This window comes from Trifolium pratense, linkage group LG1 (genome assembly GCF_020283565.1).
Source record: "Trifolium pratense cultivar HEN17-A07 linkage group LG1, ARS_RC_1.1, whole genome shotgun sequence".
In the NCBI taxonomy this organism is placed as follows: domain Eukaryota; kingdom Viridiplantae; phylum Streptophyta; class Magnoliopsida; order Fabales; family Fabaceae; genus Trifolium; species Trifolium pratense.
This window is the reverse complement of record NC_060059.1, coordinates 40,552,897-40,624,238: the sequence shown is the minus strand read 5'-3', so window position 1 is coordinate 40,624,238 and position 71,342 is coordinate 40,552,897. Positions and strand designations below refer to the sequence as shown.

The 71,342-nt window shown below is 32.1% G+C and overlaps 9 protein-coding genes across 9 annotated transcripts; 4 read left to right on the top strand and 5 right to left on the bottom strand.

The window, feature by feature from the left end:
- Window positions 1-20,397: 20,397 nt before the first annotated feature.
- On the bottom strand, window positions 20,398-23,576 carry LOC123897497 (putative cyclin-A3-1). Its single transcript, XM_045948169.1, has 8 exons — window positions 22,979-23,576; window positions 22,630-22,862; window positions 22,456-22,531; window positions 22,264-22,340; window positions 22,139-22,175; window positions 21,230-21,379; window positions 21,012-21,146; window positions 20,398-20,848 (listed from the first exon to the last, which is right to left on the bottom strand). The coding sequence occupies exons 1-8, from the start codon at window positions 23,303-23,305 to the stop codon at window positions 20,771-20,773; spliced, it is 1,113 nt and encodes a 370-aa protein (XP_045804125.1). The 5' UTR covers window positions 23,306-23,576; the 3' UTR covers window positions 20,398-20,770.
- Window positions 23,577-27,545: 3,969 nt separating this feature from the next.
- Window positions 27,546-30,588, top strand: LOC123897484 (E3 ubiquitin-protein ligase APD1-like). Its single transcript, XM_045948147.1, has 8 exons — window positions 27,546-27,932; window positions 28,026-28,261; window positions 28,344-28,440; window positions 28,531-28,614; window positions 29,150-29,370; window positions 29,463-29,535; window positions 29,643-29,934; window positions 30,154-30,588. Exons 1-8 carry the CDS (start codon window positions 27,803-27,805, stop codon window positions 30,230-30,232), a joined length of 1,212 nt encoding a protein of 403 aa, XP_045804103.1. The 5' UTR covers window positions 27,546-27,802; the 3' UTR covers window positions 30,233-30,588.
- A 525-nt stretch (window positions 30,589-31,113) lies between these two features.
- Window positions 31,114-32,698, bottom strand: LOC123897491 (peamaclein-like). Its single transcript, XM_045948158.1, has 2 exons — window positions 32,472-32,698; window positions 31,114-31,559 (listed from the first exon to the last, which is right to left on the bottom strand). Exons 1-2 carry the CDS (start codon window positions 32,554-32,556, stop codon window positions 31,366-31,368), a joined length of 279 nt encoding a protein of 92 aa, XP_045804114.1. The 5' UTR covers window positions 32,557-32,698; the 3' UTR covers window positions 31,114-31,365.
- Window positions 32,699-43,188: 10,490 nt separating this feature from the next.
- LOC123897475 lies at window positions 43,189-46,655 on the top strand. Its single transcript, XM_045948135.1, has 3 exons — window positions 43,189-43,935; window positions 45,081-45,428; window positions 45,517-46,655. Exons 1-3 carry the CDS (start codon window positions 43,489-43,491, stop codon window positions 46,144-46,146), a joined length of 1,425 nt encoding a protein of 474 aa, XP_045804091.1. The 5' UTR covers window positions 43,189-43,488; the 3' UTR covers window positions 46,147-46,655.
- A 2,119-nt stretch (window positions 46,656-48,774) lies between these two features.
- Window positions 48,775-51,682, top strand: LOC123897456 ((S)-8-oxocitronellyl enol synthase ISY1-like). Its single transcript, XM_045948111.1, has 3 exons — window positions 48,775-48,988; window positions 49,376-49,900; window positions 50,043-51,682. The coding sequence occupies exons 1-3, from the start codon at window positions 48,947-48,949 to the stop codon at window positions 50,643-50,645; spliced, it is 1,170 nt and encodes a 389-aa protein (XP_045804067.1). The 5' UTR covers window positions 48,775-48,946; the 3' UTR covers window positions 50,646-51,682.
- LOC123897466 lies at window positions 50,983-51,540 on the bottom strand. Its single transcript, XM_045948122.1, has one exon. It carries the CDS (start codon window positions 51,492-51,494, stop codon window positions 51,186-51,188), a length of 309 nt encoding a protein of 102 aa, XP_045804078.1. The 5' UTR covers window positions 51,495-51,540; the 3' UTR covers window positions 50,983-51,185.
- Window positions 51,683-59,916: 8,234 nt separating the features above from the next.
- Window positions 59,917-62,272, top strand: LOC123897438 (3-oxo-Delta(4,5)-steroid 5-beta-reductase-like). The gene is made up of 3 exons (XM_045948087.1): window positions 59,917-60,101; window positions 60,383-60,904; window positions 61,374-62,272. Exons 1-3 carry the CDS (start codon window positions 60,063-60,065, stop codon window positions 61,977-61,979), a joined length of 1,167 nt encoding a protein of 388 aa, XP_045804043.1. The 5' UTR covers window positions 59,917-60,062; the 3' UTR covers window positions 61,980-62,272.
- A 1,342-nt stretch (window positions 62,273-63,614) lies between these two features.
- LOC123897449 lies at window positions 63,615-67,334 on the bottom strand. The gene is made up of 5 exons (XM_045948098.1): window positions 66,707-67,334; window positions 66,294-66,408; window positions 65,619-66,194; window positions 65,324-65,507; window positions 63,615-63,901 (listed from the first exon to the last, which is right to left on the bottom strand). Exons 1-5 carry the CDS (start codon window positions 66,781-66,783, stop codon window positions 63,876-63,878), a joined length of 978 nt encoding a protein of 325 aa, XP_045804054.1. The 5' UTR covers window positions 66,784-67,334; the 3' UTR covers window positions 63,615-63,875.
- A 340-nt stretch (window positions 67,335-67,674) lies between these two features.
- LOC123897431 (subtilisin-like protease SBT1.7) lies at window positions 67,675-70,834 on the bottom strand. The gene has a single exon (XM_045948074.1). It carries the CDS (start codon window positions 70,406-70,408, stop codon window positions 68,105-68,107), a length of 2,304 nt encoding a protein of 767 aa, XP_045804030.1. The 5' UTR covers window positions 70,409-70,834; the 3' UTR covers window positions 67,675-68,104.
- Between the last annotated feature and the right edge of the window lie 508 nt (window positions 70,835-71,342).

Here is a 71,342-nt window from a genome sequence, read left to right as displayed (position 1 = left end):
TGTGGATTTAACTGTTTTTTCATCCCTAATAGAAGATTAGAAGTCGTTGGATTTTAGTTTAGATTAGAAACATTAATGTAAGAAAAATGAAAGTCAATACTCAATGTGCCGATTGTTATTTTATTGCTGTCAGTTTTTTTTTTTAAAAAAAAAAAACATAAAACTGATTTTGTTTATCAATTTTTTTTTAGTTCTTAATTTTCTTTTTGTATTATATATATATATATATATATTTTCAAAATAATTACACAATAAACAAGCAACAAGCTGTGTTGCTAGTTCTTTCTGAATGACAAAGTCAATCCTTTTGAAAACTACATCCTTAGACCTAGGAGACAATATTGTTATGCATGATCCTTTGAACTCTTTTCAAAAGATCAACAACATCCGGTACTAAGAAGTTAAAAATGTCAAACGCGAAAGATATAAAAGCATAACAATAAGGGGAAGTTTTCTCAATTCATATGAATATGAAATTAGACAAACTAGTGCAATAACAGTATTTTTATTTTGTTGACAAGTAGTTTAGTTGTTAAATTTTCACCCTTAAGATGAATAAGTTGAGTGTTTGAAATTCGAACTCCGACCTTTATATATAAATATAACAATGTTCCTACCAACTAAACTATGTACAATAACAATGTCATTATGAAGGTAGAAATTAAATTATAACACTCTAAAATGATGGTTTCCAAGTAATTATGTTACAAATTGTTGTTATTGATGAAAGCTGCAACCATATTAGGATAGTTTAAACTAATCTCCACATTCCTAAATAAGATATCTTTAATGAATTCTATTCCTAACAGAAGTGTCATGCCGTTAGCCACTTCTGCCTCCGGAACAATTGCCTATTCACGCTAGCTGCTGCACTGCTACAATGTGTACATATAAATATATTTTGGATTTTTTTATTATAAACAAATATATTTTGGGTTGTTTAATGGCTTTGTCAGGTAAAAATGAACATATATAACTAATCACCTTTAAAATTTGTAGTGAATAATATGAAAACTTATCAGATTTATGAAAGAATCATGTGATATAGATGTACTTGTACGTTGTTTTCCGATTGGAAAATTTATTTCTTTGCCTAATCAACACCTAAGAATTTCAATTTAATCTGCGTGAAACCAGAGAACTATGTAAAAGAAATTACCACTTGATTCCATTGATTGATTTTACCCATCACACTATAAACAACTTCGGTGTCCATAATTTCAACACAGTGTAATAAAACCACATTCAGCTACACAACAATTTCATTTTTAAAACATTTTAAAGTTTTCTTAATTTCAAATATAAAGAAATTATCCTCTTCCCTTCAAATCCTCTCCATTTATAAATAAGAAAGTTGGCCCATGGTAAAGTTCCTAAGGTCAATGTTTTGGGCCTCAATGAGAGAAGTACATTATTTATTCTTTTCTTTTGATGATAGAGAGGTGCATTTATGATTGAAAGAGACTGTGATTAACAAGATATTCACACTTACTTACCACTATCTTAGTAAACTTTATTGAACTAGCTAGCATGCCTCATGCAAGTATGACTCTATAGTTAAATTGATTTTTGACCTGTTTCGGTTGGAAAATGGATTTTATGATATGGAAAAGGAAAATGCCTCACGTCGATGTAATAGATAAGGATCATTTAATTTTAAACTGGCGATCGAGATCATTTTTATTTAATTTTTTATGATATGTAATCTTAACCGTTCGATTTGATATCTCAATAATTGTGATATTTTACTATGGCATCAAGCAATCAACATTCTTTGATCTGCTCATATATAGAGTAACTATATTTTTTTTAGACTTAATATTGAATATTAGACTTTTATTTTATTTTATGATAGACTATAATAATACTCTTTCAAGATGTATATACTCATTCATATAAGTTGCTTCCCAAACATTTTCCAAAAGCAAATATTTGCAAGGAAATTTGGATATAAACAAAAAATATATTATCCAATGACATTGATTGAAGAGAGGAAACTACTTGGGTCCTTCCATTAGGAACCTTGAACTACAAGGCTTGTGTGCAAGCATTGCTGTGTTTGGCTTTATGATTCTATCCGCGTGCGTTTTGATGGGATGATAAACTTTTCTACAATTCCTACAGCCACCGTCTTGATCTTGAACTCAAAAGAGGTGATATATAGTTCAACCAAACGTGTATCCTTTTCCCAAGTGTCACAACACAAGCAACATACACACTTCAAAATCCATCCACTTTTATCACTAGTTTTCAAATACACTATTATTATGACATAGAAAAACAAAGATTGAGCATGTCCCGCGTAACAGATTGTATTGTCATACTAATATACTATCATAGAATCAAAATACCATGTGAAAACAAATAGCGGATTCAGCAGCGTCAACATGCAAAAGCATATACACAAGTTAGATATACTAAAACTTAATGTAGTTCAACAACTTCTTTTATCATCTTAATTCTTAACTCTCTTATTATTTTAAAAATTATTTCAATAATTTAGAATTCGGCTGATTGATTAATAAGTTTTCTCGAAAATTTGTTTTAGATTATGATTACAACTCAAATTAAATTCTCTAAAACAATTTATTAGTAACCACTATATTGATGATAGTAAAATATTACGTACATATGAAAATAGTGATAAATATAGTACTAAAAAAAAAAATACAGTTAATTATCAACTAATTATATCTTCCATACACTAATTCATCACTTGGTTTAGTCAAGTTAACTAATATCAATATAAACATTCTTTTGGGTAGATATAAGAGTCAAACTCTACCATTAGAATTTAGAAGAAGTGAAAGCACGGAATTTCTCCTCAGCACGTGGAAGCCACCATTAGAAATAAGAAGTCAAAAAAATGCATCTTTTATTCTATGTTCATTCTTTTGCTATTAATTATTCCATCAACTTTTCAAATAATATAATTCTTATATATTCAAATAGTAGGAAAATGTTTGATATACACCTCAAGTGTTTACACTTTGAGAGTAAGATAAAAAAAAGTGTTGTGATAAATGTGATTGGTTGGTTGGTTATGAAATATGAAGAGAGAAAAGGATGAAATGATGTGTTGGATGAATATTGAAGATTATTATGGGATATACAAATATTATTGTTGATTCAAATCTTTCATTTATGTGTAATTATTTTGAATGTATATATTAACACATCTCGACAATTGTTTTGATGTTGAACGGCCGAGATTTGTCAAACAAAAAATCCGAATCTAGGACCCGACATATTCCAAACAATGGTAGAATTAATTTTCAGTTTTTTTCTCTAATTTCGGTAGTAAGATTTCAACATTTTTAGTCATAACATTGCAAATTAAAGTCAAATAGCTTGCAGCTTTTAAGGAACCAGTTGGGAAAAAAGCGTTCACCGCCACACCTACGACATTGTTGGTGTCTTTATTTATATATAAAACCTAGTTAGTAGCACCTCATAGTTTGTACCAACACAAGTTCAACAGCTAGACACTTATTGGATAAGTTACTCAAAGGAACAAGCAAGTTATGAAGATGAATAGTTTCTGGTTGATAGTGTTGGTTATGACAATGGTTTTAGTATCTTGCGAGTTCTGTTTTGTACAAAGCAGAGTTCTTCGAACAGAGGTGCAAAATGCAGAAACAACTGAAGGGTCTGTTGGAATGACAACATTTTATGTTTCTTCTGATGACTCAAACATGCATGATTCAGCACGAAGTTTGGCATTTAGATTAACTTCAGGACCTAGCAAACGAGGCAGAGGACATTAATTAGCTTAGTTAATCTCTTCTACTATTTTTAATTGGTTTCTAATTATTCTTTCCACTTCTTGATTACAAACTATAGATACTTAGCCTCTCTTTGTTTTAGTATTTGGTCTCTCTTTTGTTTCCACTTCCTCAACACATTATCACATTAATCTGATGTATGTAATTCTAGCTAGAAAGTGCTAATTCAAATTTATAATAGCAGTTATAATAGCAAGGAAGATGTTTAACGATTTGCAGACAAGGTGTTTAACTTGATTGATTCTCGCTTTGATTTAACCATCCGATTGGTTGATTTTCCGCTTTCAGTGGACTATATCCCTCGTATATCACTCAGGTGTCCATTGTGGCAAACACGCTCTTAATGAGCCGTATTTTTTATGTGCTAAAATCCCCACAGGTCTAATGGGCTACAGTAGGTTATGTAAAGGCAACACAAACATTGATACATTCAAAGGGAGCAATCTTGTTCCAAACAATCTTATTTATTAGTAATCACATCTCTACTTAATTCTTGATTGTTTTCATACAATCCCTTAGAATTTTTTTCCATATTTTTTATAAATGCAGAGCTCCTATAAGCTAGAAAGTAATTCAAATTTAGTGACAAAATAGAAGACAAACCAATTGGCACAAAAAAGAATAGCCAATGCAGGTTGGTAACGAGTTGGCTCATATATTGTGCATGGGCCTAGGTTCAACTCTTGTTGCCAGCGTAAATATCTCGTCTATAAGTATTTCTTTCTGCCCTAGCTCTCGCGAGCCTCCAGGACCCAACTCATCTAAATTTGTTCATTCTAGCCAAAAAAAGAATGAGAAATCAACATATTGGCCACCATAATATTTGATAAAAAAAAGAATTAGACTCGAGTTTGAATTCATTGTTGTGTTTGATATTTGGTTCCTATAAAGTAAAATATTGACCACTATAATTATCTACTTAATCATTTTAAGGGTGAAATATTGACCACTAGAATATTTGATAAAAAAAATAATTAGACTCGAGTTCGAATTCATTGTTGTGTTAGATATTTGGTTCCTATAAAGTAAAATTTGGTTTGAACAAACAGTTGTTTGCAGCTTATAACATAAGTGCTTATCTATAAGATATTTTTATAACAAAAGATAAAATAAAGTTAAATTATTTTGTATAATTTATAAGCCATTTTTGGAAAATTTGTGATGACAATAAGTTGAAACAATTTATTAATATCAGAATATGGCACAAGTTATTTTTAAGATCATATTATTTAAATCATAAACTTATATTTTTTTTGGTACAAAATCATAAAATTATATTAACTTAGCACATAGCTACACGTGTAGTAATAAATCTCAATCACTAATTTGAAATAGTGAAATAGGATGACTCAAATTATACATTCACTTAATCAATTTTTTTTCGAACTCACCCATAAATTTAAATCGAATAATCAATGTCAGTAATTGTAGTTTGAACCATTAACCGTGTAGTAACCGCGTGATGCAATTACTACACAAAATTTTGTTTCCTTGGTTATATAAATATGTTCCTCAATTTTCATCAATCAATCAAGTGGAAAGTTTTTCTTTGAGCATATTGAGAGAGTTTTCTGAACTGGCTTCCAATATATGGTAAGGATAGTACTAGTTGTAGAAACTCTGCATAAGTTTTTGAGTGTTAGCAACACTAACTAGCTATTTCAAGAGTTCAGTAAAGTGAAATACTCTTTAGTACTTAAATTACTTTCACTTTCCTTCTCTTTTTGTCATTCAATCTTTTCTTTCATATCATCTGCTATTATATTCGGGCATGCAACTACAGTTGGATACCTCACTGCAACTCGTAAGGAATGAATGTATTGAGGAAATCAACACATACATAATCTCAATAATTAGTAGCAAAGAAGTTAAAGAAAATTAATTAAGTCAAAATAAAATGCATTATTGTGGTGTCCTATAATGTTTGAAAAGCCGGCCATCTCATATCCTATATCCTCCAACATGGCAACAAATGTGACCCCAAAATAATGGGCGGATGCAGACATTAAATATTGGTGTTATTGAAAAAAAAAACATTCATAAATTTTATAGTTGAAAAAACATGTTTCACGCTTGCTGTTGTTACCACAAGATCAAAGCTAACTTAATAAGCTTATAAATCATATCAAATGTTTTGCACTTATTTGTTTTCACAAGTTTTGCACAAAGATCTGAATGTCCTTTTAACTTTGCAAATTTTGGGTCGCATCGAAGCTTGTGTCAAGATAATAGCTTGATATTGGAGGCCTAATTCTTGAATCCACTTCCAATCTCATTGGTCGAGTTGGATAGAATATCAGGTTGTGGCTCACTTGGATGTTGAGTTTCTGATGCTTCTAGATTAGCGGAAGAAGTAGCTTTGTCTCTAGAAAACATAGAAAAAATGAGACTCGAAGAGAGGCAGGAGGTGGGTGAACGGATGCATCCGCCATGCCCAAAAACTATTTTTTTTAAGGAAAGTGCTAAAACAGTATCTTTGGAGCATTTCCGTAATTCATCAATGTAACGTGTATGGTGTATCCAAACACATACTTTATCGCATTCAAATCCGCTTAAATGTCAAATATTAGACAATATACTAGTTCACTTATCAACAATTTGAATTTGAATGATATATTCGGTTCGATTTTCAAAACACTGATTCCATTGCAAGCATATTTTTACTAGTTAAATTAAAAAAAAAATAGAACGGACAAAGAAAAAAAAAAACACTAGGACATTGTAAACATTACTCATTTACTTCACCACTATATGTTCAACATTTACACATCCTCTATAGATTGCATATATAGCATAAATTAAAGTACTAAGTTCTAAATGATAAACTTGCTATGGCTAAGTAGCCACTCACCGTATTGCTTAACTTTCAAGAAAGAAAACATCATCCCCTCAAAACAACTTCCAATCATCCTTGACAAAACTCTTCAAACAATTTTAAAATACCTTTCTACTCATTCAAATTTCCACATTTACAAACTTTGTCGCACTTAATAAGTACATGTTTGAATTGACGGTAAGATTGACAAAATCAGAATGAGCCACGTGTTTTAACAAAAGCTACACCTTGAAGTTTCACAAAATCATAGTGTCATCCTGATTTTGTCAAACTTACCGTCAAACCAAATATACACTAAATAAGCAAACAAAAATCAAACCATGAATAGTAAGTCAACGATTGTGTAGAGGGTCTGATGCATTAGGAACTCTCCTCATCTGTGAGAAGTAAACACCAAAAGGTTGAGTTCTAAGCTGCTTTTGATTCTGTTTCTTCTCTGCCTTAGTAGTACTCTCTTGTGTCTCAACAATTGAAGATTCTTCATTTTCTCCACATACTAAGAAAGTTATAAGCAAAACAAAAACAACTACCTTGTGAAAGTGCATGTTTTTTGTTGGTTTCAAAGAAGAAGATCGATGATTATGATAATGAAGGTGGTAACACAAATGCATATAGATATAAAAAGTTGGAGGAATTAAAGACAAAAGAAGCACTTGATGATATGAGAGAAGTGGAAAAAGCTAATAGGCTTTGTTTTGTTTGGGCAGTGTAGAAGTAAAAAGGTGATGCAGTGTTTTTCATCACTGCAAACAAGGGACACATCTCACGAGAGGGCTTTTTTCTTACTTTTACTTTAATTTATTCTCTGTGTTCACGAGAAACTTTTGTTTTTATGGGAACCAAAAATTGTAGTAGGAAGCTCTGAAACTATACACATTTTTAAATTATTCATAAATTTCAAGGAAGAAAAAAAACTTACTATTTTAAGTTTGGTAGAAAGAATCAAAGTTCATGTCACCATAATTTTGATGAAAGCTACATTTTGCATATTATATACAAAAAAAATTATATGTCCTTGTGTCAAATAAAAGCATAGTATAAGTTTGTTTCCACTATGAAAAGGATATAATTTAATATTATAGGTGTAAAATTAATTTTGACATATTCGAATGATTTTAAGTTGAATTGATTTTGCGTGTATTCTGAAAGTTGGGTTTCCACAAGGAGGATGCGCGTTAACAAATTTCACAATTCCTAGCTTTTTAATGTTATGGTGGAAGTGTTTGAGGATGCGAGAAAGGAAAATTGAACGTGCATCCAAACTTGAAATCTTTAATATTTAAATGTTGTTTTGAAATTATTATTTAACTCACTTTTATCTATCTAAATATATCAATATTCAATTTATTTTTAGTAAAAATTGGTTTAAAAATTCAATTATTCATAATCAATCCTTGTTACCGTAGAACTAAACACCAACTTCGTTATATTAATTCGAGCATAAACAATTTGACTAATTCAAACAAACTAATTACATAAATGAAATATTTTAATTATACAAATCATTTTGATATATTGCTAATTTAATTCACTTTTTTTTTCTTTCACTACTGTTGCTGATGAATCTAAACTTTATTCTATAGCTTTTTTAGTCTCCCCAAAATAAGGGTCGTTCCAAGATCAATTTATGGCCAATGTGTATTCATATTTTGGCTCATGTGCTTTTCTTTATTTCTTTGTCTTTACATTACTTGTCTGATTTGTAAAGGTAACAATTTTGCTTACTATAGCTATTCCTATTGGATGCATGACCCAGTCATCAACAGATTGCTACCTAAAAATGAGTAAGTTCTAGTCTTCAACTTCCAAGTATCTTTTTCTTCAGCTTTTTTATTTTTTGGGTTTTGGTTTTGCTATGGGTAACACCCTAACATGTCGTTGTCTCACCTCACCCATCATCCATAATTGCTCTCTCATTCTTCCAAGGACTTTTTATTTTACACATTTTTATTTTTCTCATTGCATGGTTCATTAGCATGCAATTGCCACTACACACTCATATTAATCTTTATTAAATAAAGTTTCTTTAGTGTCGCTACCATTGTGCATAAAATAAGTAATAAATGAAAGAAAAATGATAGCAAGTGTTATAAGAACATATGTTAAAGAGTAAAATATAGTAATTGTTTTAGAACTTTTAGATAATTTTTCAAAAGTTTTAAAATTTGACTTTTTCATACCTTTAATTTCTTAATTTGTGCTTTTTTAACAAGACTGCAAAATCAATAATTTGATTATTTATCTTATTTCAGTTATTAAGTGAAGAAGTCATAGGTATTCTTAGAAGCAAATAAAGTCTTATGAAGTTCTCTGTCATTAGGATATGAACTTAGTTTTTATGAACAACTCAATATTGATTGGTTGAAGTTTATTAACTACTTAAATTCAACAAATAATACTAATATTAACTCTTAAGTGTATTTTGCTGTTGTGCAAAAGTATGTATTTAAATTAATGGCTTAGACGTCAATCACCAAAACATTAAATTGTTGATCAAAGTTTTGAGGGTTAGCATCCGACAAGAATGCATGCATTTTTTACGGATTTTAACTCTTCTTGAAGGCTTTTAACCCTCAATAATGTCATGTTTTCTTGTAGTGAATGACTAATGAATTTCTTTTAAGATGAATCGATTTATAGTATCTAAATTTGAATTTTTTGAAAATAGTTTTTAGTCAAACTTACATTTCCATCGAACTTTGAAAGAGTTAAGAAAAAGACAATCCACCATTTTGGTTTTTGGAAATGTATTTCTCTGTCACATTCGTCCTTGAAGGTATCAAAATTACAATCAGTTTCACAAGTATCTATTCATTAGTCATTTTAGTCATCAAATTTGTTTTTAGGTAATCAAGTCCTCAAACGTATTTTTCGCTAGTCAACTTGGTCCATAAAATTAGTAACAAAAAATATACTAGAAATATATTTACACTTTTACACTTCCAGGGTTAAAATTATAATTTGTCCATTTAAAAATAAGGGTTTGCTTAAAGTAGACGTTTTGAGTGGGTGGTGTCATGCGTGAGACTAAAAATAAGGGCTGTACCAATTGCCTGAATAAATGGCTTGATTGTGGTATGGAGTATTTAACATTAAAAACCCGCAGGGTATTCGACACTCTCATTTTCTCGTGTGCTTCCGTGACAAATGCTGTTTTTTATTTCTCTCCAAAATCAACGTGCTCGTGTTTGTTATATAGTATTCAAATGGCATAAGTAACCAATTTAGTGTGCCTTTAATTATTTAGTCATAGGTTCATTTTATGGCCGGTGTAGTGCACATGGAAAAATATTTGTTGAAAAAAGTTAAATCCTTAAATGGATCTCATTATTTTTTAGGGGATTAATCTTTGTAGTTGTTCGTGAATGATATTTTAATTTATAAAAAATGGCATAAATATTTTTGTAATACTAATGTATATGTCTTTAAAGAATCAAATGTAGAAATATTTTATTAGAATTCGTACACTTAACTTTTAAAAAACTAAGTTTATGATATTATTAATTAATACAAATTTTTTATATTTAGATATCTTAAAATGTGCTCTTAAAACACATGTTAGCATGAAAAAAAAATGCTAACATGCATGCGTCTTAACTCTTAAGAACACATAAAGAACTATATATATAAGTCTCGGTGGCGGATATGTCTAGATTGGATTGGGAAATAGAGGATCTTCGTTGGAGATGGCGTAGACGTTTGTTTGCGTGGGAGGAGGAAATGTTGGTAGAGTGTAGGAATGTTTTGATATGGTTTCTTGTGTTTTTGTTATTGCGAAATTTGGTGGGATATAATTTTAGGGAGAAAACTCTTCTCAAATATAGGGTTATATGAAGAATACTAAAATTCTTATTTTATTCATCATGACTTATGGCTCTATATATAGAGCTACAAATAAAACAAACATAAAAAATAAATATTAAATTCTAAGCATATCTTGAAAATTCTAAACAGAAATATAAATATTAAATTTTAATATTGTCTTATTTTAAATATAAATCTAAACTATATTTAAATCTAAAATGTTCAAAAGATATTTAGGCATATTATTCTCAACATGTTTTAGCTAATATTGTTTTGCACGAAAATAAAGTCGGGTGCTTGAGAGTGGATGCCCGAAGTAGGTACCAGATACTCTATAAGTGGAGCGTACCACTTACTGACTCATATGAAGCCGATGGATTTGTCTACTCATTGTGATTTTATTTGGAACAAGCTCGTCCCGTTAAAAGTTTATCTTTTTGCGTGGGAAATGTTGGGAGATAGATTACCTATGAAGACTAATATTTCTCTACGTTGATGCTTACATATTGAATCGCTTCTTTGCTCGGTGGGTTGTGGAGACAATGAGGATTTGAATCACTTATTTTTGAAGTGTGACTTGTCTATTTTGATTTGGAGAGGTATCATCAACCGGTTATGTGTGCGGTGCATTCTTCCCAATAATGTAATCTCTTTTGCAACTCGGTTTGTTTGGAGCTCATACTTTTTGTAAGGATACACGAGTGTGCTTTAAAGCAATTTGGCTAGTCACTGTTTGGTTTATCTCGAAAGAAAGAAATAATAGAGTGTTTAGACAAGAGGGATTTTCTATTGACAAGTTGATTAATACCATCAAAACTCATGTTTAGTGGTGACTTACTTGAATCTTCGGTTGAAAAATCCGTCTATTTTTTTTTTAAGATATGCATCTTTGTGATGACTTGTTATTTCTATAGTCTCTTCGTATTGTAACAATTTTGTTTTCTTTTTAGGCATGTTTTGTGTTTAGAAAGATTTTAATACTCCCTCCGGTCCTTTTTATAAGGAACACTTAGGGCAAAAAATTTGGTCTTTTTTATAAGAAACTTTGACCAATTTTCAAATGTTTTAAATGTTCAATTTCACTTATGCCCTTATTTATTATGAGAGAGAATTTAAAAATAAGTAAGTTAGTTGAATAAAGAGTAATTAAATAAGGGTATACATGGAATAAATTTAAATTTATAAGAGTATTAAATAAAAATAACTATGTTAAATGTGCTTCATTGGTCTGTGTGATTTTTTCAAAGTGTTCCTTATAAAAATGACCGGAGGGAGTATATTATTTGGCTTCTGTGTAAAAATATTCATTTAATCCTTAAAATTGCAAAAGTGTTCTTGAATTGGTCATATTAATATGAGAGAAAGTTGAGTTAAGAAAAATTAATACTTAGATTTAATTTTTCTTATATTTAGAACGGAATGGAGTATAAATTAAATGTGTAAACTTAATTTTCAATGTATGTATAAATGTTCCATAAGGCTTGTATCAAATAGGTACCTTTATTGGAAAGAAAATGTTGTGTTCGGATTTAAAAAACAGTTAAAAAATAATTTTTACAGTCATCAAAAAGATTACTGGGTTGAGTCGCGGACTAGGTCGCTCTCTTTAAGACGTTTCGTGGCACTGCCCAAAATTGTGCAAGCAGACTATCAACCACGCCGTCCCCAGGATAAAACAGCCCAGTTACAACTGTATACCGATATGCTACTGCACGGTAGAAATCGGTCAAAGAATACACCTTCTTGAATGGTACTACAATACCACTCGAATTGATGCTACAACATCAATCTATGATTCATCGGTGATTCAGTGGTACTACAATACCACTCAAATTGATGCTACGACATCAATCTATGAATCAACGGTACTACGATACCACATGTGGTACTACAATACCACATGTATTGATGATACTACAATATCAATCAATATAATGACACTAAGGTCATTCCAATATGGTACTAAGACCAATCTCAAATCAAAGGGACAATAGTACTAAGACCATTCTTTATTTGAAGGAACTAGCGATACTTTGATCACTCATAAATAGTAGATACTAATACCAGTATCACATGACAAACTGAAAGTAATCTTCCAAAGATAATAATTATTTTCATAAAATCAAATTTATCAATTTCTCGGAATGATCCTCAATTAGGCAACATGTTCACAAAATTTCTTTTATATGATACAGTCGTAAATACATATCATATGCATACATAACCATATAAGCAATTCAATAAACATATGATTTCTTTATAGTTCTAGTTGTGAAGCAATATTTTAAGGATATACTTGTGATGCCAAAGTACTTGTACCACAAGAATTATGTAAACAAAAAGGAAAAAAGAGATAACATTTCAACTAGAACCAGGGAAAGAAAATTGGATCGAATACCCAACAAAAAGGGGCTGAAATTTGCAAATTGAAAGGCACATATGTATGTATGTATGTATCACTTTTCACCGACAAGAAAAAGATTTCAAGTAACACTAACCAGGAAAACAATTTTACTCTTTCATCTTCTACATTTGTGATGGAAGAATTGAGTTGATAAACTCTAGTAGACTTTTGATGTAGATATTGTCATATTTGAATGAATTAGGAACATGTTGCATTGATATTCCTTTGCCACTTAACAAGTGATTATCAAAGCCATGAAAATTATTCACACACCTCTATCTCATTTTTTTTTCCACTTGAGATACGGGTGATAGATGATGAGAAAATAAAAAAATCGGTTTTCTTAGCCTAGCCATCAATTAGAGTTATACTCCCATAAACTTGACAGTTACAAATTGATGAAAAATAAAATCACCATAAATTAAATAAATAAATAAATATGAGACTTAATTTATTTATTTCCTCAAAATTACACACTAGTATGCTACAACATACTAATATGCTCTAGTACCCGATAAGGGACAAAATTTTATTTTCAATTCACACACCAATGTGAACTTTGTTCCAACAATCCCCCACTTGAATTTAAAAGAAAATTCCAAAATATCGTAGGACGCTTCTAAAAGATTGTGCATAAGCAAAGGTGTCTATGACTTGAACCTTTACATAGCAAGTAAGAGCCCGATTCAGTAAGAGTGACACTTGTCTTGAACTCTATCTCGGATTTTTCTCAAACCCGCACACAACCTTTTCTTAAGGTGTATCTTTATAGCCCGTGCTTTAATGGCCCTGCACGTGTATCCCAGTTTCATGAACGCTCTAGGAATTCGCCTCTAAATTCCATAGGAACCGGCCTCAGTTCCACATTCATATAGGTGAGTCTATCAAGAGTACTCCTGAAGCTTGGTACTCCACTCATACAGAGTATAGATCTCATTAAGAGTTTTGTTATCTCATCCTTTCGCTTTCAGGAATCACGCTTTTCTTATTTTTATTTGCATGATCATCTTTAACTCCTCACAACTTGTTATTACCCATTGAACCTATTTCTTGGGATCTCCAGTCATTTAGGTTGGGTTTCCATCATGAGAAATTCATTTAGGCATTTGTCCCATCTTTCCAGATGTATTATGGACTTCCTCTTTAGCTATTCCTTTCGTCAAAGGATCTGCTAAATTTTTCATCAGTGTGATCATGACCCATTCTTACAACACCTTTAGAGACTAACTATCTTACTGTGTTGTGCTTTCTTTTTATTCGACATCTTTTACCATTATAATAACGGTTCTCAATTTATGCAATAGCCGCGGTACTATCGCAATGGATCAACACATCTGGCATAGATTATTCCATAAAGGAATCTCAAATTGCAAGCAACCAACTTGCTTCTTCACTAGCTGTGGCTAATGGTATCATTTCAGACTTCATATTGGATTAAGCCAATATAGTATATTTCTCTGATTTCCAAGATACAGTTTCTCTACTATATATTTCAAATATATAGTCACTAATTGTTTTGGAATCATATAATAATGTATTCCAATCTACATCACTGAATCCTTCAAGAACATCAGAAAATCTATAATAATGTAATATGAGATTCATGGTTATTTTTATCTCATGAATATCTCAATAGCATACCAATGCTAGTTCTTCGGTTTACTAACAAACCGGCACAACAGTACCACAACATATGCAATGCTACGACATATGCAACGTCGGGTCAAGTACAATCAGTGACATATCAAATGCGGCAACATATATATGCTTTCATATTCTGATTGTCTTACACTTTCAACAGTGCTCCTCCATAGTTTTTAAACTAGGATCATATAGTATGTAAACAAGTTTGCTTCCGTAAATATATTTCTTTAAAACTTTCTCATCATAGTGAGATTGATTTAAGGAAATTTGCATTCATGGATCAATAATCTCAATATCCAAGATTACATTTACTTCGAAATTCATTTGACAATCATCAAATTGTCAAACTTTTCATGTCATTTCATATGGCTTGTTTAAGACTCTACAAAGTCTTATCCAACTTATCGACTTTAGTTTTCATGCCCATGAGTTGAAAAAAATATTTAGGTTGTTCCATAAAAAATTCTTCTTCCAATTCACTATTTAAAAAAAGTAATTATAACATCCATTTGGCCTTATGGATATTATTCTTGTAATTGGAGAAAACATGTTGAAAAGGTATATATTTGTTTTCATTTCTAAAATTTATTTATAATCATTCAATTTGTACTCATGAGGCAAGTCTACTAAATGTCAAGTCTTATTAGACAATAGATAATTCATCTCATTATTTACGGCTACCACCATAAATCAACATAGAGAATCTATCTCATCATTTACGGCTACAACCATAAATCAGCATCCAAGAAAGACAGCTTCTTGGAGGTTCGTTGGATCCTTTTCTAATCTATAAACCATGTAATCAGGTTCATACTTTTTAGCAACTTTTGCTATCTTACCTCTTCGAGGTTCTATTACATCTTGTTCGATGTTCTCATTACAACTTCTGATCACTGGAATGTGACCAGGTACAATGCCCCCACTAGAGCCCCCACTATTTCTCAATTTTAAAGAGAAATTCATTTTCATAGAAATCATTTTTTGATTCTATGACCATTTTAGCATTTAGGCAACAACCTATAAGCTTTGATGTTAATTGTGTATCAACAAACACACATTCACAGGCTCTACTAGTGAGTTAAACTCTCTTGGAGTTGAGAATTTGAACCTACGTCAAATTACTCCAAGTTCAAAAAATAAGACAAGTTAAATTGTCTTTTCTACAAAATTTCACAAGTGAATTTTGTTCTTGCACTTAGGCACTCTATTTAGCACAAAACAATCAATTAATTGAATTCCCCCACTAATGAGACGCAATGCCGAAATTAAACATGACTGTAACAACTAGCTCGGCAAAAGGTTCTTTATTTTTATTTTATTTTTCTTTACCGTTCAACTCAAAAGAGTAAGTTGTAGTTGTTTCATGTATAATTTCATTCTCATTAAAAAATGTGGGAATCATATTTTGTGCCTTATAACAAAATGAAGTTACTTGACTTTCTTATTGAACTAATTTTCAATTTCAATTCCAAAGAATTGAAACATGTCAAGAACATCATTTATCACTTTTATTTTCCATAAGATTTATGAAAAATAATCTCAACATTCATCAACAAAAGTGATGAGTATCTTTTTCTGTTTCTAGTGTTGTTGTTCGAGACAACAAGCACTTCGTTATTTTTCTGATCTTGCTTTACAACTTTTTCTTTCAAAAGAAGACAAGTTATCAGACTTTCAAGTGCATCTTCTTTAGACTTTTTATCATTTTTGAACTAGTTCAATTATTTCAAATACAATTGAAATATAATCCTTCAACACGTTAGCAACTCTTTTATTTTTAAAAAATATAATTTATTATGTTGCTAATGTTTGAATTTATTATAGTCAGCGACATTATAATCTGAACCAGTAATTTTTTTCGGTAGTCATGGCAGAAAGAAACGTCTTAAAATTGTTGTGTTCGGATTTAAAAAACAGTTAAAAAATAATTTTTACAGCCACCGAAAAGATTACTGGGTTGAGTCGCGGACTAGGTCGCTCTCTTTAAGACGTTTCGTGGCACTGCCCAAAATTGTGCAAGCAGACTATCAACCACGCCGTCCCCAGGATAAAACAGCCCAGTTACAACTGTATACCGATATGCTACTGCACGGTAGAAATCGGTCAAAGAATACACCTTCTTGAATGGTACTACAATACCACTCGAATTGATGCTACAACATCAATCTATGATTCATCGGTGATTCAGTGGTACTACAATACCACTCAAATTGATGCTACGACATCAATCTATGAATCAACGGTACTACGATACCACATGTGGTACTACAATACCACATGTATTGATGATACTACAATATCAATCAATATAATGACACTAAGGTCATTCCAATATGGTACTAAGACCAATCTCAAATCAAAGGGACAATAGTACTAAGACCATTCTTTATTTGAAGGAACTAGCGATACTTTGATCACTCATAAATAGTAGATACTAATACCAGTATCACATGACAAACTGAAAGTAATCTTCCAAAGATAATAATTATTTTCATAAAATCAAATTTATCAATTTCTCGGAATGATCCTCAATTAGGCAACATGTTCACAAAATTTCTTTTATATGATACAGTCGTAAATACATATCATATGCATACATAACCATATAAGCAATTCAATAAACATATGATTTCTTTATAGTTCCAGTTGTGAAGCAATATTTTAAGGATATACTTGTGATGCCAAAGTACTTGTACCACAAGAATTATGTAAACAAAAAGGAAAAAAGAGATAACATTTCAACTAGAACCAGGGAAAGAAAATTGGATCGAATACCCAACAAAAAGGGGCTGAAATTTGCAAATTGAAAGGCACATATGTATGTATGTATGTATCACTTTTCACCGACAAGAAAAAGATTTCAAGTAACACTAACCAGGAAAACAATTTTACTCTTTCATCTTCTACATTTGTGATGGAAGAATTGAGTTGATAAACTCTAGTAGACTTTTGATGTAGATATTGTCATATTTGAATGAATTAGGAACATGTTGCATTGATATTCCTTTGCCACTTAACAAGTGATTATCAAAGCCATGAAAATTATTCACACACCTCTATCTCATTTTTTTTTCCACTTGAGATACGGGTGATAGATGATGAGAAAATAAAAAAATCGGTTTTCTTAGCCTAGCCATCAATTAGAGTTATACTCCCATAAACTTGACAGTTACAAATTGATGAAAAATAAAATCACCATAAATTAAATAAATAAATAAATATGAGACTTAATTTATTTATTTCCTCAAAATTACACACTAGTATGCTACAACATACTAATATGCTCTAGTACCCGATAAGGGACAAAATTTTATTTTCAATTCACACACCAATGTGAACTTTGTTCCAACAGAAAAGGTAAGCTATGCTTCTTAGTAGTATAGAGCTTCAATAACTTATCTCTTTTGCACATTTTTTTAAAATTAAAATATCAAAATATAAAGTTTATTTATTAAAAAAATTTAGGTGCTGAATTTGAGGGATATAGTACACTTATGGTGAAACTTCTTGGCATCGTTTATTATCCGGAGAACTCTTAGATTATGGGATATGATTGAGCAATATATATTGACGGCTAACAATAATGTAAATTTATTCTGTATTGTTGCTAAACAAATGTCTCACTTGAAATGTAGCATGGCATACATGACTTTGTGGAGCATTTGAAAATGTTGTGATTTAAAATTTAAGATAAGATTGATGAGGTCGTTATAATGTAATATCAATGTGTTATGATGTTCCTCAATCAAAGATACTAGGCGACCAAAAATGGCTAAGTGGAAGTAATTTCATTTGGAAAGTAAAAATTTAATGTTGGTGCATTGCTCATAGATAATAAAGTGAGAATAAGCATATGTTTAAGGACTCGTGTCGAAAAAAATTTCAAGCCTAGACACTTGATCTTACCTGATCAGAAAAGATGACGGCGCTGACGTTTGTTCTGTTGGTGCCCTCGGTGAAACGGAAGGAGAGTGTGTACCTGCAGACACTCTGACGCTCAAGTCAATTAAGTGTGGAGTAAGGTTTTCTCTGATGAAATTTGTATGTACCATGTGAATGGTAGTAAACTATGTATATATAGCTCACAACGTTGGGCCAAGACTCTTGATGACATTAATGGTCATCAAGTGGCTGTCGGAAAACGGCTAGAAAAACCATGATGAGCGGTTAATGCTCATCATTCCGGTGAGCGGTTGTTACAACGCGTCGAGCGTTGTGACCGTTCGGTTGGTGGAGACAGCTTCTTGGGTTGTTCTTCATTGGGCCTTGCTCGACAGCCCAATTTGCTATTCCTCAGTATTTGGGCTTCTAGGCCCAGTCCAGAACAACACTTAATTACTCTCTCATGGTGTCGGTTATAGAAAGGGAGGCTTATGGGTGTAACTATTTAATGGATTGCGAATTGGGTCTCGCCCGGGCATTGAGAAGGAAGGACGTTTTCAGAGGCGAAAGGCCATGGGGAGATACCATTTGTGATCCATGGATCTCTGATCGGAAAACCGAGAAAATATCATATTCAAGCTAGACGCCAAAGTAGTTGTTGATAGTTTCAATAAACCTTCCCAAAACTTATACGATTCTGATTTTATTAGAATTGTATTTCTTGTTGGTTTAATTAGTTTATTGGTCCCTTAAAGACATTTTAGGTTTCACAATGGTCCCTTAAAGAAAAAAAAGACTCAGATTGGTCCCTTAAAGAAAAAAAGACCCGGATTGGTCCCTTAAAGACATATATGTTTGCCATATTGGTCCTTTCCGTTAAATTTTAACTCCAAATATAACAAAAAATTCCAATGGTTAAAATTTTAAAAATTAATAAGGTTTTTGGTAGACCACTTACACTTAATAACATCCACAATCCAGTCAATTAAAACTAACGTTTTTTGTAAAAAATTGACAAAAAGGACCAATTGAGAAACATATGTGTCTTTAAGGGACCAATCTAGACTTTTTTTTCTTTAAGGGACCATTGTGAAACCTAAAATGTCTTTAAGGGACCAAAAGACTAATTAAGCCTTTCTTGTTTGTATGGATCACGGTTGAATTTTTTAAGAAGAAAGCTAATATAATAGCCCATGAATTAGCTAGGGCACATAACCGACAAGTTAATCCTCGGGTGTTAGAATTGATTGATGTTAAATTGTATTCATCATATTTATGATGATACAAAATACGATATAAAAACTAGCTTTTGGTATGAATTTTGAGAAAAAAATCTATCTTGATTCTCATAGCTGAATTTTGAGATCTTGTGTCTCAAATTTAATTGTGTGATTCTATTCGTCAAAACATCAAGATATGTGGCTCACTCCATTGGGGATTAGATGGACCATTCTGGGGTTTATTCTAAATCTTTAATTAGGCTTACTCCATTGGGGAAAATAGAAGAGGCTCTTTTCTCCCTCCAACATCAAACATGAAAAACTAAATATTGGAAGTACCTATTTTCCCTACAATCAACCAGCTTCAACAGATTTTAGATTATGCTACAATGCACAAACTTGAGTTATATGTACCATAACTCACTAAGAAATGTTGGCTCAAACTCTGGTTTTCAAGACCATGCCAATTTAACATATTGTATTTTAAAACATACAATCTTTGTTCCCTTGAATCAACTTAGTTGCTTGATACTGCAGTCTGCAGGAATGATGCACTCCCTCCTCATCCCCTTTGTATGTGTTAGGCAACCATGCCTCCTTGAGAAATTACTATTTACTACTATATTAAAAGAAAAAAAAAATATAATTTTTGCAAAAATGGAATTTTCATTGGTTGTTTAATTGAGTCAACATACCAATACAAGCAACCAAATAACTTGGATATGAGAAATTATAAATAGAAAATATTTAGCACAGATTAACAGTAATATTCTATCTATGACAGTTTGCTCAAACAACAGAAGAAATAATAACACAACAGACTGTGATAATGTCACCAACCAATAATTTGATTTCTGCAAATCAGAGCAAGTACACCATAGATTGGAAAAATTAGGATGAAAACCTATACCAGTTTTCTGTACAAAAACTAAAAGAATGGAAACTACTTGAACTGATTCTTGCAAAGAGATTTCTAAATGGTTTAAAAGAAAACCTAATTCAAAACTAATGGGAAATACATTTCATGGTATTCCCATCAATCAGCAATTGATACATTAAATGCCATAGTATTTCATGGCAAGCCCCAAAATCAGCATCAGCAAACCACTTGAATAGGAGACCCTTTTGCACATGCTTCTGCCACTACTTGAAACTAAAGAGTGATAGCAATAGCAATGAAAATCAAGACAGTTGACTATGGATCTGCCTCTCTAAATTCAAAAAAAGAAAGCGGTATCTCCGGTGGAGAGGGTGTTGTTGCCACACATTTGAACTGTGAACAAAACAACAAATGAAAATGGAATCAGCATAATTGCATCAAATGTGACAAGTGTAATGAAATATAAAGCACAATTGTTTAAAAGCTCCAGTCAAGGTAAGACAGATAACGTTTGTTTGACGATAAATAGTTGACAATAAGCGTGCAGGAGTATTACCTTGTGTTGTTTGTATTTATCTCTCACAGCTTGCAAAGCGCCCCCTTTCCTACCGAGGTACAAGTCATGTATCGTTAGAACACATTCCTTCAATTCAGCTGGATTATATCTGGTGAGTTGATAGATGGCTAAATTCTGTAATTAAATGACACATATTTTAGGAATAATTGAGTCAAAGTCAAATACCAAATATAGATCCACATAAATTAAAACATTACCCAAGGATGAGTCTTTGGGCTTAACATAAAACGTGCGAGAAATACAACTGAAGCAGCCACCATAGAAGGCAAGAACTTCACACAATGATAATCCAGCAAACTGAGCTCAGCAAGGTAACAGCCAAGGAACTCAAACTGCAACTCAGAAGCCTGCACAGAGGAAATAATAGCATTAAACAAAACATGAAATAACCAAATTTGGCATACCCATAAATGGAAATGGGTCTGCCATGCAACTTTATGAGTAATAATACAAGTAAAATTGATTTCACTTCGGGGTTAACTCAATTCAAGGGCTTCCTATGGCACAAGGCAAACATACATTATTTGTGGAAATGGCTAATAAACCACCAAATTTTTAGCATTTAAACATCCCTTAACCAATAAAGAAGCAAGGGTTTCCTAATTCTAAGATAGTAATTTGATTTTCATGAGATAGTTTTGGAATGAACTATCCAAAACTAGGTGATTTTATCTTTATTGTTTTGGTCTAGAGGTTACTTATCGGTTTGAGTACTACTTGTACTTCGTCCCTGGTTTGGGTTTAGTACCTAATTTGTACTCGTTTCCAATGTTAATTAATAAAATTGATCCTTTTTTGCTGCTCAAAAAAAAAAAACAACTATCCAAAAGATCAAAACTATTTGCCCAAATGAAAAAGAAAAATCTATCTCTAATTCTTTCTACTATTTATATGCAACATCTCTTATTTTCAAAAACTATATCCCTAACTTTGATACTATTTGATACTCATATTAGGGAACACTCCCTCAAAAGCTAGTTTGACAAGAGAGAACAATCCAGTAACTTAATTACTACAACAAGCATCCCACACTACTAAGGTACCCTATAATTCCCAAATCCATATCATAACTTCTATGAGATAAGTTGAAGAAATAATTAACTTACATCAATACCCTCTTGACCAACTTTAGTGAAGAATCTTCTGCAAACAAAAACAGGGAAAAGTGAGTCAAAATGCAAAAAACACCAATCAACAAAACAAGGAACATAATCAATAAAAATACACATGCCTTAGAAATGTCTTTATTGTAGGACCACCCAATTCAAACTTCAATGCCTTCAAAATATCAGCCTCCATGCCCAAAACCTTCAATCAAACAAAAAAACAAAATGCCATCCAAAATCAGCAAGATCCAAAATCAAACATACCATAAACAAACATACAAAAACTCAAAAAAGACTTAAACTACAATAATCATCACCTCTTCCTTCGAGTATGTATTGTCGGTAATGTAGCAAAAGTCCTCCACCTCAGGCGGCTTAATCTCTTCATATTTTCTACTTCCAAACAAATTCAACAATTAATAAACATAAACAATAAACAACCAACATAAGTACAAATCAAAACAACAAACATAAATTAAGCGGAAACTCACGAAGCAATCAGCATTGAAGAAACACCAAGCAATTGCAACTTCTGTCTACTTAAATCATTCAAAGACAAAAACCTATCAATGTATGAAACAGAAAAATAAAGGGTATCCGAAACAAGTTTGTATTCTTCAGCAACTTCAACCAACCAATCCACAAGAACACCCCTCATACTAGAATTAACATCCCTCTGAACTTTCTGAATGTAATCAGCCAAAGGTCTTTTACTAGGATCAACCTAAAACAAACAAAGACAAAAACAATGTAAAAAAAAAATCCAATTTTTGTCGTTTTACAAAAAGCCCCAATTCATGGAAAAACCAAAACCCTAATTCAATTTCAAAACAAAATTACCTCTAAATTACGAAGATAATCGTAAATATCAGAAACATAAGGCCCACATAATTGAGGATCTTCCGGTTTCACTTCCGATTTCACTTCCAAATTTTCCGGTACCGGAGATTCTTCTTCAACTGACTTCGATTTCGCAATGTTTCTCTTTTTCTGTTTATGAATATCAGAAACATTTTTCACCGATGTATTAGTTACATCACCAAGAGCAACACGCTCCACGCGCTCAACGCGCTTCCTTTTACGCTGTTCAGATAGTGCAGCTACTGCTCTTGTTTTTGCTTCACGTTGAGGGCGGCGCGTGGGGATAGTGTTTTCTTGATCAGCCATAGTGAAAGATGAGAAAGATAGAAGAGAATGAGAATGATTGGTGAATGAGAGGGTTTAAGAAAGAAGAAAGAAACGAGTTTTGTTTTTTTTTTTTATGGCGGAAAATTGTTTGGTTTGAAAAATTTGCAGTGGTTTTTGGTGTTTTGGGAAATTTTGAAGCGGAAGCGCGTGGTTTCGAATATTTTCAGGTGTGGTGTTCCCGCCTTGTTTTTTTGGTATATTTTGGGGATTCAGAATTTGGGTTTTGGGTGGATTCCTTACCTAAGCGGGTGGGTCAAAAAGTAAGAGATGGGTCCATCAATGATTTAATCTAGTGATATGAATTTGCGGCTAAATTTCATCTTTTTTTGTCAAAGACCATAAAAAAAAGTTATTCAAAATAAATGCACATTTAAGATATTACAGTTACTAATGGACTATATTCAATTTGAGATTTATTTTGGCTTTTTGAACTTTGACTAATGTCTGTATTTTGGGTTTTTGACCAATGTATTTAGTTGACAAGATAATACCTAAAATATGGTAATTTACTTTTTCAACTCATTAAAAATGTTACTTAAAAAATCTTATTTTGTTTTTTTGTCAAAAATGTTATTTTAAAAAATAATACTAAAATAAATAAAAATTGTTTGGTCAAACATTATAATTTTGGTAAAAAATTTAAAAATAATAGTAATATTTTTTTCATTTGATATCAAATTCCTTTTTTTGTTAAGCCACTAGGTTTGATCTAGTGGTGAGGGGTTTTGGTAGTACGTTATAGGTCCTGAGTTCGATCCGCAGCTCATTGTAAACAAAAAAAAAATTCTTTTTTTGTTTAATTTATATTTATTATGTTTGAAATTTTATATTTAAGTTATATTTTATATGGATAAATTAATTGTTTATTTTTAGTCAAAGTTACTAATTTATCCTTATTACTTTTAACCATGTTTCAAGTTTTATATTCTTCATTGTAATTTCACTAAAAAAATATATATTGAAAGAATATAAGATAAATACAAATAAAAAGAAGATGATATGCTTAAATATAGAAACAAAACAGATTATATATTGAAACAAAACAGAACAATCTATACTCATAAAAATAGTAGCAAAACAAATTAATACGATCAACTAAATAATCCATTAAAAGAAAAAGGAGACATAATAGATCGAAGCAAAGAAGTAAAAAAAAAACCACTAGGTTTGGTTTAGTGGTGAGGGGTTTAGATATTACATTATAGGTTCTGCCTTTTTTTTTTACGATATGAAAGTTTGTTCTTTCCTTGTTATATTCAAATTTAAACAGAATTTGTTACCAATAATTTTCTTTGTATAACAATAAATTTATTTGAAAGAGTGTAAAAAGATAGAAATTTATTAGTGAATTAATACAAGTGTATAATAGAAAGATAAAGTGCAAAAATCCATTTTCTTAATTTTGTATTATAATTTTAACTGGACACTTATAAAAAATCGGAAGTAGCTTTGTATAATGTGAATAGTCATTTTGCACGTACGATATGTATACAAATAAAGTCTAAATATAAACATGGGGATCTCAGTGAGAACAGCGGAGGCCATATACCCATGGGCCCTCAGTCCCTCACTCACAATAATAAATTAATAATAAAAAATCATAAAGCGAATCATTATCAATTTATCATGACAATTGATTTGATACATTAGAGTAGGAGTCCCTTTGCTTAATTATTCTAAAAAGAAATAATAATTTATTAACAAAAAGAAAGTTTGTTAAATTAAATAATGGAAGTTCGTGACATCTCCAGCTTTTTCCTAATTTGTTCTTTCTGCAGAGAGAGAGAGAGAGTGAAATTGTGAGAAACACGTAAGTGTCTAATGTCTATACTCTATAGTGTGTTTATATATTAAGAATTAGCATATACTCCTAGTTTTTTCCTAATTTGTTTTTTCTGAAGAATCAGAATTTTTCTATATGAATAGGAATGCAGAAAATTGTTTCAAATATCGATGGATATTAAAACTAGCTTTGTTTCTTGGATTCCCTACTTTCCTAATTTCTTTCGATAAACTATTTGTATCCTTCTCATGTACACTTGGATATGTTCATTGTGTTTTTTTTCTTTACAACCATACAAAAACAACAATGAATCAAGATTCTGTTTGCTGGATTACCTATTTCCATATTTTCTTTTTATTGATTAATTTTGTTTTTCTCCTTATGAGTTATCACTTATTTCCAAATCACATAAAGTTGTTGGAAATTAACTTTAATCTCAGTAATTCCCTCCAAAACTTCCCTCACATGTGGGTGAAATTTACTTTAACCTATTTATTAACGACTTGTTTTGAGAATCGACTCTTTGAATATCTAAATATCTATGAGAATTGGTAAGAGTTTTAATTGCATGGTGAATACCAATATTTCCTCTATACATACTTTAATGTTACGATTTTCCACTCATCCTAAAATTTTGATTCCCAAAACATAATGAACACTATTTTTTCTACTTAATGAAACATGTTAATTATCGGCCATTTGAATCTCTCGACAACTTGAAAATTCGTGACATCATAACATTTATTAAGTACGTATATCAGCAATTCTCTATGTAATGGAACTATTAGTTCACACGTATGGACCCCACTTTTAACCATTTATTAACTTTCTTGATTATTTGCATTGAAAAAGACAACTTGAAACTCTCAAATCTCTCATTGTCAAATCCCCTAAATTTGTTGGAAACCTTAATCGCATTACCTCCAAAACTTCTCACACACGCGAGAGGAACCCGCTTTAACTTACTTGTTAATTGCTTGCATTGGAAAGTGTCTATTTGAATTTATAAGTTGACCAGTACTCCGAAAATTGATAATAATTTTAATTGCATGATGAGTTCCAATGCTTCCTCTAAGCGTACTCAAACGTTACAATTCTTCCCAAGATTTTTTTATAGGTAAATGTGAATTGTTAGTGCATATTGTTAGAAGGGAGGAGAAAATGTTAGTAGTCATGGATCTGACAACACTGGACGTCCTTCTTAACTCTTACAACCCTTTACCATAGAGCTACATCTTCAGGGACTCCAAGACTTTGATTTCCAAAACTTCTCAAACACTACTTTTCTTATCCAATGAAACATATTAATTATATGTCATTTGAACTTCTCAACAACTTGAAAAATCGTGACATCATAAGAGCCAATTTTACAGACAAAATTATTCAAAGAGATGTCGTTGTTATCTCGAAGAAGACTGCCACATCCTAAAAGGTTAATTGAACTTTTACATGTATTTTAGAGTATTTTCTTGTTTATGTGCTATTAGGAGGAGTTTTGGGTGGTAATTTACATGTAAGAAATATCTGTCTACTTAATTTCAGAAAAAAATACAGTCATTTTTTTTTGTTTACAGAAAAAATACAGTAATTCTTTGTGTTTTTTTTTTCAATAACTAACTCAAATATTTACTCTTCAATTAATAAAAAGTATTTTCTTTTGGTGATTTAATAAAAAGAATGTAGTCCCCGTGAACATCGCACTACATGTGCAGAGGAACCGGAATTCGAACCTCGAACATTCTGCTTATTCACTTTTAAGATGGATTTTCTAGTCACTAGACTACTTAATAGGGGTGCACAAATTAACTGGTTATCAAACAAAAACCTCATCCATATCTTTAACCAAATTTAAATGACCGGATATTTACAATATGGTTTTTATCCAGACCATAAATTTTGGATCGGTTTGTCCATATTTTTAACCAGTTGATAAAATGGATGTCCACCCTTTTAACCGGAATGCAATTGTGGTCTGGTGTCGTAACTTTGGTTTTTTTTTTATGAAAAACAAACAAAATTTATGAGCATTGCCATTTAAATTTCACCTTAATCACAAATTTCTGGCAAAACAAAATAGACAAACTTGTCAAAAAAAAAAGGCAAAAAGGTAATTAAAAAATTTGAAATAACTGGTTATATATCCATAACTAAATTTATAACCAGTTTCATAACCGGTTTATAATAAAATATGATTATGGTTATGAATCCAAATCCAATTAAATGGTTTTGATTTGGATATGGTTTGGTTTTACTTAATAAATTTTTTAAAAAATTGATGAGTAAAAATCAGCTCACAAAATAAAGAGTAAAAAATTGATTAATTATGATTTAGTTTTCCTTTCCATCACACTAATTAGATGCATAATATTCATTTCTTGCTATTCATCACTTACAAAATTTGAAAATATACTTGTCAGTCAAACACCAACCAATCCCACCACAAAAAAAAACCAAAAAGAAAACCGTTGGCAGTTAGTTAGGTAGAACTAGAAGGCTATAGCTTGTAACTAACAAACAAACAACACCTAAGATTCTAATTCTAATTCCAATTCTAATTCTTATAATCACAAGTCACAACTACAAGTCTTCTCTATCTTGTTCTTGTTCTTCAATCTATTATTTTTCTTCCCCCAACATATAATCAAGGCCTTATATTGTTAACAAATAATTAATCAAGAAAAATCTCAATCTCCATGCAGAGATCACTATGGTTACCAATTTCCAACCCCTTAATGGATCATCCAATTCCAACCCAATCTTACTCTTTTGGATGGCAAGACACTTGGGCTTTCCTTCTTGCTGCTCTCTCCATTTATTTTTGTGGCATGTACACTTTTCATATACTATATGTTCATACATTGTCACATTCTTTTATTTTTCTTTTTGTAATTTAAGTTTCTTTTTAATTTTTTGCAGTTTCAGCTAGTATATTATATGGATTTTATGGAGATTCTCGTTTGATTCTTGGTCCTAGTTCATCACGTTTGATAAAAACAAGTTCACTTTTTGTTCAACAAATTGAAGTCATAAATAACTATACTACTACTAATGATGATATTAATCTTTATGCTTTCACTGAGAAACCTGAATTAAGTTCTCAAATTAATTGGACTACATCAAAGTTTTTAGTTGTTGAAGCCTATACTCGCAAGGTAACAAATATTTCTTTTTTATTTTTCTCAATTTTATTTAAAAGAATAGATATTGATTTTTATTTTTTTAATTAATTTATAGGGAATTTCTTTGTGGTTAAATAAAGGCTCCAAAATCTATTTGAGGTGGGAAGCAGATGCTAGTAGTTTAAGTCAACTTGAAGGAGTAGTGATTAAAGGTTATTTTTTTTCTTTTTCATTTTCTTTTTTATAATGTTATTATTCAAGAATCTCATTTTTCTCATGAAAGATTCATTCTTGTTTCACAGGAGGAAGGAGGTTAGAACAACTAAAGCCTAAACAAACTACCTTTAACTTTTCAATGCCAATTGCTGTTAGAGAGACTGAAAATGGTAAGTGATTAATTCAAAGCTACTATAAGAAGTTGCCTAAGAAGTTTTATGCTTTATAACTCTTTGCATTAATAGCATGGAACTTTTCATTCTCAATGCTGATCAATTTAGAGCTTGTTTAAATTAACTTATTTGAGTTTATCCACTAATATAAGTATTTGTGAGACATGAAAATAGTTTATGACATGTTGATAAGTTGCTATTAAAAAAAAAGTTCATAAGTTGTTTGCAGCTTATTTTCATAAGCTCTCCAAAATAGCTTATGAAAACAACTTATAAAAATATCTTATATGTAAATGTTTATTATGATAATAGCTTATACATAAGTGTCTATGCTATAAGCCGCAAATGGGCCGACTCACTAAAGCCCGTTTATATGTGTTGGTCCACTGGCTGAGACAGGCTGTACCAGACCGGTCCACTTGTGCATAAACTAATTTAAATTGTAGCATAAACATTAGAAAATTTTAGAAAATGCAGGGTATTTATGTTGCAAATGTTCTGTTATTGATTAATTAGTACTACTATGTGCCAGGTAAAGAAGCTGAATACATTGTTGAGGAAGATGATAAGTACCACATTGGTGTTCTAAACATGAATGCTAGGAACATAATCTTGACCATGAATGTCAATGTTTCTGCAAAGATATATGATACTACCAAAGCCACAAATATGTGCTCTACTGGGAATGGTTCATGCAAACTTAGCACTTTTTTCCCTATCACATATTATGTAATTCTAACCAAACCAAAAAATGTAAGTGTAACAAATTGTTCATAAAATCTTAATCTATAGTTTTTTTTTTTTTTTAACGTAAATTCATTATGGTTTATATGATTTTATTACAGGGAAATGATGATGAAGCATGGTTTGTTGAAGTTTCTTTTATGTCTCGTGTTTTTTCTTACATAATTCTCTTAGGTACATTAAATTATTTTTATTTATGTGAATAATTTGTTAAGTAAGTTCAATTTTTTATATTTTTTTTAATATATCTATATGTGACTTTATCCTTTTTGATTTTGAAGGAATTTTCATGATTGTGATTTTTTTGATATTGAAATGCCTTGGAGCTGATGATAATCACAATGAAGTTGAAGCTCAAGGAGTGACTGAAACACAACCTCTAATGCAGACAAATCCAATATCATATGGAACATATAAATTTCATGATAAGAAAGAAGAAGAATCAGATGCATCAAGTAGCTCTTCAGAGGAATTGTATAATGAAAAATTGTGTATAATTTGTTATGATGAACAACGAAACTGTTTCTTTGTTCCTTGTGGTCATTGTGCCACTTGCTATGACTGTGCACAAAGGTATACGCTAAGGGCATGTTTGCATTTACGCTGAGTTTGACAGAATCATGATGTGATGCATTGATTTTGACAAAAAGTACATTTTATTGTGATTTTGTCAAACTCGTTGTGACTGTGAATCCAAACATACACTGAAATTGACAAAGATTTTCATTCATTTTACCTAAATACATTAAAATTGGAACTCCATGAGATTCTCATTGGAGTGTTTTTGTGCAGGATTATGGATGGGGATAGCAAAGTTTGTCCCGTATGCCGGAGACTTATTCATAAAGTAAGAAGATTATTCAATAGTTAGTCTGAAAGATCTAAGTACTTGCGGTCTGCGACAACAACTGTTTGATATAAAAGTTTTAGAGTTCTTTACAACGGCGTCGTAGTTGCAATTTTAGTCACATTGGACGCATTTTGCTGTATTTGCTATTTGGAACTATGGTTAGGCTTAGAAATGCCAGATTGATGTATGAAGATGACATGTATTCAATAGTTAGATACTTAGATTATGATTTTGACATTGAGTTTATTTTTATTCATGGCAGTAATACATAATTACATATGAGTGATATATGACAATATCTCATGACTTCTAAACTTGAAAGGTTAGTGTTAGAAAATTCTCTGTTTTGACAGTACAATTAGCACATCATTTTAGAATGATTTTTTTAGTATATTTTGAGTTCAAGTCAGCTGTGGAATCCATGCTTATTATCTCATTTCCAAGAATGCCTAACCATCCTCTAACAATCTTAGAGGTTCATAAATTATGTCTTGATATATTAATAAACATATGAACTTCAAGATGGTTGTGTAAGAACACATCCCCACGAACCTTGTCGAGGATATTCGCCGAATCGTCGGATTTATGATGCTTGGGAAGATATCTCTTGAATCCGTATTTATAAAGAAGCTAAAACAGGTTGCGAGGTTTCGAATGGTCTGGCCAAACATAATTTGAATTTGGATTTTGATCTCAAGATTTTTTGAATTTTTTCGTGTTTTTATTTCAAAATTTCTCGCATTTTTCTCTTTCTATTCTTTAATACTAGTAAATTACCAATTTCGTACATATTATTTTTATCAATGTGTGTTTTAAAAAATTAAAACTAGTTATTCAACAAACCTCTTTTGCACACAGGAAGAACTTTAAGAAGCCTAAACGAAAAAATTATTTACTAAACATTAAGAAATTAAAATTTACATTACAAACAGATAACACAATACATTATACATAGAAGGGCATACACAGAGGACCCTGGTTTATTCATTTCTCATGATCACATACCATGACCAAAATTATCTTCGAAAACATGACACATATAAAGATTAATCAGCTAGCTTGGAAGAGTATATAATATCTCTTAAGATGGAGATATAAACATCATACATGCAGGCCAATATAGTGGAATATAGATGGAGTAGCTAGAAATTAATTTAAGGGCATTTTGGCTTTCCCTTTGAGTTCTTCATGTCTCTATAGCAAGGACACTCATGTTTGTTACCATATGTTCCTGATGGCACACACTTACACTTGCCACAACATATTCCACAAAACTTCAAACATCTGTCTTTCATCCCAGCTCTAGAGCACCTCTGCCCACATTTGGAGGAACAGAAACGTCTTGAATCTGATGCATGCATACATATTATAATTAATTGTTGAATACTGCATAAATCATTAATTAATAATAAACTAAATTGCACTTTTGTCTCCCTAACTTTTACAAACTTGCTATTTTAGACCCTAACTTTTATAGCAGTATTTTTGGCCCCATAACTTTAACCATTTTTGTAAGAAGCTGGTCTCACTAATTTTGACTAATTCAACGCATACATGAACCGTGACTCACATATCATGCTGTTAAAAAAAACATGTCTTACCATATAGAACGATATGGCATGTGCCTCAGTGTCTAAATCTCACATAAGGCTATTTGTATGTAAAATTAGTGTCATGTTTATTAATAATAATTTTTCCTCCTCAACTATTTTATTTTATTCTCTAGATCGATCCTTAATTATTTGAGAATTTAAATAGATCCCTTGATTAAAAAAAATGAGAAATTGAATTTATCAAAAGTATTTATTTGGATCTCTAAACTCTGTTTTTTAATCAAGTACTTAAACTTTAAAATAATTTTTAATTAGATCACTCCTAAACTTTTGAATAATTTTAATTAAATCCTCATATTTTTAAATATGTGTATTTGGTCCCTTAATTCAAGAATCTAACTACAAATTATTTAAAAGTTTAGAGACTCAAATAAAAAAAATTAGTTAAGGACCAAATTACAAGTCACAAAAAAATTCAATGATCTATTTAAAAAATCTCAAATAGTTTAAGAACATGCAGAGTAATTAAATCTAAAAATAATGGTAGTTTGGTATAAATTATATGAATCAATTTTACAAAAATCTTAAAATATCCATGATGTGAATTATGAGTAGACATAAAGTACTAACTATTACTAATAAAGTAATAAAACTACTAATTGAGCTGTACCAAAAAAAAAAAACTACTAATTGAGCTTGTAACATACCATAACCAGCTGCCATGGACATTTCAAACATAGATGAGCAAAGGATAAGACACACAAGAAGCATAGCTACAAATGCTGGCTTCATCTTGATATCAAAGTCTAGAATAGAAAACAGATTTAGGTGAACTATATATGTTAAGTTGTATGAAACTAAGTTAATTAGAGTGGCACTCACTCTGAGGAATTCTAAGGCTTTTGTTTGAGTTGTGTGAGTGGAAACTAGTGAGTGACATTATTTATAGTACATAAAGGGTAGGTGAAAATTTAGGGAGGTATAACTAAGGGAATTGGATCTCCTCCCATACGATCTAAAATGTCAGTGACTATTTGATTAAGATCAGACGGTTTAAATTTAAGTTTGACATTTTAAATTATATAATTACATTAAAAATCAATATTTTCTAAACCGGTGATCTGAATCGAACGGTGACACATAAATGTGGAATCCTTGAACGCAGTGAAACTGAATTGAATTAGTAATTTATGAGTCTTTGGTTTGTGAAATCTTATAATTGTGCAAGCAAAGATACAGCTGGATAGTGGGTTTGGTAGCATGGTATTGTGAGGAAGCCGCGTACGTACCTTTTGGCTTTATTGATCCATACTTACTAGGATTCAATGTTGTTTGTCCCCTATATATCATCAACATGAAACGTTGCATTTGTATATTGAGATCGACAATTTTCCATATTCATTGCATTTTATGAGTTGTTACTAGTAGCACCAAAAACATTGTTTACGTGGCTTCTTTCTCATGTTCCTCATAAGCTCACATCACACTCTCATTGTTGGGTTATGAGAGGATTCAGAGATCATCACATTGAACTTTGAACAACTATTAGTGAATTTGACATCACATCATCTTAATTCAAAATCTTTTTGACACAAGGAGCCAGTTGGAGTCGGTTCAACCATGGACTCTGATACCACCGTTGGATCATGAGTGTTGTGGCAAGTGTGAGGTTAGAAGTCTCACATTGCTTAGAAAATTGGAGGTTGAACACTTTATAGGTGAGAGGATTCATAAATTTGTCTTATGGTTTTGGGTAAAAGTGAGGTGTCCAACTCACTTGTAGAAGTGTTCTTAAGCCCAATGCGGATGATCACGGCGCCCCAACAGTGGGATCAGAGTCGATAGTTCGACCGGCTCCTTGTATCGAATGGTCAAGCGGCGTGTCCCGTTGAGCTACCACAACGGCGGTTCAAGTGTACTGTGGCTGAAAAAAAGCTATTGCTTGAGGGGAAGCATAAAGAATCAAATGACGCACACTCGAGGGAGAGATTGTTGTGGCAAGTGTGAGGTTAGAAGTCTCACATTGCTTATAAAAGTGAATGTTTAACACTTTATAAGTGAGGAGACTCATAAACCTAACGCCTTAAAGTTTTGGGTCAAAGTGCGATATCAAACTCACATGTAAAGTTGTTCTTAAGTCCAATGTGAATGATCCCCTCGTCACCCAACAAATTTGTATAACAAATTTTCTCACTACATAATTAAGTAAAATCAATTTGTATATATCATAATTTGTCACTAAATTTTTTTATGTGAAATCTCTCAACATGTTACACTAAAAAAACATAAATGACCGGTTATTGTTATCCTAGAATAAGTCCCCCCAAGTTAGTATTTGGCAGCTTGACACCTGTACTAGATCTTCCAAATCTTTGTAATAAGGTCACCATGTACATATATAGTGTAGTAATTGGAGTGACAGTTGTAGGACATGGTGTGAGATGAAGATTTCCACATTTGAACACTCTCCATTGTCATGTTAGAAAGAGGATGGTTCCACTATCACCAAAACAAAAGAGACTGTGGTGGTAGTTCAATTCCATTGTACCTTAGAAATGGCCATTAAATCTGCAAATTCATGTGATGTCGGTGGACTTGATACTAAGGTCAATCCCTATTATTTTCTAGATGAATCCATTCCCAAATCCTACCTCATTTCACTCATGAGAAATGCTAAGATGGGCACAAGCCCAAAATGAATTATTCTTAGACACACTCACATAAGTGAAATTTTTTAAAAAAAGATATGATTAAAATTATATTAATTGATGTGACCATTTTATTTTTTTTTTAATTTTTTTGATTGATGTTTGTGTGTCTAAGTTTGTGCTTAAATGTGTTGTGCATATGCAAGAATGTCTCTTCACTCATTTGTTTCTTTTTCGTACTTGGTACGAATTACGAAATTCGCCAACTTGCAGTTAAAAAATCATCTTTTGGTTAGAACTTTTTTAATGAACAAAGAAACTTTTCTTAAAAAATATAATCACTTTTAAAAAAATTCTTCTATTTGTTGCAGGTTAAAAAAAAAATGAAAATTAAGAAAAATAACAGATTAAAATTTACTTCAAATGAAAAATTATTTTAAGTTTATCTAAAAAATCAATTTATTTAGAAAATAGTTTCAATAATTGATTTCTTTTTTAAATAATAAACAAATATAGTAATTTTTTTTATCAACATTAATTAGATTGATTTAACTAGACTCAGATTCTTTAAATAATGTTTCGAGTTCAATTTTGTAGATTACAAAAAATGTGGTTGAAAGGAGTGACTTCACTATAAAATATCAGATAGATTTACTGAAAACAATACAAAATATTCATGGATAATTAGCTCTAATAACTTTATTATAAAGAAAATAAATTCTATTTTTTCTAGTCTTTAAAATTCAATTTGCTCCAAGAACTGTTTTTCTTTTTGGGAACCAAATTCTGTTCTAACTTCAAACATCTAACAATGAAAAACTTTTGAGATTTATTTTTGCCATCCTACCAGTTTCTTGCGTGTCCTATGACTTTTTCGTTTTATCCTTCCGCGAATTAAGTAGCGGACGACATTTTTAACAAATTTCTTATTTTTATAACGTCCGCTGCTTAAATAGCGGATATTATAAAAAAAATCGATCAGATAGGATGTTCCGATACTTAACTAGTGGACAAGAGTATTTTTATAATTTCGTAAGGCGTGCGAAAAAATGAAGAAAGTGGGAAAAGTAAAACATTTTTAGGTTAATCATAGGCCTATGACAAACGGTGAGCATAAAGTGGGCTACACAGCCTTGTTTTACTTATGTTAGGAATCTGGGCTTAAATTGCTCCCTATTTCTCTTATTTTGATGAACAAGTTTTGTCATTTCGAATGTTTGCTATACTCATGTTTCACATGAAATTTTCGTTTTGCGCCCCCATTTAATTTCATGTTGCATGTGGAATTTTAAAAATACCCTATTTACATCATAGAATGCGAACAAGTTTCGCATATTAGAAGACTAACATTGATAAAAGAAATGTATTGCCAACATTTGAACTCGTCATGCTCTTCATATAAAACTATTTTGATATAATACATGTTCACATTCTATAATACGAACCATATCTATATATAAACGAGTCCTACCACTTTTCCCTTATTATATCAGTTTCTGAATAAATTCAAAACATCTCCAAAATCCCAAAATTTGAAACCCTCGTCAAATCTTTTTTTTCCTTCAAATTTGTGGTCGAAACTCCTTCTCAAGTGAAAATTAAACTTAACATACAAGAGGTTAATTAGTACACATGGTCTTGAACCCGAGGGAGATGAAGTACTTATTTTAGCTCTACTATAGTCTTATTCCTGTTTAATCAATATTTTTAATTTATGTTTATATTGTTGATCTTCATACGTACCGACCAGAGATCGAACTCAGGACCAAATAATTAAGGGACTGAAATATCTACCACTTGTGTCACACTTACCTTTTCTATTTTTTGAAATAGTTATATAAACAATGGCGGAGCCAAGTGCAAACAAACTGCACCCCCTCAACTTCATATATTATACTCGTTATTCTTTATTTTATTTTATTTTTTTACACCCAACCAACCAAAAAATCTCCTTAATACAAGGAGTGCCGAAAAAGACTATAAAAGTTACAGATACGACAATCGAAAAAATAACATCAAAACAAAATTACACTATGCTCAAACAAGTAAACGGGCTCGACTATCAAATATGATAATTGGAAACTAGATTAATATTTGTTATCTTTAACCACTAATAAGAATACAATTTAACCTTGTCCACTAGCTATTCTTTATTTATTTTATATTAAAGCCCCTGGAATTTAACAATTACACCCATATTGCACCAAGCATACCTCTCTTAAAGTTTACAGGCCCACGTTATCCAATGGACTTCTACATCTATAAATGGACTTCTACATTTTAACAATCTTTCAGGTATATTAACAAAAAATATTTAGCGAAAACTTAAATCTATTTTTTTAAAAAATAGTAATTTTATTCTATATTTTCGTTGAAGAATCCGAAAAACAAATTCTTCCATAGGAAAAGGTAGTAAAAAAATTATATTATGATTTATTCAAAACTTTTGTACAATTTGGAATTGAGTTTATGGACATACATCGTCGGTGTAAAATAATTTAATACTGACACCTAATAAAAAATCACCATTTTTCCATGTCATACAAAATAGTTGCAAAACAACTGTATGTGAGTGGGGTGATGTGGCAAATTGATGGATTTTCATTGGATGTCTATGTAAAAGTAAAACTGTTTTACGCTGACCGTGCAATCCTTTAAATCCTTTAAATTTTTTATTTTATTTTTACATTGTAACAAACTCAAAACATAAATATAATTCAATATTTTCAACTTTTAAGGGTCTGTTTTGAAAATTTTAAAGTGGTAGAGAGCAATTTTCAAAACAAATTGTGAATTTTAGAAAAATTTCTAGGTATGCAGGAGTGAAAAATCATTTGTCCACTTGATTAAAATATTTTTAATTTATGCAAAATAACTTATGTAAATAAATAAATTTTTATATCTTAGTTATAAATTTGTTAATGTAGTTTTGAAAAGAAAAAAAAAATATGTGAAGATAAATTTTTTGTCGGTGGAAACTTATGAATTTACATGAAAATTTATTTATTTGCATAAATTACTTTTCATAAGCTAAAAAATAAGTTAATCCAAATAAATAAAAAATCTTTTAATACTTAAATTAATTAATTCATGGTTGATAAACTTAATTTTTAATATGATAGATGTTGACTACAATTTTCATTCAAGAAGGACGGACAAGTTACAAGTACTCCATCAATGATTCAACGTCCATATGTACACATTATACTAAGGGTGTTCGCGTTGCGGTTTTGTTAGATTTTGAGCATAAAAGTAATCCTAACCGCGAGATAAAAATACATGTGGTTCGGTTTGGTTCGGTTAGTTTTTAAAAAGTCATCCAAACCAAATCAATACGGTTAGGATTTGTTGGGTTTGCACGGTTTATCACGATATAAAAAATATTACAATATTTTCAACTTGTTACAAGATAAATATAGAAAATTTTAATTTATTTTATTGTTTACATGATACAATATGCATATACAAAAATGCATTACATAATAACTTATTTTTAATACCAACAATATAGTTATAGTTCGCATGAAATGATATGTTTTGATTGCCTATTGTTTTATGGACTCAATTTGGGTTGATTGTTAATAGTTGATAGAGCTAAGTTAAGTATTGAGGTTTGATTTGGTTTGATTCGGTTTTCTAAAATGAAAACCGCAAATCAAACCAAACCGTACGATTTGAAAGAAAAATGATCCGTGCGGTTAAAACTAAATGCGGTTTTTTGAAGTTTCGATTTTAATTAATTCGATTTACCATTTTACTTTTGAATTGATTCAGATACGATCACTCATGTATTATACATCGTCCTAATAAGGGAATAAGCTGATCATTGTCTTCCTTTTGGGGTTATAGTGTGATTGATTCACACATGCAACTTGAAATGAGATTGTTACAAAGCGACAGTAGAAAATAGGGGTACCCGTTCTAGTTTAATTAGTCCCCGTGATGAGCGACGTGATTAGGATAAGTGCTTGGAAAAAAGCAAAAAGTTTTGGTAGTAGTGGGTGGTGTGAAGTGCACGTCCTATACCCAAAATGCAAATTTGGTTGCTGAATACATCTACTTGGCTTTCCTTCTGGCCCACACCCCTACCATCTTAATTCTTACCTCCGACCAAGAGTGACTTGCAACTAGGGGTGATCGTATCCGAACCAATCCAAAAGTAAAACCGCAAATCGAACCAAACCAAACCGAAAACCGCAAAAACCGCATTTGGTTTGGATGTATTTGGATGGCTTTCTTACTGAACCGCAAACCGCAAAACCGCAAACCGCAAAAACCGCAAAAACCGCGGATAACCGCAAAAACCGCATTAAGTTACTATTATATATTTATATTCCAATATCGTAAAAGAAAATATATTTATATTCCAATATACACGCTCAATTACCAAGTCAGTCGACCAAATTAATCGAACTTCAAGTTGTTTTTATTTTTTGTACTGAAATTTTATTTTGGTGTTGTAATGTTATTTTAAATAAACAAATTTTATCGGTACCGTGATGTTATTTTGAAAATTCAATTTTTTTATATATTTAAAATTGTAAGTTACTATAATGTTATTTTGGATAAATAATTTTTGTTGGTATTACAATGTTATTTTGGAACTTCAATTTTTTATTTTTTTTTATGCTTAAAATTGTTCGGTACAATCGTTATGTTTTAAACCGCACCAACCGAACCGATCCAAACCGCATTGGTTTGGTTTGGTTTGGTTTGGATGACTTTTTAAAAATCAACCGAACCAAACCGAACCGCATGCATTTTTATCTCGCGGTTAGGATGACTTTTATGCTCAAAACCGAACCAAACCGCACCGCGATCACCCCTACTTGCAACCTTTGCCCTCAGATTATATATCCTTTTATATTTGATTGTGTTATACTTTTTTCTTTTGAAAAAAAAATTAATAGAAAGATTAATACATTGTCATTCTGAATATATTGAAATGATAAATACATCTATAATTGAATTTTTTACTAGTTATTTTGGATATAAATTTAGATAGTCAATTTTATTTTTTTATTCATTAGATAGTCAATTTAATCATTAAATATATATTTTTTAAAAATTAATTTAGTCTACAAAATTATTAATAGAAAGATTATTCTAATTTCTAAAGATGTGTTTTCAAATTTTATATATATTTAGAGATTATAATGTTAGTGCATCGCATATTTATGGACTAAAATATTTGTATATGGAAGAGTTAGACTCCCCAACTATTTTGGATTAGGTCAAGGTCTAAAGTGTCATACTCGGTCTATCTAACATGTTAATCCAGATTACATGCATTTGCTCAATCTCTACATATTACATGTAATGCCCATACTAACTAAACTATATTCACATGGACAATCAACCAACAAATAGTTATTTGCTCGTTATTATTTTTCCTCTATTTGTCATTATCACATTCACATATAATTATTCACCTATTATATCCATATATCTATGTATCTATGCGAATAAAAGTTGATGCTTTTTATATGAAAATGGAATTGACCTAGCATCAAGTTGTTGTCGTATGAGAATTGGATAGTTTATACAGTTCATTATTCAATTAATTTTCAATTTCCCTCGTGGCTGCAAGTTGTAAAATATTACAACACTTATTATAAAATTCATATATTCGATTTTGAATGACGACCAGTTACTGTTTTTGAAAGCCAAGAAAAAAAGGGATCATATCTAGATGAGGAAATATGACTTCAATTTTAGTTTTCTTCATATAGCTAAGTGACCTACCGATACCTAATTATATGTAATTCCTAAGTAGTTGGTGAAATGGTGATGGTTTACTTGACTTGGATGTGAGCATGACCGGAAAAATGGAAGTAATTTATAAGTTATGTTTTACCTTAGCTATTTCAAAATTAAGGGTTAGAGTACACTATAGTACTAGTCCGAGTTAGATATTCCATGATTAAATAAAATCTACTATTTTGTTTAAATAGTTTAAGTAGAATTTAGAGGGATAGGATGTCTATGAATGTTTTTTTTTTTAAACCATGGTATCCTGCTCTAAGACCGACTAATTCAAGGGAACCAACCCCACCGCCTACTTGCGGGGTGCCCATTTAAAGCCAGAATTTTTTTTTGCTCTGTATGGACTTAGCCCACCGAAATTGACACCAGGAAGAATCGAACCTGAGACCTTGAGAGAAGCATACTCTAAGGATCCAAGCCAACACCACCAAACCAACCTCAAGTGGGTTAGATGTCTATGAATGTTCTTACAAATGTGATTGACATGTAGTTAGTCAAAAAACTTTTGAAAAAAATTGAAGGGACATTTTAAACAAATGATATCTCAAATTAGTTTTTGTTGAAGAATAAGTTTCATAACTTACACATGGACGAAAATATAAAAGTATATAATTATTTAAATACTCTCAAATCTCAATGATATAGTCTATGAATTAGAAATTATTAGAGTTAAGATTGATAATAGAGAGCTAAGAAGACTCAATGACCTTTTCCACCTTCCTGTGAACATATCAAAATTAGTTTGATATATTGAAGGAAACTTTGAGCTTTAACGAAATTTTCAACAAAATCATTTTGAAAGAAAGAAGGCTAAAAAATGAGAATAATAACACTTTCTCAAACTTTGGTAGGTGAGCCTTGTGTGAAGAAAAATCATAAAAATGATTTTGAGAAGTTGAAAATGTGGAAAAGCTAAGCATGTAAAGTATAATTGTCAACGATAGAGTAACATCAATTCAAGAAGAGGATTTGCGTCGAATGCTAGCGATGTCTCCATTATTAAGGCAGATGAAAATATTTTCTAAAAACATGTCCTTTGATTAGGGTTGGGAATAGGCCAGGCGGCCTACAGGGGCCTTCGGCCTGGCCTGTATAAGCCTGGCCTGGCCTGGCCTGGTTATTAAAAATGTCAGGCTTAGGCTTTGAAAACGGCCTGTTTACATAAATAGGCCAGGCTTAGGCTTCTAAAAAGACCTACGAAGCCTGATAGGCCGGCCTGTTTATAATAATTATTATTTATATCTTATAAAAAAATATTATTTATATAAATATTATTAGCTTTTAATTATTGCGACTTTTCGTAATCGTATTTGTTATTTTATTAGTTTTTAATTATTGTGTTAATCATATTATTAGCTTTTTCTTAATGTTGTAGAAATTATAAAAATTAAAATGTGAACTTTTTAAGGCCTGTTTAGCCTATTTAAAAAAACTATAGAGAGAAGCTTTAATGTAACACAGACTTTTAAACAGGCTACAAGGCCAGACCAGGCTTTTAAAAGGCTCATGCCAGACCAAAAAAAAAAACATTTGATAGGCCACAGGCCAGGCTCAGGCCTGAAAAAAAATCGTAGGCCAGGCTCAGGCCTGTCAAGGCCTGGTCTGGCCTGGCCTGTTCCCAACCCTACCTTTGATTAATTAAGATTGATCCAAAGATTGTTGTGAGACTATGTTGGATTGTTGGTGGACGGTGGTTGAAAAACTTCTTGTCAACATGTAAGTTGTACCATTAATTTTTAGCTTGATTTTCGACATGTAATTTTTTTTTTGAAATGGGTTGACTTCAAATAAGTATATTCTTTATAATTGAGTATGATTGTTCACGATCTTCGATTTTATGTGTAGACAATAGAAACAAATGTTCAACTCAATCAAGAACAACATACAAAAAAAAGAGGTTATCCAACACTATTAAATGTTTGTTTTGTGCTATTCGATCAAATAATTATTTTTTTTGCGAATCAAACCCTAACATTCTTTTATTGAATAGAACCGTGTTATTGACAAACCGCTCTAGAAAAAATAAATGCTTTTCAAATACAAAATATCAAAATAGTCTATCATTCACATTACATGGAATATTAAAACATTGCATTGATATTACTACTAGATAAGCTTATTAATTTGTAGAACTATAATTTAGAAGCGCATGCCCTGTTTTGAAGATGTCTCTCATCTCATCATGGGTTTGCACCGATTAAAGTATTTTTTCAAATGATGATGCTTGTTAGTCATTTCCTTGGGGGAGATTGGTGAGGTTACTATTATAAAAACCATTGTTTTGACCATATCTAACGCCACTTTTCACTACTGTTGACTTGCTTGGTTAGTGCATATGTTTGAAAAATGAATCAAGTAACTTGTGGCACATTACTACATTAATCCCTAACCAAGATCCAAACCTATAAAATAGTCGTTGTTGATAGAAAATTCTAATTTGTATATTTTTTTATTAATCATTTTAGTTGCAAAAATCTGTTTTTTATATAAGCAATTAATTTTCAAATGTATCTTTTATAGGTCAACAATTTAATCCATAAAACTACTCATAAAAGAGACGTTAGAAATATTATTTACAATTTGTGGTTGGTTTACCAAATTAAACTATATATTTTTGTATTAACCTCTGGATTAAAAAAAAGTAAACCTTAATAGTTTAGAATTCCAAAAAAAAAAAAAATCTATCCAAAACTTATGTTCCTAAATATCGAATTCAGATAATTAAGCAACTAAGTTTGATCTATTAACAAAAGATTTAAGTAGTATGCATGATGAATTTCTAAGTTCGACACTCACTAGCTCAATTATAAACAACAAAACATTGAATTCAGATTGTTTCGAATAATTCATGAGACTAATTAAACTATAGTAGTACAAAGTATTTTTTTTTTGTTGGTCCAGTCATCCAATGACTAGAAACTCCAACTTAGATGAATAAGTGAAGTATCCAAATTCAAATCTCTACTTCTACGTGATATATACGTGTCTCTACCGATTTAATTAAGCTAACAGGGATAAATAAGTAGTGATGATATAAATAAATAAATAAATAAATAAGATAGGAAGAAGCAACGTTGGTAACGCAGTACGGTGTTTTGTGTAATCCACAGTTAACGTGTCTGGCGGCAATACTGTCAGGAGGAACACACAAATCTGTTGCTTATCATACACACACACACTACCTTTCTTTCTCTGTCCTTTTCAGCAACCCAATTTCCGTTTCATCCCAAAAATCACAAATCAACAACACAACAACACCAACAACCTTCGATTCCATTTCTCTCTCTCCCTCAGTGGCAAAGTTGTAAAAATGGACCGAAAACAAGGCTTCTTTTCATCTCTAAAAGAAGAAGTAGTAAGAGGACTCTCACCGGCCAAATCCCGTTCCAAAAGTCCGGCCAGAACTCCTTCTCCGATGACAGGACTTCTCCGTCGCCGGAGAAAAAACCAAGGTCCACCACCAGAACTTTTCATGACGAGATCGGGTAGTTTAAGACCGGTTGAAGCTTTATCACCGTTAAAAGAAGGTCCTGATGGAACCGACGGTGAAGATGTTGTTAACAGAGGTGAAGGTAAATGGGGTCATTGGATGAGAGCACCTTCTGTTTCATCTTCTTCATCATCATCTTCATCTTCTTCAGCATGCAAGAAATCTGATCTCAGATTGCTTCTTGGTGTTTTGGGTGCTCCTCTTGCACCTGTTCATGTTTGTACTACTGATCCTTTTCCTCATCTTAGCATCAAAGATATTCCCATTGTTAGTTTTTCTTACTCTTTCTATTTCACTCATTTTGTTAATTGGTTATGTTCAAGTTTTGTTTTTTATTGTTGCTATGTTTGTAAATTAAATAGACTAATTAGGTTTATATCATAGGTTGTTTAATGTTTATTGATTTGTTGGTTTTTTTTTTAATGTTTCTTGTGTTCTGTGTTTTGATTGGTAGCTGGGAAGTTCAATTAAAGGGGTTATGAGTATTTGGTAAGACTAGATGAAGTAGCTTAAATGTAATTCAAAGATCTTTGAAAAAGTGTTTCTTTTGTTACACAATGTTTATTATATGGTTGGTGATTTTGTGCCACTTTGATCCTATGTAGCCTATTTAGCCAAATCTTGATTGTTGGATTAATCCAACGGCAAAGATATACACTTTTGAGCAGTTAGATTAATCCAACTGTTGAGACTGAGATTTGGCTTTAGATAGTGCGGGAGGATCCAATTTGAGTTTTGTGCTCTCAGTCTATTTGGGTGATTAAGCGCTTCTAGCATAAATGCTTATCATATAACTGTTTATGTATAAACTATTTCTATAAATAGATAAAATAAAGTCAAACTATTTTTATATAAGCTATAAGTTGTTTTTATATGTCATGCTAAAGAGCTTATGTAAATAAGTTGAAAATAGTATATGGACATGTCAAATAAGTTGAGGATCCAAGTTGGGTTTTGTGCTCTCACGGTCTATTTGGGTGATTAATCTCTTCTAGCATAAATGCTTGTTATCAACTGCTTATGTATAAATTATTCCCATATAACAAACGATAAAATAAAGTCAAACTGTTTGTATATAAGCCATAAGCTGTTTTCATTTTTCATACGTCATGCTAAAGAGCGTAAATAATTTGAAAATAGTACGTTGACAAGTCATAAGGTGTTTTCGCAAACTCTCCCAAACAGTCTCTCAAGTGCTTATACTAGTAGATAAACTCAAATTAGTCAATATAAACATACCCTTACTATGTTATATTGTGTGCGAGAGAGATAGAACTGGGGACGGAAAGAGAGAAATTAGTATTTTTCCTGGTTACTTTTGATCTTATAATGGTTTCTCTTTTTTCTACATTTGGTAAGAGTATTATTGCAATGTAATGATGATGTGGTGGTATTATTGGGTGTTATTGTAGGAAACTTCTTCTGCTCAGTACATATTGCAGCAGTACATTGCTGCATCAGGTGGTTTGAAGCTTCAAAATTCCATTAACAATGCTTATGCGATGGGAAAAGTGAGGATGATAGCCTCTGAGTTCGAGACTGCTAAGAAAGTCACGCGTAACCGGAATTCCTCCAAAGCTGCAGAATCTGGTGGATTTGTTTTGTGGCAGATGAATCCGGATATGTGGTATGTGGAGCTTGCTATTGGAGGCAGTAAGGTTCATGCTGGTTGCAATGGGAAGCTCGTGTGGAGGCACACACCTTGGCTTGGTGCACATGCCGCAAAAGGGCCTGTGAGGCCTCTTCGGCGTGCGCTTCAGGTTGATTTTAACTCTTCCATTCACTCGTACTTTTACATATTCGGTTCTTGTTGAATTATAATTTAGACTTGTTTCTTTATATTTATAGGGTCTTGATCCAAAAACAACTGCTAGCATGTTTATCAATGCAAGATGCATTGGGGAGAAGAAGATAAATGAAGAGGATTGTTTCATCCTCAAGCTTTGTGCAGATCCATCAACATTAAAAGCTAGAAGTGAAGGTCCAGCAGAGATCATAAGGCATGTTTTGTTCGGATACTTTAGTCAGAAAACAGGACTTCTTGTTCACTTGGAAGATTCCCATTTGACCCGCATTCAGAACAATGGAGGCGATGCAGTTTATTGGGAGACCACGATAAATTCATTTCTCGACGACTATAAACCTGTTGAAGGGATTATGATTGCTCACTCGGGTCGATCTGTAGTGACACTTTTCAGGTTCGGGGAAACAGCAATGAGCCACACTAAAACCAGGATGGAAGAAGCATGGACAATTGAGGAGGTGGCATTCAACGTTCCCGGCCTTTCCATAGACTGTTTCATTCCTCCATCGGAGCTTCGGTTTGCTTCTATTAGTGAAGCCTCCGAGCTTCCACATGGTCAGAGGGTGAAGAGTAAGACCTCTGTGGCTACAGCTGCATACCACGCCAAAGTCGCACACTTACAAAAATCACACGAAAGCAATACAAATAACCTTAACTGGACAGTGGATGTTTAGCAAAGACGGAGTTTCAGAATTAGCCTAATTGTTGTAACTTTAATACTTTCAGTTCGTCAAATGACAAACTACTGAGGTAAAATGGTAAAGATTATTGCGGCAGGGTTCATCAAAATTTGTAAATAGAACTGATCAGTCACAGATTCTGAAAAGTGATTTCCATTACTCTAGGCTTTTTTTGTGCATGATTATGCTTATGTACATCAAGGTATCAAGGTTTGTTTTTTCCACTTCTTTAACTTTTAGTGATAAATTGGGAATCTACTATAAGCTATAATTAATGTAGGTGTTTCTTAATTTCACATGTGAAAGCATTCTACCATGATGCTTGAAGATCAGTTATAACCTAGATTTCTTGAGTTTCAAGGCACACTTAATATTTATCTTGCTGGTGGTGGTAATTCAAGGAAAATTCTCCATCTTTGAGGAAACTATTGAAGGTTATTTTAATGTATTTAATGCTAGTTTTTATTTTGAATTGTAAACCAAGTAACCTAGATTAAGCAGAAGCTAAATTGTTCCTAGAACTAGGATCTTTATGCTTATTATAAGGACACATATGTAATACAGTAATTGTAACTATTGTTAGAAGTATTTCAAGATTTCTTGCATTGTTAGAACTATGTATCTTATTTTTATCAGAAAAAGAAAACCATTCAATTATGATTTTGAAATATAATTATATAAAGTATAAACTATTCAAATTTAAATCTATGAGCTCGTGAGATTTCTTCTCTGTGGGTGACAAAATTTTGCCCGTGCCATTAGATACAATAATTAGTCTCTGTCCCTTATGTCCCATGTGCGCCGCTAACTCCAAAATACGAATCATGAATGCTTTGCTTTGAACATGCTTTCTGATCTTTAATACTAATCTCTTTGATACGAGTATTTTTTTTATTTTATTGCATTGTGATAGTATTTGCATTAGATAAATATTAATCTAATGAAATGACGTAAATCTCTTCTAGTCTAACCAAAGTTCTGAGTGTTTAAGTATGGAACAGTGTTAAAATAAAACTTTTAGAGAGAGTTTGCCATCATGTGAGTTGATTTTATTTAGTTTTAGTTATTGTGTAGAGATTCTATATATTTTTGTTTATTATGTGGAGATTTTTTTCTAATTGTTTTCCTAAGAGAAAGTAACTAAAATTAAAGCCAATTAGGGATGACAATGGATGCCCGTGGGTGTGAGTTTGATATTACCTAAATCCACACTCGAAATCACCACCCAAACTCAAAGGCTGTTCGGGTGGTAAAATAAAACCCACACCCGTTGGGTTCAAGTTTTTTCACCCAAACCCGCAACAAGAACAAACATAATTAATTATCAGCCCAAACCCGACCCAAATTCTATTTGATAAAATGCAAAATGTAGCATAGGTTGGTAACATAGTTTTCAAAATAGACTTTCAAGAAATTAAATTACAATTAAAATTAAGATCTTCCTAGAAAAATGAGGTTGTGTCGTGTGTGAAGGAATGAGTGATAAACTCTAATTTTACACTTATATCTACACAGAGGTAATTATGTAATTTAACATATATTTGGGTGGGTGTTCGGGTTTCGGGTGTGAGTTTGATATTACCTAAACCCACACCCATATATTCGGGTGTCACCCAAATCCAAACATAGACAACTCATGTTTCGCCCGTCGACTTGAATTTGGGTTCGAATGGGTCTATCGGGTTTGGATTTTCCTGTCATCCCTAAGCCAATTAACATTTTTAATTTTTATTTCCTTTGCGCTAAATGTGACACAATTAAACTTGTCAATTTCATTCTAAGGGCTATCTAATACGACCTTCTAGCATTTAGGCAGACTATCATCCCAATTTTTTTTTGACAAAAGCATCCCAATTTTATAAGCCTTATTTATTGTATTTTATTTTACTCAACCTTTTCATTTATTAAAAAAGAGAAATTATATGAGAAAAGAGTAAAATATTTGCCGTGTCTTTTGGGCCAAGCTGGGATAATCGCTTGAGTTGAGCCACCCAACAAAAGAAATTGATGTTTGCTTCATCTATATATTATTTATGCTATAAAGAGGATATATGAGTTTTGGTGTGAACTTTTCATAATATTAACAATACTTTTGATTTTTTTTAGTAGCAATAAAAATCTTTTACTCCATAAAGCACAATATTTTTTTACCCTTGTAAAAATCTTTTTTTTTAGTATTAACAAACTCACCATCAAACACATCTTTTTTTTTAGCAGCAAAATTTTTTATTAACAAACTCATCGTAACATAGGATATATATTTTTAAATTGAGAACATAAGTTAGACACAGGTAGGCGCGGAATGCGCTTGCTTGACCCGCTAGTACTAATAATATTCATAGCTGCCTCCATACAATAATGGCTTGAAATTTATTAGACGTGTTTAGTTGGGAAACTATTAGTGTGAGTATTTGAGGGAACATTCATTAAAGAAAAATGAAATAGTAAAATACTTTGGAGATAAAAATAATAATTTGACCGATTGTTAGTTGGTTTAGTAGTGATTAGCACTGATAGGAAGGACCATGATTCGATCTCCCACAACAGCGATCAGGAAAAGACCGGAATCACTTGATGTCAAAACTGTCCGCGAACCAGATTATGCGGTGGACCGGATATAGATGGGGAAAGGAAAAAGAAAAATGTACAGTATTTGCAAAGATATTTTGGCACTCACATACGCCTATATATACACATAGGAATTATTCTCCCAAGCAACACAAATTTAAACATCTTATTATCAATAACACATAACACAAATCTTAAAAGCATATCACACCAAGCATCCTAAAATATGAACTGGTGGTTAGCTAGAGCAACTGGTGGTACTGGCAAGGCAAGTTCTTACGACATACTCACACACTCCATTTAAATAGATTTTTTATATGTTTTTCAATTTAATCCCCCCACCTCTTTAATATGGTAATTTGATTTTTGTCAGCTTCTTATTTTAAAAATATTATTATACATTCGTCTTTAAATATAAGATTCCTTTGAATTAATCGGAAAAAGTAAGAACAACAAAGGAATGTGTATTTTCTTTATACCATGGTTGAAAATGTATTCAAGTTGAAAACTATACATAAACCATAAATTATGATATTCTGTTTCTTTTATTAAAAATATTTTTTTTCAAAAGATAATCAAAATAGCTATTTTAATATAAAAATCATTTTTTAACAAAGTGATTATTGAGAAAAGTTTATACATAAATATAGTGCAGATCACATATTTCAAGGAAGAACCGCGAAGCCTCCATAACGTAGCATTGATTATAGGCGTGACAGGAATTGTAGGAAACAGCCTAGCAGAGATTTTGCCTCTCAAAGACACACCGGATGGTCCATGGAAGGTTTATGGTGTGGCTCGACGTCCACGACCAATGTGGAACGCTGATAACCCTATTCACTACATTCAGTGCGATGTTTCCAACCAAAACGATGTTGAGTTGAAGCTCACCACATTAACTGACGTGACTCATATATTTTATGTCTCGTGGACCAGCAGGTCCACAGAGGCTCAAAATTGCGAGGTAAATGGTTCCATGTTAAGGAATGTCCTTCGTTCTCTCATCCCAAATGCTCCAAATCTTTGTCATGTGTCCATTCAGACAGGTGTCAAGCATTATGCAGGATCATTCGAAACTATCGGTAAGATCAAGCCCCATGAATCCCCCTTCACGGAGGATGTGCCACGCCTCGACACACTCAATTTCTATTACACGCTAGAGGATATCTTATTCGAAGAGGTTGGTACTTGGCATGGTAGAAAAAAAAAAACTTAAGTCATAAATTTAGTCTCTAAAATATAATTCTCTCGTTAATTTACCACCTAAAGTATATACAAATAGTAAATAGTTTCTAAAAAATTTATCAACTATTTTTTTTCAGGCAAGTAAGAAAAAAGGAATGACATGGTTTATTAATCGACCACAAGTTATCTTTGGATTTTCACCTTACAGCATGATGAACCTAATCGGTACACTTTGTGTTTACGCCGCAATTTGCAAGCATGAGTGTGTTCCATTAAGGTTTCCCGGATCAAAAGGTGCATGGGAGTGTTATTCAACAGCTTCAGATGCTAATTTAATAGCAGAACAACACATTTGGGGTGCAGTGGATCCTAATGCAAAGAACAAAGCCTTCAATTGTAGCAATGGTGATGTTTTCAAGTGGAAACATTTCTGGAAAGTGTTGGCTGATAAATTTGGGATTGAGAATTATGGATTTGAGGAGGGTTTGGAGTTAAAGTTGTCGGAGGTGATGAAGGATAAGAGGGGGGTGTGGGAAGAAATTGTGAGAGAGAATGGGCTACAGCCCACTAAGCTTGAAGATGTTGGAGATTGGTGGTTTGCAGATTTTATGTTGAGAGTTGAGGGTGTGTTGGATAGTATGAACAAAGCAAAAGAACATGGATTCTTAGGATTTAGGAATTCTAAGAATTCATTCATAAGTTGGATAGACAAGACTAAAGCTTACAAGATTGTGCCATGATCATTTGGATTTTGTATTGTCATAACTTGGCCTAGGAGGAGGCTCTTTTTATTGTAGTATTTTCTATTTATGTTTATGGTGTTTGCTCTTTTTGTAATAATGTTGTGGCTTAAAGTAGTAGTTGATTAATAACATTGTGTAGAAAGAATAATGAAATACTTATGAGCTACTGAAATATTGTACATTATATAAGCTATAAGAAAAAAATAAAAATAAAGATGCTAAGTATTGTGATGCTTCAAGACACAGGAAACACTCATGTTAATTTTATTTCAATATGTATTATATATATTATATTATAACCATTACATGGCACAGTAATACAAAAACTATAGCACACAATAATATATAATCCTTGAGTGAACATACCCAAGAAGCTAGCTATATCTAGCAAAGGCACAACCAGACCCAGTAAAGGCTGATTAGTTTATTTAGCTATATAGTAATTTTTATATCATATAATACTTTCACACACATATTAAAGGATACATATATAAGATATAAAATCAAAAACACAAACCATGCCACAATTTCTCTGAATCATGGAAGGTTTTCGGCTTTAGGATTATCAGTTTTAGTTGCAGTGGTTTGGAGCTGATCTTTGTTAGGAGGACACCACAACTTAAAGTAGTCACCAGGACAACCGGCGGGATCAATTTCACAACGAAAACAAATGTTATTCCACAACGAAAAACTTTGCATCCACAATGGTGGAGTTGCCTTTTGAGATTCGTAAACTGGTCCGTCTTTCTCCAGTTGATTGCCTCTACCCGCACCCTCAACACTATAGCCATTCAAAATCGCGGCAACAAGGAGAACCAAAACAAGAAAAGCAATAGTTTTTGCCATTGTGTATGAAATTTGATTAAGTAGTTTTATTTTCCTCTTATCAATGTTGTTTTGCATGGAATGAATTGTTGGCTCTAAAACACTCCAATTTATAGAACAGTTGATTTCCTTAAATGAGAAGAGAATCAATTAAATTTGGCTTTGCGTGACAAAATTATTTTCACAAAATTAAGGTAACTTTGTGGGAACCATGGTGTTAAATATGAAAGTTGACAAGTTGATTATTATAGGAGGAATAATTAATCAACATAAATTAATTAGTTAAATGATATAGCAAAAATGGCTAACAAATGAAAATTTAGGTGATGACTTTTTTTTGACTCATTAATTATGCATTTGTACTTTTGATAATATCTCAGTCACATAGTTGAAAAAGTTTATGTGGCCTTTGTTAAAATACAAGGATTAAATTTGTAACATAAAATATGTAAGACAAAAGTTTCAAGGAAATTCTTGTAAAGATATAAAACAAAAGTTAATACATTTGTAAAGATGAAAAATATATAGACAAACTATAAACTACCAATTTTTTTTTTTACATACACCGAATATGACATAAAGAGTGATTGTATTTTACTTCAACGACAAGCTATTATAACTATACAATAATTATTGGAATATATTTGTTTGTTGTTTCAAATTGAACCAAGGGCACAAACCCTTTAGAAATTCAATGGTACAATTCATCGAAAAATTCTCATAAAGGCTTTCACACATTCTAGAACCTTAATGTCTTCATTACACTCTGACCTAATCAACAATTGGAATCAAACATGAGGTTGGATAGTTGCCGTGAGTTCAATATGAAAAATGCATTACACTACTCCGAGATCCACCCTCCATTGCACATTTTCTATACCATTATGTACCTCTCTACTCTCATTCATTTTTATATTGACTTAAACGTTAGAGTGTTAGCTTGTCTCATCTTTTGGTTGATGGAGTGTTGTCCAACTCATTAACCAAGTTAGCCCAGGGCCGGCCCAATATGATGTGAGGCCTAAAGCTAACATTAAAAGGAGGCTTAACGAAAAAAATAAATTTTGTTTAGTAAAAAAATGTAAGAAAGATCGTAAAAATTATATATATATATATATATATATATATATATATATATATATATTTTACAGATAGATGGAATGACAAAATCATTATAAACTCATACACACAAGTGGAGGATCTGGTGTACGAATCTCGATCATGACGTCCGCCCTAAAAATTATATTTTATTAAAATATAAACTAAAAACATTTTCTAAACAAGTTAAAAATAAACATTTCGATTTCAATATTTGTGTTGTATGTTATTAAATATAAACTAAAATCATCTAAATTTCGATTTCAATATTTGTGTTATATGTTATTAAATTTAAATAAAATTTGGGGAAAAATACTTTATAGAACAAATTTAGATGAAAAAAAATCCAATCAAAATTTATAGTTATTTTTGTATTTCCTATTTATATCATAATATAGATAATAATTTTTGTTTGAAATAACTAATACTCTCTAAATAATTAAAACAATATTATTTTAAATAATTAAAACAATATTATTTTGTCCAAAAAAAAAAGAAATATAAATAGGCACTTCTACCGGAGTCGTGTAATCACCGAACTAAGGAATTATTCGCAAATATTGCGCAACTCCCTCAAAATACAATCGGTTCTTCTCGACGATAAATATGTCGAGGCTATCAAGACACGAGAATATTAATGAGGTAGGTGAATGTGACTCAGGCACTTTGTAAAACTTATTCATTTTGAGAATTAAATAAAGGCTTAAATGATCAATTCGTCCCTATAAGTTCACGAGTTTTTGGTTTTCATCCATGTATCTTTTTCGTTTTAAAATAGTCCCTAAATGTGCAAATTCATTTGGTTTTAGTCCCTAACGTTAAGTGTCGTTACAAAAATGATGACGTGGCAAACATAGGCTGTGGTGGCAAGGTGTGACGTGGCAAATGAGAATGATGTATCAATAATAATGCCTAGTCATACACTTAGAGGGACCAAATCCAAAAATAAAATTGCAGAGAGGGACCAAAACCAAAAAAACAAAATTAAACCCGGAAACATATTTTTCTTCTTTTTTTCTCTTAATGAACTCATATTTCTCTAAATCCAGAAATTTGTGTTGAATGTACTGAAACGATATTTTCTTCTTCTTTCTTCTCCTCAACCTAAAATTTCATAAAACATTTTAACCAACAAAAAATTGAGTTTCCTGATGCATCATTTATTTTGATTTAATCAAAAGACCGTATTAATTTACTAATCACCATCTTCAAAATTTAACATGAATTTTTAATCAAACAACTTTATATATTGTAAAATTTGAGTTTATCATATCCTCAAATGTCAACAAAAAAATTCACAAACTTTTAAGATAAATGACTCATTTTTATTCATTTTTTTCTTTTGAATCTCTCAAATTGCATCCATTAATCACCATCTTAAAAATTTGACATGAATTTTTAATCAAACAACTTTATATATTGTAAAATTTGAGTTTATCATATCCTCAAATGTCAACCAAAAAATTCACAAACTTTTAAGATAAAATGACTTGTTTTTATTCCTTTTTTTTTCTTTTGAATCTCTTAAACCAAAAGGATTTACACATTTAGGGATTATTTTAAAACAAAAAAAGATACAGGGACGAAAATCAAAAACTTGAGAACTAGCAGGGACGAATTGATCATTTAAGCCTTAAATAAAATATGGGGAGGAAGCATTTGTTTGTTACACGTATATGTGTATTTTTCTGTCTTACTCATTTTCACAATATATATGTATATATGCCACTCATTGGATTCCTATATAATGCTGTAACCAATTTTCTCAAGCCAAAACACAATTAAAATAAAACATGTGAAATTTTTTTGCTTTGCCCCATTAATTTTTAGTCATTTAAAAAAGAGTTACTCAATCAAAAATTAATTAATTGGATCACAATAAAATGTGAAATAGATTTGGACTACACTAAACTTTTGAAATATCCAAAATATCCGACACAAAATATGTTGCGTTGGCTGGAATCTAAGCTCGGTATTTCATTCGATTGCAGATTTTTTATAGTTTCAATCCAAGTTGGAGAATGCACTTTACTCATCATACTGTGCTTCATATTATTCATTCCATTTGGATGGCGCAGAATGGTATTCGTTTCAGCAACGCTTCTGTCTCAGTCCATGCCGCAACAATGAAGGTCTTAACATCGATCTCCTTGAGTCATAAATTGGTTTCGGGTCATGCACATCCAGCAGAGCACGCAGCTCTATAGCTGCTGCAACTTGAGACGCGAACAGCACAACCCAGGACAGTAAAATTGGTACTCTGGAAAACGTCGGCAATCACATGGTTCAAAGCTAACACGGATGGGTCCGTTACGCAAGACTCTGCAGCTTGTGGCGGGTTGCATGATGATTTGGACTTTGTTGTATTGTCATAACTTGGCCTAGGAGAGGGCTCTTTTTATTGTAGTAAATAAAGTCCCATGGTGGGGTGGGAAGAGTTATATAATCTATTTTTCATTTATTTATGTTAATGGTGTTTGCTCTTTTTGTAATATGTTGTGGCTGAAATTTGTACATTTTTATGCTTTCAGGAAAGAAAAAAAAATGCTAAGTATTGTGATGCTCCGAGACACAAGAAAACACACATTAATTTTATTTCAATATGTATTAATATTATATGTATTATATTAACGATACCATTATCATAATAATACAGAAACCATAGCGCACAATAATATATAAATTATAATCCTTGACTGAACATACCCAAGAAGCTAGCTATATCTAGCAAAGGCAACCAGTAAAGGCCAATAAAGGTTATTTAGCTATATAGTAATTTTTATATCTTATAATACTTTAACACACATATAAAAAGATATATGTAGATATAATATCAATACCACAAACCATGGCCACAATCTCTGATCATGGAGTTTGGAGATCTTTGTTAAGACACAACTTATAATACTCAGAACAAAAGTCAGGAATACGCAAACACAAGTTATGCAACAACTCACAACGGGGTATCCCCAACCCCAACGGCGGCGCCGCATCCTCAACACTATAGACATTAAAAATCGAGGCAACAAGGAGAACCAAAACAAGTAAAGCAGTAGTTTTTGCCATTGTGTATGAAGTTGGCTGTAAAACACTCCAATTTATAGAACAATTGATTTCCTTAAATGAGAAGAGAGTGAATTAAATTTGGCTTTGCGTGACAAAAAATATATTCACAAAATTAAGGTAACTTTGTGGGAACCATGGTGTTAAATATGAAAGTTGACCAGTTGATTATTATAGGAGGAATAATTAATTAACATAAATTAATTAGTTAAATGATAGTATAGCAAAACTGGCTAACAAATGAAAATTTAGGTGATGATTTTTTTTTACTCATTTATTGTGCATTTGTCTTCACCCTTCACTTGCTGCATTCATCCAAGACACCAAGTCACACTCACATGGTTGTTCATTCTATTTATGCACCGATATATTTTCAAGTCATACCTCCTACCCCACATTTATAAAAAATCCAATTTTACTCTATTTTGTTTTTAAAAACATTTTATTTTACAATTTTTATCTTGCTTATAGTAACCATGAAAAATAATGAAATTTCATCTTCAATTTGTAGATGCTAGACTAACAAATTTGGAGCTAATACACAAATCTAAGCTACAAAAAGATATGTATAAGTATAATCCAACCTCCCTTGATCAACTTAACCTTACTATCTAGTACAACAAATAGTCTTTCGCTACCTAAGTAGAATCCAAAAATAAAAGTAGAATCCAAAAAAATTCATCTATATGATATATTAGGTATTTAAGTAGCTAACCGAGTTTTCTATTTAAGTAGAGTATAGTGTAAAATTCTGAATTTTTTTTATAGGAGATGTCAGATAGTTAAGTAGCGAATTCAGTAAACTTATAAAATCTTGAAAATTTCATGTATAAGGGATGTTCAATACTTAACTAGTGGAATAGATATTTTGGTAATTTTAGGATCCTCAAAAAACCTAGTGGACTCCAAAATAAACTCTCATAAAGTCCCCATGGTGGGATGGGAAGAGTTATATTTTCTATTCTTTTATTAAAAGGAAAAAAAAAAATGGTTTAATTCAGCGGTAGCTAGTAAGAACATTATTAAAAGGACCGTGGTTCAAACCCCTCTCATAAATGATACAACCACTAGTTCATCAGCTACGTTGTATTATTTTTCACAATTAACAATACTTTTTTTTTGAGTAAGCAATTAATTATACTTAATTATTATATTTTAGCAATATCCAACAAATTTAAAATTTGAGACTCCCATTATTTTTTAGGCTCCCAACAGAGTCCTGTTTTCCATTGCTTAGTAACTACCCTGTTAACTTCAAGACACCCCATTCACCTCTGCTCATTTTGAAATGAGTTTATAGTATTATGCAACTTAATTGGAGGTCTTAACCTAACTATATCTAAATTACATATAAGATGGCAAATATACACGTCTAACCCCATTTAGGGCTATGATGCTGTTAGAAGTTTCATATTGGCTAGAGATATTATATAGACAACTTTTATAAAAGTTAGAATTTGAAGTAGAGGTGGGAAGAAGCTAGGCCGAGCTAGGCTTTGGCAAGCCTGAGTCTGACCTGTCAAAAAATCAAAGGTCCGAGCCTGGCCTATTAGGCTTATTTTTTAGGCCCGAGTCTGACCTTTTGAAAGTCTGATGTGACCTGTTAGCCTGTTTAAAAGCCTATTTCACATGAACATATTTAAATAAATAATTATATTTATTTTTAAATATAGTTATGAACTAATAAACCAATGTTCCTTTTGATATTTAACATAATATTTTATAGAATTTAACTATGTATGTCATCATATTTCAATTCTAATTTATAATAATACATTTGTATATGTGAAAAACTAACGTAAATTAATAAACTTAAACTACTGAAAAAGTTAATATATTAATAATTTAATCAAAGTACAAATTTTAATATATAAATAATAATAGTAGTAAAAATATTATTCACATTAACCTAAATAGGCTAGTCCTAAAAGGCTCTTTTAATGGTCTGCAGTCTGGCCTTTTTAGCTAAATAAGCTTATAAAAAAGTCTTTGTCTGCTCTTTTTAAAAAAAAATAGCTGGCCTGACCTGAGTCTATGTAGGCTTAGCCATAGGCCCCTGTAGGCTGGCCTGACCTATTCTCACCTCTATTTAAAAGACATATACTCAATCACAAAAGTTAGCTTGAGAATTGTGGTTTGCACTACGTTTATAAAAATTATTTATGTCATATCTAACCAACGTGAGACTTCTAACACATCCACTCACATCTTTGTTTAAAGTAGTTCGTTAATAATAAATGGGCAAAAAGCATAATGAAATACTTAACGAGCTACCGAAATTTGTAAACTAAAAGCTTTGGAACAAGTCACAAATCAAGCTGCAAAATACATGTTGGCAATTTTTATGTGAACATTGAACAATAATGCCTTGATTTATGTGAATTATGAACTCGTCTTTATTTAATTTTCATCTGGTAATTGGTAGAGAAACGAGGGGCATAGTATACTCATGAAAAAAATATACAAAGATGCTAGCTATATGTATATTGTGATGCTCCAAGACATACGAGTTGGTTTGATATTAAACAGAACAAAGAACAACACACAGGACAAAAAAAATTCTTTGTAAAAAAAAAAATTAAATAACACGGGACAAACGTTTAAAGTATTAAATAAATTTTGTATTGTACGATATTTAATAGGCAAAAATATTATTTTAGTATTTTAAACAATTTACACAGAAGATAAAAATATTATTTTGTAATTTAATAAGAGACAATAATTTTTATTTTTATTCAGACCTCAAATTTTTTTTTGGGTATGCAAAGTGGGTATTAGCCCTCAATTTATTCCGTACCAGAAACAATTTTAAAATTTATTTGTACCGTCCCCTTCTTTCTTAACATATAAAACGAACCCGTATGTACACGGATAAAAAACTTCACACACAAGTGCAATTTTTGTTTTTTTTGTTTGACTAATCACCCCAAGTTGATTGTTGATATATATCTAGGCTATAGAATATATACACGTTGGGCACGTTTATTTAAATTTGATCGTTGAATATATAAAATATATACACGTTGGGCATGTTAGGTGTATTTAAATTAAAGATGGATCTCATCAAAAAAAAAAAAAGCTAAAGATGGTAAAATAGTCTCGTGAATCGTGAATTTAGCTCAGTTGTTAGAGACATTACATTATATATGTCGAAGTGGGAGTTTAAACTTCAAACCTCCACTTATCTACCTTAGTGAAATATTTAGCCAATAAATTACTTGATAAAAAAATCGCAAAATCAAGTGAAACACAGATTCACGCATATGAAATATTAGTAAACTGTTTCGGTACACTTAAAAAGTCTCACATCGTTTGAAAATCGAGACTAATGAAAATTTGTATGCAACACTCACACATCTTAATTCACCGAGGCACTTTTTATAAAGGATAAAATCGCGAGGGATCACACACAGTCCAAAACAGATAATATTTCCGAACATCACGTGGTGTACTTGATTACTTGAAGGTGGAACAAAACATTGACGTTAAAAGGAGAGAGCAGATGCCACATGCCTGTTGGATTCCAGCCAATGAGTTTTCTTTATTCGGTGCTTAAGTTCAAAATGTGTCAGATTCCAGCCAATGATGTTTCTCCATTCGGTGCTTAAGTTCACAATGTGTCAGAAGATGGTGTAGCAAGAATTAGAGGTGGGAACAGGCCAGGCCGGCCTACATGGCCTTAAGGCCTAGCCTACATAGGCTCAGGCCAGGCCAGCCTATTTCTTTAAATAGAGCAGGCCAATGCTTTTTTATAAGCCTATTTAGCTAAAAAGGCCAGGCCGCAGGCCATTAAAAAAGCCTTTGAGGCCTACTAGGCCGGCCTATTTAAGTTAACATGAATAATATTTTTATTACGATTATTATTTATATATTAAAATTTATACTTTGATTAAATTATAAATCTATTAACTTTTTAAGTAATTTAAGTTTATTAATCTACATTAGTTTTTAACATATATAAATGTATTATTATAAACTAGAATTGAAATATGATGACATATATAGTCAAATTCTCTAAAATATCAAATGGAACATTATTTTATTAGTTCATAAGTATATTTCAAAATAAATATAATTATTTATTTAAATATGTTCATATGAAATAGGCTTTTAAACAGGCTAACAGGCCACATCAGACTTTCAAAAGGCCAGGCTCAGGCCTAGAATTTAAGCCTATGATAGGCCACAGGCCAGGCTCAGACCTTTGATTTTTTGACAGGCCAGGCTCAGGCTTGGCAAAGCCTAGCTCGGCCTAGCCTATTCCCACCTCTAGCAAGAATGGCAACCATGCATTTAATGCATACGAGTTCTTTCCTCTATAATTTGAGGTTTCAGCAACGCAAATAATCACACAACAACAACACATCCTCACTCATAATAGATAGAAAGTTGAGAGAAAAATATAGATAGAAAGAAAAAAAAAAAAACATGAATTGGTGGTTGGCTAGAGCAACTGGAACAGAAAAGGCAAGTAATTTCTCACATCAAACTATCCTTTTTCCTTTTCAACTTTTTTTTGTGTGTTATTTTAATATATACAAATAAAACAAATCTTTTATCTTACATAAATCTGTTTTTATCATTGAATCAATAAATACTCACCATTGAATTAATATGTCACATCAAATTTTATTTGATCCAATGATAAAAATAAATTTGTGCATGACAAAAGATTTGTTTCACTTGTGTACTATAAAATTGATCCTTTTAACAAAAGTGATTTTTCTCACCCTTTTGTACTTGTAAAGATCACAAAATGCGAGGAAGAAGCAACACAGAGTTTCGTAGCATTAATTATAGGTGTGACAGGAATTGTTGGCAATGGCTTAGCGGAAACTCTATCACTACGTGACACACCGGGTGGTCCGTGGAAGGTTTACGGCGTTGCTCGCCGTCCGCAACCATCATGGAACATGGATAACCCTATCCACTACATCCAATGTGATGTCTCTAATCAAAATGACGTAGAATTAAAACTTTCTCCGTTGTATGACGTGACCCACATCTTTTATGTCTCATGGGCAAACATGCCCACAGAGACACAAAATCGCGAGGTCAACAGTGCTATGTTAAGGAACGTCCTCCGTACCCTCATCCGAAACGCTCCAAATCTGCAACATGTGTCCCTACAAACAGGTACCAAGCACTACGTCGGGTCCTTCGCAGATTTTGGTAAGATCAAGGCCATTGAATCACCCTTCACGGAGGATTCTCCACGCTTGGATGCACAAGTTTTCTATTACCAGCAGGAGGATATCTTGTTAGAAGAGGTTAGTGGGATAAATTGAGAAATTATCCTAATTATTTTATTAATTATAATCAATTTTTCAAAATTTAAAACAACATGCACTGTTAGTCAATTATAATCATTTGATCATTATAAAATTTTGTTTTTCATCGTAGCTAACTTAAAAATCAGGTAAATAATGATTTATTATCGATTGACAGTAAAAAATTTACACTGAAACCACGATAAAAATATGGTCATAATAACAAGTGTCTTAAGGGTGAATTGTGTATTGTTTAAAAATAAATTTTTGTCTTGTAAAAATAAGTCAAACTCAAACACTTGTGAAATAAATACAGAATTTTCTATATAAAAGTTACATCTTTGATTCCTTAAAGAATGCACTAAGGACATTTGTTAGCATTTTCTTTTAAAATTATTCTCATTTCACAATTCAAAGTTAATATCAGCAACATTATTCTATTGTATAACTAACTTAACTATATTTTCAGGTTGGCAAGAAAAAAGGAATGACATGGTTTGTTACTCGACCACATGTTATCTTTGGATTTTCACCTTACAGCATGATGAACTTAATCGGTACACTTTGTGTTTATGCCGCTATTTGCAAACACGAGGGTCTTCCTTTGAAGTTTCCCGGATCAAAAGCTACATGGGAGTGTTATTCGCCGGCTTCAGATTCAAATTTAATAGTTGATCAACACATTTGGGGTGCAGTGAACCCTACAGTGAAGAACCAAGCCTTCAATTGTAGCAATGGTGATGTTTACAAGTGGAAGCATTTGTGGAAGGTGTTGGCTGATAAGTTTGGGATTGAGGATTATGAGTTTGACGAAGAGGGTCCAGAGTTGAGGTTAACAGAGATGATGAAGGATAAAGGTGGTGTGTGGGAAGAGATTGTGAAGGAGAATGACTTATTGCACACTAAGCTTGAAGAGGTTGGGGATTGGTGGTTTGCAGATTTTATGTTGAGAGTTGAGGGTGTGTTGGATAGTATGAACAAGGCAAAAGAACATGGATTCTTAGGATTTAGGAATTCTAAGAATTCATTCATAAATTGGATAGACAAGACTAAAGCTTACAAGATTGTCCCATGATGATTTGGACTTTGGATTGTAGTAAAATAAAGTCCCATCATGAGGTGGGAAGAGTTATATTTTCTTTCCTTTTTTTCAGTCAAGTAGCTTAGTAGCTAGAAAATTCAATAAGTGAAGTGTCTCGGGTTCGAACCCGGACTCCTACACATATAGTGCGATGTTCCTACCAACTGAGTTAAGCTCATGGGGACGAAGAGTTATATTTTCTATTATGGTGTTTGTAATATTAATGTTGTGTGTGTAGAAAAAAGTTTAAGATGAATAATGTTTGTGGTTAATGAAGACTTGAGTAAGGAATGTTGTGGTTTCTAATATATATGTTTGTTACATAGATTTTCTTTGGCCACCCTATCCATTTTCTCGCACGCTCTATGAATTTACCAAAATACTCTGCCCGCTACTTAGGTAGCGAATACACCCCAAACGCTACTTAGGTAGCAGATACACCCCAAAAACATCCTAACAGATTTTATTTTTATAATGTCCGTAAGTAGCAGACAACATTTAAAAAAAAATTCATTTTTTATAACGTCCGCTACTTAAATAGCGGAAGGATAAAAATGCAAACGTATAGGGCACGTGAGAAGTAGGGCGGCAAAAAAAAATCTCTTTGTTATGTAGTAACATATTTTAGTTATTTTCATATTTCTCCCATGGTACCTATATCTTGCTTAAAATAGTTCAGTTAATATCAAAGAAAGAATACTGAAATATTTCAGAACCACTGAAATTTGTACATTATATGCTAGACTAACAGCTTGCAATTTTTTATGTCAACACTGACTTGACTTATTTTTTTTCCACTCTAATTGGTGGAGAGAAACTAAAAGGAATATGCTTCCAGAAAAAATATAAAATAAAGTTGCTTTGTATTGTGATGCTCTGAGACACAAGAAACAAATGTGAATTTTATTCCAATCTGCATATATTATAACCATAACATGACACAATAATACAAAAACCATAGCACACAATAATATCTAATCCTTGACTGAACATACCCAAGAAGCTAGATATCTCTAGCAAAGGCACAACCAGTAAAGGCTGATAAGTTTATTTAGCTATATAGTAATTTTTATGTCATATAATATTTTCACACACATAAAAGGATACATATATAGATATAATATCAATAACACAAACCATGCCACAAATCTCTCTGATCATGGAAGGTTTTTGGCTTTAGGATTATCAACTTTAGCTGCAGTGGTTTGGAGATCTTTGTTAGGAGGACACAACCTATAGTACTCAGGACAAGTTTCAGGATCACGCGCACACAAGTCACCCAACAACGCACATTGAATCGACAACAGCCTCCGAGTTGCCTTTTGAGATTTGTAAACTGGGCCATCTTTCTCCAGCTGATTCCCTCTACCCGCACCCTCAACGATATAGCCACTCAAAATCGCGGCAACAAGGAGAACCAAAACAAGAAAACCAGTAGTTTTTTCCATTGTGTATGAAATTTGATTAAGTATTTTTATTTTCTTCTTATCAATGTTGTTTTGTATGGAATGAAGTTGGCTCTAAAACTCTCCAATTTATAGAACAATTGATTTCCTTAAATGAGATGAAAGTGGATTAAATAAATTTGTAGATGATAGACTAAACAGCTGTGGAACAAATACATAAATCTAGCTGCAAAAAAGATATGTATAATTGTATGATATATATATACAACTTTACAACATTTCATAAGCCAACGAACCTTGATCAACTTAACCTTACTATCTAGTACAAATACAACAAAGAGCTCTTCGCGAAATGTTATGGTACACTTTCAGTAGTTATCACATAGGTTAAGAAATAGGAAACTAACCTAAGTTTTATGAACTTGAATATAAAACTTTTCTGATCCTAATGCTGCAGCCAGCTACAAGCTGATATATCTTCCTTCTACATTGTGTGAAATGAAATTAAAACTGCAGAGACACCAATAATAATTATAAGTATAAGCCACAACATATAGTGGAGTATTCATTAAAAATATTACTGCAAGCATGTAATGAGAAAGCTGTATTTCTTAGGCATGCATTTGGTGGAATTATCAAACCATACAAATTATCAAACATGGACAAAAATTGCACAATTCACATTCAATATTGTTCTTACATGATATTTAGACACCTTCAACAAAAGAATGTGCGCGCAGTACATTTCTATGAATTCAATAGGCTTAAATCTACTTTTGTCCTTCCCAAGTATCACGATTGTGCGACTTTGGTTCCACACTTTTTTTTGAGCGGTTTTAATCCTAATGTTTTTCCCTTTTTACAATTTCATGGTCCCCTGTGATTTTTCTCCAATTTGATACATATGTCGACTATTTTTTCCGATGTTGACACCCCCTAATGCCACCAAGGTATATGTGACAAGGCAAAATATAATAAAACTTTCAAATATCCCCCAACCCATTAACTTAGTTACACATCACCTTATTTCATGCATCGTATCCGTGTCCTTCACTCCTTCCTCAGTCAATCACTTGCCTTCTATAAGACAGAGATTGTTTGAACATTGGGTTGATGGTGGTGTTTTTCTTTTGATGTGTTGGTTTTTTATAGAATCACCTCACCACTCTAATGAACTAATGTTGTCATCCACTAGAGCGTAGTGTGAAATCAATTAGGAAGATGGTTGCGAGGTTGGGGTCAATGGTGAGAGATTGGACAAAATGAACAGGTTGGATACATGTCAAATGGGATTTGGTGTTGCGAACGAGAAGAGTGGCAGAGAAGATTGAGGAGGGGTTGGAAAGATATTAACTAATTTTAAATGTGTTTGAAAAAATAATGCAGGTGTTGCTGTGTAATTAAATTAATGGGAGAAATTGTTTTTGAATTTTTTTTATTATAATTTGTCATGTCACATATGTCTTGGACTCTTGGTGGCATTAGGGGTGCATGTGTGTCAAATTAAAGAAAAATTATAGGGGACCTTGAAATTACAAAGACAAAACATTAGGGACTAAAATCGCTCAAAAAAATGAGAAACTAAATTGGCACAGTCGGAATACTTAAGGGACTAAAATGGATTTCAGCCAATTCAATATAGCCTCATGTTTATTGTGAAATATACAACAGCAACAAATTCATGAAAAAACATAGAAAAAGTATGGAAAGATTGCAAAAGGAAAAACTTTTGGCTGCAAAAGGAACAAAAGTGGAAAAAAAGAAGACAAAAGAAACAGAACAATAAAGAGCTTTGAGATGACGACGATGCTGCTAAAGTAGTAAAGTATAATCCCTCAAATTCCAAAGTATTAAGTTGTTCATAAGCAATTGCAAAGTATGCAAGTACATGCATGCAAATATGTATATGAATAAATTATAACAACAGCTTACCAATCAAGCAAAGGAGAAAAAAAATTGAAACTGTTACTCGAGCAAGCCGACTGTATTGTATTTGGTATTGAGATCTTTGAAGCTGTCTCTGAATAGCACCACACCATCCATAGAGTTGCTTGTCATACCATTCGTCGGAACTATCATGGCTACTTTTACTTCTTTCATAGAATGCATTGGTGCCCTTTTATCAATAAAAGAATTACAGTGTTAGCAATTCAACAAATGCACTAAAAAAGTCAATAAAAAATGTCACTATGATGAGCAAAACAACAAAAGCAGATTAAGAGCTCACTCTATTCAATTCAGCCATTGGAATTTGTGCACTATCAGTTTCTTTATGATGCTCCACTGTTTTCAGTTTTCTATAACCATAACCATTCTTAGGCCACTTCAATTTGGAGATAGATTCCACGGAACTAAAAAATCCTGATAAACTAGGCACCTTATGCATTGCACCAGACGAACCACTGGAGGAACTCAACTGCTGCGGATCATCGGAAACTGAAATTTTCCAACTACTAATATCAGCACTAGCACTAGCTACCCTACGAATCCCACGTGATACCTCCTTTTCTTCACCAACACCAGGTGAAACTGAATTCTTATCACATAATTTTGGATTGTTGCTTTCAGCTGCTAGTGGCATTCCTGAAAGAAAGAAAGCGAGCTCATCTTTTTCTTCTTCGTCCAAACACACCCATGGCTTAGATTCCTTGCCATCCGAAGGACTCGATTCATTTAACGAATGCTCAACTTTTTTTATCTTTTCATCAATAGCTGTGATAAAATCTTGGTGCCTAGTTCTTCTTGCATCATTACCTAGGTTTTTGCTATAACTTGACTTAACTTCGCGTTCAAATTCCTCCAACTACATTTCCCACCAAAAATAAAATCAAACCATATCCTCATTATGATGATTAAATATGTCAAACAAACACAAACTACATACATTAATAATAAAATTTACCTGCCATTTAGCAGTACCAAGGGTAGTAAGTAAATCTCTTCGGAGTTCATTAGGGTTCCACATGCTAGAACTATCTTTGGTGGCATGTAACCATGTCCTATATGTCGATTCCATCCTTCAAAAACACAACAATAACATATCAATAGCCATACATTTTGAGCATTGCAGATGATTCATAAGATTATTATGCACACAGATGAACTTATAAATATTAAACCTCACATTTTTTCATGAATTCAATATATTCAACAGGGAAAAAGGGAGAAAAAAATACAAAGTACAAAAAATTCAATTTTTATTCTATCCCAACATTTCTTCTCCAAAATTAAATAAATACCAAATTAAACAAAAAGCTAAAAGCTGATATGAATAAGAATTGAATGAATCAAACAATAAGAATGAAAAATTGGTACCTATCTGCAGATTCCTGAACTTCTTCGGCAGCGTTAAAGAATGGATCTTTTTCCCACCGATCAAAACTTGACGCCATGAATTAATATGGGTGGCTTGAAATTTCAAAAATTGATAACAATTTCGCTGAGAATTGCGAAAATAATGAACAAAAATATAAACCCTAACCGAGGAAATCTCTGTTACAAAATTGCAATCAACAATGATTGAAAATAACAACGTTGGTGGTTGGTCAATTGAAAAGCATGATAATAAGAAAAATGAAGAAAAAATGGAATGAATCTATCCGAGAAAATGGTTGTGGTTACTGGTTTTTTTTTATGGTTGAGAATGAAGAGGGTGTGAAATGTAAATAGGATGATGATGAAGGTTGCTCTTTGTTTTGTTTGTTACATTTGTTTATTGTTTTATTTTTTATTTATTTACACCATTTATTATTTTATTTTTTATTGAGTGTAGTAGTCAACGAGAATAATTTGTCATGTGGAAGAGAAATAATGGTCACATGTGGTGGATAAGGAAGAAGGAACGAACGGTGGTATCTACAATGCTGACTATGTTAGTGGTCAACAAAATACTGCCTCATCATCTTGTTCCTTATTGCACAATTTTATACTAGTACTAGTATTGACAATATGATGTACTACTACAAGGGTCTTTGTAAGCTGACTATTGATGGAAAATTTTAGAGGTGGAGGGTGTACTTGCAAATATTCTGATAATCAAATGTGATGATTGAAAGTATAGAATAATGCGTACCTCTATCTAGAATATGAGTTAAGTTTTATAGGAGTTGAATTAGGATTCCAAGGATTTAGAATCTTCTACGAGATAAGTATTCTTGTGAACATGTGTTGCTAGATTAATTATCAGCTCAACAAGGGTGAAGATCTCACGTTATTTCTTCATAAAGAGATAAAGGGTTTTGAAATTTGGAAAAGTAATATGGTTGATTACATGAGTAGAATTGCATGAGTAGAATACACAATTCAAAGCCATTGTTATACATAAGATAAGATTCACCATTACACATTTACACTGTTTTGTTCATATACAATAATAATTATAATTCCTTATCAACGTTTACTTGAACTGTCCCTAATAACAAATATAAACAGCAAAGCAACACATAATATTTTCACAAGCCCTTACCTATGCTGGCTTCTCTTTAGGCTCCCCAAGTTTCTTTTAGGCCCCTCTAGCGCGTAAATAAATTCGGTTTTGTGTGCCAGAGAGGCCTAAAAAAAACACGGAGAGCGGGAAGAGAAACCATCGTTACCTATGTTTTGTTCCATTCCTAATTGGGCCCAAATCCAAAGCATTACAATATCAACTTTCATGGGCCACATTTTTAGTTATCCCAAAGCCCACCATAAATTAGTTCCAACCCATAAATAATCTCAAGTCCAACTAAAAGCAATTGGACTTCTAACCCTATGCTTCCCATCATTCCATTCCAAATAACCAAACCCCTTCGTTCCAGAAGGCATCGAACCAGAAATAAACCGAATCGTATAACCCTTCTTCTCATTCACTTCCTTAAAAGTAATAATCTCCGGTTCAACCACAACCTTCACTGACGAAGATTCCACCACCACAGAAGCTTTATATGTTCCTGGAGTTCCAACATTCGTGAGAACCCTATTATATTCAACTGTTACCGGTTTATTTGAACCACCACCAACTCCCGAAGCAGTTTCCAAAGCAACAGCAAAAGAAGGATAGTTAAAGTCTTCAAGCCGATATTTCTTGGCACACGTGAATTCTCTTCTTGCAACAATTTTGATTTGAAATGACGTGTAGTTTAAAGCACAAAAAAACCCAAGATAATCATCGACGCTGAGATCATAAACAAGGCCAGGATCAAGGGCTGATACAGGATCCACGTGTCCTGATCCAAAATCAAAGGGAGTAGCCGGTTTCCCGGTTGCAACATCTTGAATTGTTTGTCCGGTTTTGTATGAGGTGTATGCAGTGGTCATTAGCGCCGACCGTATAGAAGCAGGGCTCCATTCAGGGTGACTTCCTTTAACTATCGCAGCTAAACCACTCACGTGAGGACATGACATTGAAGTTCCTGATATAATATTGAAACTCACGTACCTTTTGTCAAGTGTTAAACCGGTTGGTCCAACTAAACCGGTCCAACCGGCTAGTATGTTTACACCCGGAGCTATTATATCCGGTTTAAGAATTTGTGGTGTTAAGCCGTTTGGTCCTCTTGAACTGAATGCTGCTACCACTGGTGAAGGTTGAACTTGCAAGTGTGTACCACCAAAAACAATATTAGCCGTTGGATTTTTCGTAGCAAAAACGTAGTCTTTTAGAATTGTGCCTGATTTTTGACCCAATGCTGCTGCTGGAATAAGATGAGGATCAGCAATTAACTCTTCACCATACTCTTCACCGTTAACCAAAATCATTCCAACTCCACCAGCAGTTTTTACTACTAGACCCTTTTCAACTCTTGAGTTTCCACCTCTTTCACATATCACAATTTTGCCGGCAACTTTTGAACTTATCAATGAATCAGGTATACAAAGATACCCAACTGAGGAATTTGTAACATTACCTGCATAAACAAGTGGTAGCAATGAATCAGGTAAAGGTTTTCCATTGTAAAGTGATGCACCAGTGTAATTTTTTCCATTTCCAAGTGATATATAAGATGGAAAATCGCGATCAATTGTTCCTGCTCCGACTGTTGTTATCCACGGTGCTACGTTGGACAAGCTTTCGGCACTTGGTCCACCGTTTCCTGCTGAAGCAGAAACTAGAATTCCATGAGACATTGCTGTGAAAGAACCAATTGCAATGATGTCTCTATAGTATTCTGTTTGGCTACCACCAATTGACATCGATAAGACATTAACACCATCTTCAATAGCTTTATCGATTCCAGCAGCTATATCTGAAGTGAAACAACCACTAAGCCAACACACTTTGTATGCCGCGACACGCGCTTGTGTAGCCATGCCTCTTGCAGTACCAGAAGCTAAACCGAATAAGCTAGCTTCTGCTACTTCAGAACCACCTGCTGTTGTTAAGGTATGACTTCCATGTCCATCATCATCTCTAGCTGATCTTGATTCTGTTGTTTCATCAATAGGACCAAGTGTTGCTTCATACCCTTTTGAGAAAAACCTTGCACCAATCAGTTTTCTGTTGCAATTTGATGAATTCAAGTTGTTACCGGTTTCGCATTCGCCTTTCCAACTCCTTGGTATTGGACCAAGTCCTGTGTCATCTAAGCTTTTTAGCTCTGGCCATATACCAGTGTCAAGAACACCAATAATAACCTCACTGAATTGTTTTGAATTAGGTAAAAGAGTGTTTGTTTTCGGCAATCCGAGAAACTCTGGTGTTCTTGTTGTGTGAAGTTGGTATTTAAGTTCAGGGATAACAGAGAGAATTCCTGGTTGTTTAAGAAGTGTTTCAGCTTCTTGGCTTGTTAGCCTTGTTGAGAATCCATGAGCTATGTGCTTGTAAGTGTAGAGAATCTCTGCTGTTTCGGATACTGATTTTAGCGATGTATCGAACCAGTTAAAGTGATCGGTATCAGTGAATGTTTCTGGCATGGTTGATTTGTCCATGTGAATTATGTATGTGTTTTTGGTTTGTGGTGTTTTGGTTTGTGCTACTGTTATGTGTATGGTGCAGAATATTAGCAGTAGAACAATTGGAAAAGAGTTGAAAATCTTCATCTTTAGATTGTTACCAAAGATGATTATTGAGACAATGTTTGAGTCTATGATTTGTTTTGGTTTTGATTCTGAGATGGAATGTATGTGTTGTGTGTGTGTGTGGTATTTATTGTTTATTTGGAACTTGTGGATTGGAACTGTTGAGTGTGTGTGTGATGGATGAATATTCTTGTAGGGGCAAAATAATTTAGAGTCTTGTTATTTTTTTTTCTGATCGAATAAATGATGTATCTGATTTATAATATTAATCAAATGCATAAGTTATTCCATTAATCTGAAACAATAATCTTTGTTTATGTATGAGATTTGCAATGTAGTGTTGTCCTCAAAACAACAAATGAAAATGTAACAAATTATCAAAAGAAAAGTTTTATTTTTGTGCTAAAGTGGAGCAATTATATGGGGTCAGTGTCTAGGACAACCAGAAAAGGTGTGTTGCTACTTTTTTGGGTCTATTTTTAAAATTGATGTTTAAGATAAATAATTTAAATGTGGCTGCAAATAATTGGACGTAAGATATCATTGTAGTACTTGTTTCAACTTTTAAAAGAGTTATTAAAAAAAGAGAAAATAATTTTATTTTAAAATTAAAGATGTTTATGTAAGTTTTATAAAATATTAGGATACAAGAACAGTTAGATTTCTAATTAATCTCTAGCAGGAATCATAAACCCGGTGAAATGGGCCCTGTGATGATCATGATATTGGCCTTAGCAGACCGAGTCTAGGGCCAGTTTGGAACATTTTGTTTATTAATTGAAGTGACTTAAAAACGAGTTTTACATTGAATGATAAGTGACTTAAAAATGAGTTTATAAAGGGGGGATATCTCACTTTATAATTCGATTTTGTAAATTGAGTTAATAAAACTCAAATTTTAAATTTATACTAGAGATTACGATGTTGAATCTCCAGAATCATTCTCTAAATATAT

Coding starts and splice junctions, on each gene's coding strand:
- LOC123897497 (XM_045948169.1), bottom strand. CDS start 23,305: ATGGCTGATCAAGAAAACACTATCCCCACGCGCCGCCCTCAACGTGAA. Junction 22,863..22,978: donor ATTATCTTCGTAATTTAGAG/GTAATTTTGTTT, acceptor TGTTTGTTTTAG/GTTGATCCTAGTAAAAGACC. Junction 22,341..22,455: donor ATACATACTCGAAGGAAGAG/GTGATGATTATT, acceptor GTTTGATTGAAG/GTTTTGGGCATGGAGGCTGA.
- LOC123897456 (XM_045948111.1), top strand. CDS start 48,947: ATGAACTGGTGGTTAGCTAGAGCAACTGGTGGTACTGGCAAG. Junction 48,989..49,375: donor CAACTGGTGGTACTGGCAAG/GCAAGTTCTTAC, acceptor AATATAGTGCAG/ATCACATATTTCAAGGAAGA. Junction 49,901..50,042: donor AGGATATCTTATTCGAAGAG/GTTGGTACTTGG, acceptor ATTTTTTTTCAG/GCAAGTAAGAAAAAAGGAAT.
- LOC123897475 (XM_045948135.1), top strand. CDS start 43,489: ATGGACCGAAAACAAGGCTTCTTTTCATCTCTAAAAGAAGAAGTAGTA. Junction 43,936..45,080: donor GCATCAAAGATATTCCCATT/GTTAGTTTTTCT, acceptor GTGTTATTGTAG/GAAACTTCTTCTGCTCAGTA. Junction 45,429..45,516: donor CTCTTCGGCGTGCGCTTCAG/GTTGATTTTAAC, acceptor TTATATTTATAG/GGTCTTGATCCAAAAACAAC.
- LOC123897466 (XM_045948122.1), bottom strand. CDS start 51,494: ATGGCAAAAACTATTGCTTTTCTTGTTTTGGTTCTCCTTGTTGCCGCG.
- LOC123897484 (XM_045948147.1), top strand. CDS start 27,803: ATGCAGAGATCACTATGGTTACCAATTTCCAACCCCTTAATGGATCAT. Junction 28,262..28,343: donor TTGAAGCCTATACTCGCAAG/GTAACAAATATT, acceptor ATTAATTTATAG/GGAATTTCTTTGTGGTTAAA. Junction 28,441..28,530: donor TGAAGGAGTAGTGATTAAAG/GTTATTTTTTTT, acceptor CTTGTTTCACAG/GAGGAAGGAGGTTAGAACAA.
- LOC123897431 (XM_045948074.1), bottom strand. CDS start 70,408: ATGAAGATTTTCAACTCTTTTCCAATTGTTCTACTGCTAATATTCTGC.
- LOC123897449 (XM_045948098.1), bottom strand. CDS start 66,783: ATGGCGTCAAGTTTTGATCGGTGGGAAAAAGATCCATTCTTTAACGCT. Junction 66,409..66,706: donor GTTCAGGAATCTGCAGATAG/GTACCAATTTTT, acceptor GTGTTTTTGAAG/GATGGAATCGACATATAGGA. Junction 65,508..65,618: donor CAATGGCTGAATTGAATAGA/GTGAGCTCTTAA, acceptor TATTGATAAAAG/GGCACCAATGCATTCTATGA.
- LOC123897438 (XM_045948087.1), top strand. CDS start 60,063: ATGAATTGGTGGTTGGCTAGAGCAACTGGAACAGAAAAG. Junction 60,102..60,382: donor GAGCAACTGGAACAGAAAAG/GCAAGTAATTTC, acceptor GTACTTGTAAAG/ATCACAAAATGCGAGGAAGA. Junction 60,905..61,373: donor AGGATATCTTGTTAGAAGAG/GTTAGTGGGATA, acceptor CTATATTTTCAG/GTTGGCAAGAAAAAAGGAAT.
- LOC123897491 (XM_045948158.1), bottom strand. CDS start 32,556: ATGAAGCCAGCATTTGTAGCTATGCTTCTTGTGTGTCTTATCCTTTGC. Junction 31,560..32,471: donor GTCCATGGCAGCTGGTTATG/GTATGTTACAAG, acceptor TGCATGCATCAG/ATTCAAGACGTTTCTGTTCC.